Here is a 72,089-nt window from a genome sequence, read left to right on the forward strand (position 1 = left end):
TTGCAGAGAAATGGAGTGAAAATTAAATGAGCTTGGGAAAGTGAAAAAACAGGCAAAATTTTTTGATCTCTCAATGCTTTTTGGTTAAAATAAAATATGATCTGAAAGTGGAATGGGAGAGAAAAATAATATATGAAACTGAGGTTTAGGTATGCGTTCTGTATAGAGCTAAGCTGTGCTCTTGTGATCAACCACATTCATGGAGAGATTTGTCCTCAGAATACTGAGTTACAGTAGATACTGTCAGACTTCTGAAGCAGAATTGCTTTCAGTGTGCTTGTCACATGCAGAAAGGAATAATAGAATTATCTGTAACAGCAGCTGCATGTTCTTTCAAAATTTTCCTGTTCTCTGCAAGCCTGCAAAGGAGAAAACGTTTCTTCTTTTGCAAGAAAGACAAATCCACTTCCTCCCCCTTCTTCACAGCTAACTATCTCCACATCAGATTTTTCTACTCTCTAGTGTACTGTGAATCCAGAAGTACGTAACCTCCAGACATCTGAAGGAGGTAGGAATCCTTGGGGTTTTTACTGTTCTCCTTCATTTCTATGTTAGAGAAATTAGAACTCCAGTCCTTAATATTTATATTACAGTTGTGTCCCAAGGTTAAAGTCAGAATCAGTGGTTCTGAAATATGAAAATTAACCATGTGGCTAAAAAGAAATTACTTGACACATTAATTAAAACTATACTTCTACAGGAATATTTTAAACATTGAAAAGGCTGCTTTTACTGTAAATGTAATCATACAGTTTAGATAGGATAATTTATGTTTTCAATAATATTATTTATTTATAGAAACCTGAGATAGATTGGCATTTACTAACGTGCAAAGTGTTTGAGATACCATTCCCTGGGAGTTTGGAGTTTATATACGTACATACATATGTGGATTGATAGATAGATAGATTTCAATTTTTACACATAAAATGAAAATAATTTACAATATAAATAAGATGCAGTACCAAAATTTATCCTTGTTTGGTGTTTTGGATGATTTTCTTTTGGGGGAACCAAGCCTGTTTTCAAATATTGTTAGAATTCAATTGATGATGAGTGAATATCTGAATCACTTGGTACGCAGACAATGAAAATACCTTTTCGCTGTACAGCTACAGGAATTAATAACTTTTCAAGATACTGAATTATTTTGTCTATCAGTTTCATATATTAACGTTTAGTCTCCTGGATCCTCATCTTTATCATAGAATTAAATATAGGCATCTTGGGTTAAGTTTATTGGTTGGGTTTTTTTGGGTTTTGGTTTTCAGTTGTTTTGTTTGTTTATTTTTTTATAAAACTGATCCTACATAATGCATTTCATGCTAATATAATATCTCTGGTATAAAATGATAACACAGTATTTCTTACAGAGTATCTCTCAGAAATCATAGTAGCTATAGAAACAACCAGTTTTTTATCTAACACCACAAGTGTATCAAACACAATAGTGGTTGGGGTCAAACATAATAAGTGTAAGTGGAAATATATTTTTCTGTTATGTGATGTTCATATTTGTGGTCATTCTAGGTCCCTCAAAAGCTAATTATTCAAAAACCTATCTTGCACAGATTTTTTAAAAAATGACCTTCTATCTGCATTGTGGAAGTTGTCAAACGGATAAAAAATAGAAGTACAACTGACCTTTTGTTTTCATACAACAAAGACTGCAAATAAGAGGCTCTAAGATATGTGTTTCTATATCAGACTTATAGCAGGTGAATTCACTGCAATTTTCATTAATTGAGTTTGTTTGTGGGAAAGTTTATTTTTTTAAATAAACATGTTCACTTTTCCAAATTCACACTTTAATTTTGTTGGTTTTCTTTTAACTGAATTCAGACTCTGACACAGAGTAATTAAAATAGGCTGATATCTGACAATATGCCAAGTGAGCATTTGTACAACATTTTTCAATATACAGGACAAATAAGATTAACACTGGGATTCCTATACTTACATTGCTACATCTCTGTGTTCAGTGCTGGGGCTTCAGTTATATTTAGAAATCTTTCTAAGATTCATTATTATTCGTGTAAGTATTTCTTAGAGGTCAACTCAGTAATTTGGAATCCTTCATTCTCAAAACATGCTAAATGGATCCAAAGAAAAGCCAAACAATACTATTTACTAGACTTTCAGATAAGAGAAACACAAATGCTAAAATGCAGATTTTATTTTATTTTTTTTTTTTAAAGTTTAGACATATTAACTGAAATAAAATTCTTTGATTATTCTTATGTGGTATTCATCTGGACAAATGCACGTGTCTAGCTTTAGAGTCCAATTTGTTTCTTCCTAAGGTAGTTATCTAAAGATGCATCACACCCTAAAACCTGTTTATTTCTCTCTTTTGATTTAAAAGGAATCTTAGGGTGACTAGCTTAGATTAAGGCATTAGTACTGTACACAACTAAAATTAGCTGAGATAATTATATTTGCATATACCACTAAGGGAAGTCCTTGAGATATCACTAAAAAAGTGGCAAGTTATTCCTGGGAAGTATTGTGATACATTTTCCTAATCCTTAAGGCACATTCAATCATGTGCAACTGATCCGTATTTGAGACTAGATAATGGGTCAGTGCTTCTGTTCTATTTCTATTCTTGGTAAAGAATGCATTCTCTATGAAACTTTTGATAATTGATATTTCCCAGTCAAATACTTTTCATAAGAAAGCAGTGTCTAAAAAGGTAAGAATAAAGCAACATTGCTTTAGAATTAGTTTTTCATGAGAAATAGAAGGGACTTGGGTATTTTTAAGGCATTTTTGAAAACCTGATAAGCTGCAATTCTATATGTATGCAAGCTGTATCTGGTTTTTTTTTTGGGGGGGAAGCTGAAACTGAATATAAAGTCTGCAATGGAGACAATATCTGAACTAGAAAGGTGAAATGTAGAGGTATATGGGTGTTCCCAGCAGGAAGGTAAGAGAAGAGAAAATGGTTGTAAACTAAGGAGAAACAGTGAGAAAAGGGACATAATGAATGTATAAAAGCAAATAAGGAACTGGAACAAGGACTGAAGAGAAGGCAGAAGGTTGTAGGAAGGAGACTTAAACTGTGCAAGGAAAGCCTGATTAGTTAAGTATGTTTACCTAGCTAATTAAATAATTCTTGATATAGTTTCCAGTGCTCACTCAAGTCACCTACTTTCTTTTGATCACCTGTATTTGCCCTTTCTTAATTGCCTGGGTGTCACTGGCTAATAAAGGTGATTTTCAGAGTTTATGTCTCAACTGGGCCATATCTTGATGACCTTTCTGAAAGAAATTCTAATTCAGAAGTGGAATCTAAGAGCTTCTGTCTACTGTTCCAGTATGTGAATGTGTGAACAATGAACTACCTACTTAAGACTCTGGAATTTTCCAGAGATATTTTGGAAAATATTTATTTAGCTCAATTTGAAATGTGTACAAGATAGATATATGGATTTAAATAGGCTTGATCTATTTGCAATCAACACACTTGAAGTAAGATTGATTTTATCACACTTCAGGGGTTAGATTTACTTCCAGATTGTCAACATGTAAATTTAGGTGTTTAAATGTAAGTAATTGGAATTTGTAACTTCTGTTATTGTATGTATAGTTAATAAACTCTATGGAGTTTGGAAAACTGTCCAGTTGATAAAGTATACTTAACTAAATTATTTTGAGTGGAATGGTTACTCTTCATATACTATAGGTACTCAAATGCAGGCATTTAATCTGGAACTGAAAACACCCATAGGACTTGATGAATTTTCTTAAGCAGCTCATGTAAGATTTCTTTAATGAACCCTGCCTGGCTTCCAGCTCCCACTTTAGAAGGGCTGGCTGCTCTCATGAGCCTTGTGTGATACTTTCCAGTCTTGTGCATGTACCCTTGGATAACCCAGGGCATCTTAAATGTTGCCAGACACCTATGTTTAGGTACCTGAACCAGCTATCAGATATCTATGGCCTAAATGTCTTCATCTGAATTAATCACCCAGGCTTCCTTTATAATTAATGAAGGGAAATGGGCACTTCTAAGGAGCAAAATATCTGACCTATTTTTAGGATGAGGTGAATTTTATTTTAAAAGAGCCTATTTCTTTTCAGTCAGCACAGTGGAAGCCATGGGGAACTAGCCTGAATATAGGGATGTACATTACAGAAGTCTAAATTTAGTTGAATGAGTCCTGTCCTGTCCTGTTCTGCGGGGATGTAAGTCATCTTGTAAGGACAGGATGACTGCATATAATATTCAGTCATCAGATCAATTTCTTTTCAGTAGAATACACAAACAAATAAGCTAGGCAAACCAGTGGAAAAGATAAACAGATTAATCCATTTGTGATTCTGTGTCAGACAGTAGGGGATACATATCTTTTGAATACCAGGTAGCACACAATTCACTAAAGTTACTAAATAAGAAATCAGAGGGGTTTTTTTTTTGTTTGGGTTTTTTGGGGTTTTGTTTGTTTGTTTGTTTGGGTTTTTTTAGGGAACACTCATATGCAGTTTTAACAAGACAGCATTTCACCGGAGAACAGTGTGATACCTCTTACTCATACCAAACCAACAGCAAAGTAGGTATTTAGGAAACTAAAAATTATGACCCCTGCTCTGTCTATGTCTAGGAGAGTGCTTGAATAATCATTCTACACTTTACAGTTAAATGTTAAAATCACCTCGTATTGGTTATGCTGATGTAAATTATGCAGTTATCTTTTTGATCTATTTTATAGAACTGGCAGATTACTAACTGGCAGATTAATAATAATAATTACTTACTGCCATTACTAACTGGCAGATTAATAATAAAAGAAAGCTACTTAACACATAACTTAGGTGTCAGAGCTGAAGCACCAAGCTCTATTTCATCCCTGCTAAGTTCTACCTAGTGCTACCAATATTCACAAGTTCTTTATGCAGTACTGTTGTTCTAAACTGCATACAACTTAGCTTCTATCTGGGATCTCCCAGAGAAGATTCAAACTTGGTCCTGCTTAAAATAGTACTCAACTACAAGGTTAAAAGGGAAATGGTTTCTTCATCTCTTCTGTTGAGGTTTTTCTACATTTATAGTACAATTAAATATTCTTTCAGGCAAGGACATAATTTTATGATTCTTCTTAATTAAAAAAAAAAAGAAAAAAAAGAACCAAAACTAGAAAGAATTTATACATGAAAATAATAACATTGAAAAAACCCATTCAACATTGCAACAACTCTTTGTTGAAATAAAAAGTACTGATTTATATTTCACTATTTTTGCAAATTTTCATATAGGAACACAAGTTCTAAGATATTTAGCTATAACAACTGAAGAATCTCTTAGAATATTTCTGAACAAGAAATCTTTTGGGATTTTTTTTAGAATTTTTATCAGTATTTTAATCTTCAGAACATTGAGAATTTAAAATAAGAGTGAAAACATATAACGATGCTTTCCGCAAGGGGAGGGAAAATATATTAATAGTTACACTGAATGTTTTGAATTCACATGTATGGCTACAATTTATATGCATATGTATATTATATAAGAATGCATGAACATAGACTACATATGATTCATGAAGATGTTATACAAATACATTTCAATCAGAGGAGGTCATGTATACTAAATTTGTTTCCCTCAGAATGCAATTGGTCATTCCCACAAAGCAGCACTTTATGAAATCTCATTTTCTTCTAAGAACTTCATTAGCTCTACAAACATAATCCTAAAACATACTCTTCCTTATTTTATTGTTCCCTACTACTTTTACACAACTCTGCTCAAAACAAAATATTCAGTAGCTAAGCACTGTTCAGAGTGACAGTTCTAGGTGAATTTTTGTAATTAAACATGAATTTAGATTGCAAAAACTTATTTTAAGCAGTAGCAACATGGTGTCTTAGCCCTGGAACATGTAAGAACTTTTTTTTTCAGGGAAAAGACTGCAACAGTAAATTGAACAGTAATGTTCCCTCTTGCTAATGCTGTCTTGTGGTCCTGTAAAAATTGCATTCTTTTACTGTCTACTACCTTCTGCCTTTCAAGGAAGTGTGGAGAGGGACCCTGAGTCATACTTTTCTAGGTCTCAGTGCATGATCTCTTATCCTGCAGTAGAGATGGGATATTTATCAATCTAAATAAGTTTGGGAATTTTTTAATCTGGATGTCCTATATCCTAAGCAAGTGATCTGATCGCCTTCTTACTGTGTGAAAGGTAGATATCAGCTATTAAGATCAACTTAGTGTTATATTAGATGCAGGAACATAGATCAGGCACCTTGAGTGGTTTAGGATTTTAGGTAAATTTTAGCTATCTAACTTCATATTTTGGCCTTTTGGGGGTATAAATGGGTACATATGCACACATACACTGTGGAACTCTGCTGCCTAAAATGTTAATTTCTCATAGTAACTCTGAACAGTAGTCAAACCAAGATGCTGATTTTGGTATTAAATTGTCCTTGGCATTAGAGTAGCAGAACTGATTATGGCCGTATTTAACTTTGGTTTCTATTTTATCTAAGAGCCTTCAAAAATTTTATCTGAGAGATGAAGGTGCAGTAAACAAGTTCACACAGTTTATGGCTTCCTCTCAATTCCTAAACATGGCTTGGTTGCATCAAAATATGAAAACAACATTTAGGTTACAGTAGGATAGGAACAACAGAAGATTTTACCACTTCCTTGAGTAAGCTGCAGTTATTTCCACAGTACTTATTTCATCGTGGATTATCTACCTTTGTCATAGTGTTAATAGAGATACTGAACTCTGTGTTAAATCTGTTTTCACTATTTTCCATAAATGACTACCTTCCATATTCATACCACCTCCATCCAAAATAACTTTCAGAAAATTATATTGCATAGTTGCAGCTTTAATGTAATTTGGTATATGAGAAAAGACAGAGTCAGTATTGAGAGACCAGCTATTTCTGTATGCCCTCATGACCAACATTTCTAGAATAAGCACATCTCCAGTATTATAATAGATTATGCAGGTGTTGAGAGGTTTTCTGTCATAATTCTGACATAATCTGTACTTTTTTATGGCATGACACTTCCTGTTTATAGTACATGATCTCTTTTATCACGTGTCACACATTTGCTCCTTTTCTACCAGGAATCAACATTATAAAATAAAAATAAATAAAAGTTGATACAAGTAGTAGAATGCATCCTGTACCATTAACAAAATAAGTAGCAGATGTGTTATGTATTACCTGGAAAACAAGATTAGCTACTTTTTGTTTTAAGAAAGTGTACGTTACTGTAAAGGACTGGTGATGTTTCTCCCAGTGTTAATTATTTCAATAAAATGCTAAGCAAAGCTCCTAAACTTACTGCTTGTTTTAAATTTCTATTCATTTTCCTTTAATATGATATTAATTAGCATTCTATTTGGCTTCTATTGCTTTTTCAGCACTTTTAAGTGATTACTTTGATTTTAAAGGAATATAAGTATTTAATTTTTTAAAATAATGATTCTATGAGATATTTTTTTCCTGAAAGCATAGGGAGCAGAAGATAATCTTATTTTACTTGTTTTTTTGTTAAATATTAATAATTTACCATAGTTTTACACAATGTGATTAAATATAACCTTGGTACAACAGCGTTTCATGAAAATTTAAAGAGTTTGTGCACCATTTCAGCATAGACTATCACTTTCATTAAGAAGTTAGGAAATATTTTGCTGACACAAAGTTTAGGATCATGAATTGTTTTCTTCCATGGAATTTATTCCTTCTTCGTCCTGCATAAAACTCCAGGAAAGTTTCACTTTAAGTAGAAATGTCCAGTATTCTCATAATATTAGTTATGTTCATGCTGAGAAAACAAATTTCCCCTTTTTATCCCCTTCTCCTTTTCTTTCTAAAATGTTTTTTCTTGCATCACTTTATCTAAAATAAATATTGGAGCAAAAAGCCTCACATCAGTGCTACAACTCAAAGCAATCTGCTGAATCTACAGTGGAGGAGGAAACTCCCATAAATATTTTTTATTAGAATACTGAGTTACCTTTAAGCTTTTATTTTTTGTTTCTTACTTGTTTGCCTTAAAAAGATTGACATCATTCATTTTTACTGTAAATTTTTGCTATATTCTTTACCTTGCTCATATTGCTTTAGTATATCAAATTTTGAATGACATTAACCAATTCACAAGATAATCGCATGGTGATACAAGCGTTATAAAAATAATTTTAGTTTCCTTTTCCTCTCTTCAGGGAAAAAAGCTTCCAGAAGTTTCTAAGCTGAGTATCTCAACTATATGGCACATCTTTATGAAAGTAACCTAGCAAAAATGTTAAACATGTACTGTTTCCAAAGATACCAGCAGTCTTTCTTACAAATACAAGTATTCTTTTAAACTCTCTGATACTCCAATGCCTGAATACATTACTAATAAATGGCACATTGCAGATTTGGCCTAGGCTGTCTTACATCATGTTGTAAGAATGATGACAGTTTTAGGTACCAAACAAAAGATAGATCTTAAGTTAATTGCATAGATGTTAAATAATTGCTAAAAACTTGATAAGTAGATTTCTCGGATTAATTTCCTTTTTAATTAAATAATGCAGATACACTTTAAGTGATTCAAATTGTCTCTAAATAGGGGTATTAGTAATTTATCACTTTTAATATTAAAAAGAAATTTAGGAGTAAAGTATTAGTTCCTGAACACCATGACTATTCTGACTGTTTTGAGAGTATAAAAGGGATATAATTTCCAGAAGACAATTTGTATTCTGCAAAGTTTAAGTACTCTTCTACCAGTTTACTCAGCAGACTTCTGTAAAGCAGTAGAAAATTTGGAATTTTATAAATGTCTGGGAACTTTTGCAAAATTGTAATGCATAGTTTAATTATAATGATAAAAAATCATTGATTTCTTTTGTGTAAAGTTAAAGGAAAGGCTTTGAGAAAAATTTAAGAATCTTGGAGTATAAGGCTTTCAATATTATGCAGTGCAATGTAGTACTGTTCATGGCTATGCTTTTGGTTTGTATATAATTTCATTGTTATGATTTTTGTTTGAGTAATCACCGAAGGTGGAATGCATTCTAAAGTACACATTTCCTTTTTGGCATATGTGCCGTGTCAAATAGATATTTTTTTCTTCATTGAATTTAAAGGGGTCTTGAGGAGACTCCCTGAGAAGTACTATATACAGCTATACTGCTGATATTTAAATATAGATATGACCAATACATCTACATATATTTCATTTTTGTCATTTTTGTGGGTTAATATTGTGCTTTATTAAGAGATGTAGAACAACAATCCAGAGCTAGCATTATAGGTGGGGGTTTTTGCATTATGCTAATACCAAGAAATCCAATTTAGACTGGATATCAATTTTACAAACTACCGTATATGTGAATAACAATACTAAGCCTACCTTTAAAATGAATACCTTCTTTGCTTACTGATAAGACTGGTCTTCAGGAATTCCAGGCCCAAGAGCCCAGGGAAAAAGGACTAAGGAAGATCTACTCTTGGTGGAAGAAGTCAGGGAATACTTATGCGAACTGGACATACATAAGTCCATGGGCCCTGATGGGATGCACCCACAAGTGTTGAGGGAGCTGGAAGATGCTACTGCAAGGCCATTCTCAATAATCTTTCATCAGTCATGGTGATGAGAAGTGCCCAAAGACTGGTGGAAAGCAAATGTCAACCCCATCTTCAAGAAAGGTAAGAAGGACAACCCAGGAAACTACAGGCTCTTCAGCCTCAGCTCAGTCCCTGGGAAGGTGATGGAACAGCTAATCCTAGAAACCATTTTGAGGCACATTAAGGACAAGAAAATAATCATGAGAAGTCAGGTTGACTTCACCAAGGAGAATCATGCTTGACCAACTTGATGAACTTCTATGATGAACTGACTGGCGTGGCAGATGAGGAGAGAGCATTGGATATTTTCTGCCTGGACTTCAGAAGGCCTTTGACATTGTCTCCCGTAAGATCCTCACAGAGAACCTGTTGATGTATGGACTGGATGAGTTGACAGTGACATGGTTGAAAACTGGTGGAACAGCCAGGCCCAGAGGGTGGTGATCAGTGGTGAAAAGTCTAGTTGGAGGCCAGTGACTAGCAGCATGCCCCAGGGATCAATACTGGGTCCAGTCCCGTCTAACATCTTCATTGATGGTCTGGATGATGGGCCAGAGTGTACCCTGAGCAACTTTGCAGATGACATCAAACTGGGAGGAGTGACCAACATGGCAGAGGGTTTTGACGCCCTCCGGAAGGACCTTGACAAGCTGGAGAACAGACTGACAAGAACCTCAAGAAGTTAAATGAGAAGTGCAAAGTCCTGCACTTGAGGAGGAACAACCCAGGTTGTTGGATAAGGGAAGAGCAACTGACATCACCTACCTGGACCATTTGACACTGTTCCACATGATATCCTTGTCTCTAAATTGATGTATGGACTGCTCGATGGATAAGGAAATAGCTGGATGGTCACACTCAAAAGACTTACCGTCAACTGCTTGATCTCCAAGTGGAGACCATTGATGAGTGATGTTCCTCGGGGGTCAGTATTGGGACTGGCACCTTCATCATCTTTGTCAGCGACATGGACAGTGGGATTGAGTGCACCCTCAGCAGGTTTGCTGATGACACCAAGCTGTGTAGTATGGTCAACCCCCATCCCAACACTGTAGGAAGGGATGCCATCCAGAGACAACTTGACAGCCTTGAGAGGTGGGTCCATGTGAACCTCATGAAGATCACCAAGGCCAAGTGCAAGGTCCTGCACATGGTTTTGGGCAATCCCTGAGAGACAGAAGCCCTGAGGAGAAGGACTTAGGATTACTGCTAGACAAAAAGTTTTACATGAGCTGGCAATGTGCACTTGCAGCCCAGAAAGCCAACTGTATCCTGGGCTGCATCAAAAGAAGTGTGACCAGCAGGTCAAGGGAGGTGATTCTGCCCCTCTACTCTGCTCTTGTCAGACCCCACCTGGAACACTTCATTCAGCTCTGGGACTCTCAACATAAGAAGGACATCGAGCCGTTGAAGCAAGTCCAAGGGAGGCCCACAAGATGGGGAGACCTTATTGCAGCCTTCTAATATCTGAAGGGGGTCTGCAAGAAAGCTGGAGAGGGACTGCTTACAAGGGCCTATAGTGATAGGACAAGGTGTAATGGTCTTAAGATGAAGGAGGGTAGATTTAGATTAGAAATTAGCCTTCTTTTCTCCAGGCTGAACAACCCCAACTCTTTCAGCCTGTCTTCATAGGAGAGGTGCTCCAGCCCTCTGATCATCTTCATTGGCCTCCCTTGTACAACCAACAATGTTATTCTGGATTTATTAATTTAAAAACAAACATCACAACACCATTTCACACATTAAAAATCCCCCATTTAATTTAGCATGAAATGCCCAGCGAAGCAGAAAAGTGTAAAGGGAATATTTAAAGAAAATGCAAAACACCTTCCTGAAATCTTGTTACCCAGGTAAAGTGCTCATACTTGGACAGGAATTGTGGGAGATTTTTAACTTGTTGGTTATAATTAAAATTGCAGAAAGTCCTGCAACAACTGCATTATCCGTCACAGCTTAAATAGCAATGTTTATATGCTCAGCTCTTAAACCAATTGCAGCTACAACAAAGTAATTATATTGTTTGAAGTTCATTCTGTCTCTGGTGAAATAGTCAATTCCTGATCATGGTGATCCTTAGCATGAGTAAGGAAAGTAAGTGGGATGTGTTTCACCTTAGGGATGAAGACATAATACTGTTCACTTTCATTAAATACTCTGACATCTTGTCCAACAAGTTTCTTCACAGCAGAAAATGATTTATTCTTTATTGGCAGCAGAAGGCAAAACTGACATGTAACACTGCAGATGTTGTTTTATTTATGAGAGGAAGTTATACCTGTACTTCAAACTCTGAAATTAGGTTTTAGATGCTAAAATTGTATCTGAGTTGTGGGTTATAAAGAGAAGAAGAACCTCCAGCCTACATTAAGAAAAAAATTTGAACACCAGAGTGTGTAAAACGTGAGCGCCATTGTAAATTGCCCATGGATGATTTAGACCAATGGTAGGATCCATGTCATCAATCCTTTTAACACTCTCACATTGCTTTTTAAGAGAAAATAGTGTGAAGTATTTGGAAACCAAAACACTTTAATCACAAATGCATGTAATTTTATGGGTTACATAATTTCCCCCTTCTTTGGGAAAGATATCACAATGCAGAAGAAAATTTGGGCAGATCAGCATAGTCATTCCAGCTGTGCATTATGTAGTCCTGTGGGAGACTTGTGAGGTTCCTTCAGAGTCTCTCACATTCCCCTTTTTCTGGGTTCCCTCATAAGTCTCTCTTTAGTTTCTTAGTTATAGGATTGGGAAGAGAATACTTCCTTGGTGACTGGTCCATTCAAATTACACTAATATTGTCTGATTTATGGTCTCCTTTGTTGGTTCTAAATATGTTTTTGTTCAGGACATTTCTGAAAGCTTACACATCTTGATGATTAATGGGTTGTTTGCACAGTTTGGCTGTCTATTTCCCTGAGCACACAAAAGCTATTCAATGTTAGTTCTGTTGTTTGGGACAGCTGGTTAATCATATTTCATCTACTTAAAAAGAAGGTTGGTTAGTTTGTCTACTACAGGAAAAGTTCATGGGTTTATGCTAACAGATATGATAAGCCAGCCTCGATACACCTGAGCAGGATTTATTCTGCTGACACAAGAATAACTGTGCAGTATGGTGTGTGTTTTGTACTGCTAGTTACTGTAGGACTTCATTCTCTTGCAGCACTTGAGTCTCTCAGTTGGTCACATTCTTGTATGTATTCATAATTTAATCAGACTTCAAATTCTCTGGCTATGTGGCTGTCAGAACGTTAAACTAGGGAAATGCAATAGGTGAAATCTTTCGGGAAAGATTAAAATGTCACCAGTTTCAGCATATGGAATCTTCAATAGACGACATTGAATGAATTTACTGCATATGCTGGAATATGAAATGGAGGAAAATAGCTGTAGGGAATAGGTAGATTGATTTAATGTCTAGGTTGCAGGAAATAGCAAAGGAGCCCATTTTATGGATTCATGGATTATGGAATAATTTATTTTACACAGCTCTAGTTTTGGAAAAGTTAGATATCTAGTCTCTGTACTTATTGTTTAGCCCACCTCCATGGTTAATAATGAGTTACAAGTTTCTTTTCTTAGTGTGAAATCTTACATACAGCTAATTCTGTTTAGATACCTCAAGTTATGTGAAATACTCTTCTGTAATGACATGCAAGGGATCTGGACTTGGTAACCCAGGAGGTCTTCTCCAAACGTTTGTTGTGGGAGGAGTGTCTTTAAATTCGCAGTCTGCTCTGGCTTACTATCTGACCATACAGTTGTGAGTGACATCATTGAAGAAAAATCAACAGTAGCTTGCAGATGGACTGAATAAAGGTGATTATGAAGCCTCAGTTGTAGCATCCTAGGGTAAACAGGACCTTCACAGCTCTACAATGTCTGAGCTTCTTTAGATTTCTTTACTCATCAATGCTTCTTTTATCTCCTTACAGGTTCTCAAGCTCTCAAGCTCTATGTGTTACCTCCTACTTAATTGGCTGGGCTCACATATGTTTGTGCCAATTATGGGAATGTTTCCCCTTCCACATACAATTTGAAGCTGCATCTTTTAATTTCATTCATGTATTTTCTTTGCGGAGATAATGTTACCGGTGAAAGTTTCATTTATTTTACCTATGATTGTTGTGACTAACTAAAAAATATTAAAACATAGCATGTGTTTCAGAATTAGCTGTGAAATCTAGTTTGTAACTTCTTGTCTGCCATATTAAGGTATTTTCAAAGCTTTTTGGACTTGCATCTGTGATTTCCACATTTTTGCTGTTCTTCTGTGACCATGATCTCAAAGACTGTGAGTCATACAGAATCAGTTCTTATTCTGTGTATGAGTTCAATAAGTTTTATGTAATGTGGGCTTCTACACCATAAACACTGTAGTTCCAACAAGTTATTGTGAAAATCTATTAAATGCACAGATTTCCACAGTCTGTCTCTAGTACTTCTGATTAAAAAATAAAAATAAAAAAATGAAAGTTTGTGTAATTACGGCTTTTAAAGAACTCAGTTTGTGAGGTTACTTGTAATACTAGACTAACAACATTTCATTTTGAAGGACTCCAGAGCCTCAGGACTCTAGTCCTGCATTTTGAAGGACTCAAGCGTCACAAGCTTGAATTTGTTTATGCAGTGTGATTATTTCAAAGACCACAGCAAAACAGCTCCTCCTTAAATGCAGATTAAGTATTATTTAATGGCATACCAAAATGCTGTTACAGTAATCAACGGCAGGAAATACTGTACTATGAAATTCAGCTTTAGGTTTTTGACAGAGAAAAATATCCTTTTCCTTCTCCACTTCTCAAATACATCAGGTTATGAAATGTAAAAATATCAATATCTATAATCTCCCTGTCAAAAATGATACTTCTGATCATGGTGAGATTCTGTTTAGTATTGAGTCACTTCTGTTATGTCAAGACAAGTTTAATTTAGTTTTATTAATCCCCAGTCTAATATTGTCAGTTGAGGTTGCAAGAAAAAAACCCCACCAAACAAACAAAGCCCCCTTTGTTTAGATACAACTGTAGATTTCATAGCTTCATTTCAGCTAGGCCAGAACAGAATAGCTACCATAGGGGTAAGTAATTTAGTAAAATATAGTCTTGGTTTAAGTTGTGAAAAAATGTTTATCAAACTAGACTCAGAATCAAGGTGATTCTTCTATTTCATTTAGTTCTGAAGAATGATAATAAAATCTTGTAAAAAGAAGCCACAAGTGTGCAGGAGAAAAAAACTTGAATAAGAATTGTCAGTAACTGATGCAGATCTGACAATAAATCTTTATTATGAGCAGAACTTAGGAATTTTGCGTGCCATGATTTAGCTAGAATTGTATCATATACTCTCAATGTTCTTGATATGCTGCTTACCTTCTGAAAATGGATGATCACAGCAAACATATTTCTGAAATCAACAGCCCCCATTTACTTCCTCTGCCCTCACTAGCTGAATTTGCACCATATCAGCAAAGAACTGAATATCATTTAAAGATGTGTTATTGTTCTGAAGCTATGCAAAGTTGCATTTTGAACTTAAGAACTTCTTTAAAACACGAGTTCAATGTGTAGCACAAAGTGCATTTATATATGGTGGTGTCAGTTTTCTTGATTACACACTGTCATGTCCTGAGTAACTTTTACTGTTGCTCTAGTAATATAATATGCACATGCAGCTACATATCAGGTCTCCTCATGCCTCCCTTGATAATTGTTATTTCTCTTGAGCTGTTACCAGGCCACTGCACTTATTCTGTAGGTATATGTCTGAAGGTGGAGAAGAAGCCTACCTTTTGTGGCTAGAAGTCACAGGTTTTCAGACTTTTCCATCTTGGGACTCTCCACCCATTGCACTTTCAAACATAGCCTGCAGTAGTCCCTCCCATTGAATTCAGGATTCAGGTTCTTGTCTCTGCAAATGTTCTGTTCCTCCTCCCTGATGCCTTGCAGTCCGCTTGCATACTGCCACAGCTGTTTCACCTGGCACCTTGGTGCCAACACCTTCCACTGGTGAAGCTGCCATCACCTTCATTCACTGCATGCACCCCTTCAACATACACCCCCTTCAGCCTGAGATTTCCATTGCTACATCCTCCTATTAGCTCCAGAAGGCCTCCAACATGCCAAGGGCCATTACTTCAGTTAGTGCCAGGAAAGACATCTGGTGTTGTGTCACTGCTATTACTGCACAGATTAGCAGTCCAGCACGTCCCAGGTTGTCCTCCACACAAAATGCTAAAATCTGTATTAGCTAATTCTGTTTCCAGGTCTCCTGAGCATTGTGACCAACACTTACTTAGGTGTACCCTACCAGCAGTTGCATAAGAGGTTGAATAGGATTCCTGAATCAGGGATCAGTTAAAGAAGTCAGAAAGTGTAGGCAGACTCTAATAAGGAAACAATCAGCAGAAACTGAAGTACAGCTCTGTTTGTAAATATTAAACAACTGTCACATTAACTGCTTGACTCCCTGTTAGATGTGCCTCTTCGTCATGCTTCTGTACCAGATACCTACACAAAAAGCTGTACCCATAAAGTATTTTCCATTTATGCTGTTTGGTTTTGAATAAAATTATTTTTCTTGTCATTTTTTGGCTGTTTAAAATACAGGACTTTGAGTACTCACTAGTCTAGAAAAAAAAGTTTTTCAATGCAGTTAGTCAAAAGAGACAATGTGTTTGTGTAAGATCAGCATAGTGGATCACAAAACAGAAAATCACTACAAACATGCATTAAAATTCAAAGACAAATGTAGACTTGTCATTGTTCATGACTCTTTCATGTTTACTTTTTGTAAAAATGTACATGCTCAAGTTGCATAAGCATATAAATTTGTACAAAGCAATTTGTGTGTTTCAGTGTTTGAGTAGTTATTGAGGAAATAAAATATAGGTTATTTTGTAGATAGAAACATTGACATTGTATAATGTGATAAACTACATAGTGAAAGCAATAGAAGATGACTTAAATGATTAAGCACTATGAAATTTACATAATTTTTCTCAATCTACAGAAAAAATAATACTTATGCATATTACAGAATCACACAACCATTGACATTGGAAGGGGCTTCTGAGGATCATCTAGTTCAACCTCCCAGCAGACAGCAAGGTTAACTCAAACAAGTTCCTCAGGGTTGTGTCCAGTCACATTTTGAATATCTCCAAGGATGGAGAATTCATAGCCTTTCTGGCCAACCTCTTCCAGTGTCTGATGACCCTCACAGTAAAAAATAAAATAAAAACTTGTTGAAAATGGATTTCTCATGTTTCATTTTGCGCCTAGTGCCTTTTATCTGGCACAGGTTGGCACTGAGAAGAGTCTGGCTCCATCTTCTTTATTTCCCCCCTCCATCAAGTGTTGATAAGATCCCTCCTGAGCCTTCACTTCTCCAGGCTGATCAATCCCAACTCTCAGCCTTTCCTCATAGGAGAGATGCTGCGGTTGCTTAATCATCATTATGGCCTTTTGCTGGACAAATTCTGATATGTTCATGTCTCTCTTGTACTGAGGGTCCCAGACCAGGGCACAGCACTCCAGATGTGGTCTCTCCAGTGCTGAGTAGAGGAGAAGGATCACCTTCATTCCTGTGCTGATGACACTTCCTAAACAGCCCAGGATGTCATTCTTTGCTGCAAGGCAGAAATGTTGTCTTGTGTTCAAATCGTTGTTCACCAGTCTTACAGTAAAGACCAATGCGAAGAAGGCATTGCGTACCTTGGCCTTTTCCATGAGCTTTGTCAAAAAGACTTCTGCTCCATTCAGCAGCCAGTCCACATTTTCCCTCATCTTTCTTTTGCTCCTGATACACCTAAGATCTATCTAAGGTGGTGTTCTTGCCCTTCACATCACTCACCAGGTGAGTTTTGGTTTTCCTGACCCCATACCTGACCACTCGGACAGTGGCTTTGTATTCTTCCTTGGTAAGTTAACCCTTCACTGACCTCCTGTATGCTTCCTTTTTACGTCTGAATTTTGCCAAGAGATCCTTGTTCACCTATGCAGGCCTTCTGCCACCTTTACTTGACTTCCTGAATGTTGGGATGGACCATTCTTGAGCTTGAAGTAATGCTTGAAAAGCAACCATCTCTCCTGGACACCAGTGCTTTCCAGGGCCATGTCCCCTGGGATTCTTCCCAGCAGGTCTCTGAACAGGCTGAAATCTGTTCTCCTGAAGGCCAGGGTTGTGATTCTGCCCTTTTTTATTTTTCTTGCCCTCAGGGTTCTGAACTGCACCATCTCATAGTCACCGTAGCAAGGCTGCCCCCAACCTTCACGTCCCTGGCCAGTTCCTCCTTGTTTGTGAGTATATAGTCCAGGAGAGCAAGTTCTCTTGTCAGGTCTTTGATCTCCTTTGGCAGAAAGTTGTTATCAATGTACTCAAAAAAATCCTGGATTGCTTGTGCCATGCTGTGTTCCTCTTCCAGGAGATACCAAGATGGCTAAAAGCTGAAATACTTACAATATAACTTTTTTTTTCTTTTTTTTTCCAGTTACTTGGGGTTTTTGTTGATTATTTTATTTGTAAGCCAGGGATGTAATTTAACACTTTTAAAAATAGCGTTTTGCTATTTTAAATTAGATATTATGGCCACAGTCATAATTATGATTTTACAATAATATTTTTTTGCTTGTATTGAAAAGAAGCTTGTAGTGACTTTTGCACTTAAATTTTTCTGATGCTTTGCATTCCAAAATACTCTCCTCATTACTTTTTGTCTTTATTCAAACTCTGTAGGTGTACATGATACAGTATCCAATGGCCCTAGACCTTCATGTTAGTGTGGTTTTCTATGACTTTTGTCAGTAGCTGAAAAGTAGGTTCTAATAAAAATGTTAACTACTGAGTTTCACAGAAAAAATAATTTCTATGGATGCATTTGGGATTACATTGGAAGTTTCAAATTGACCTTATGAATTTAGACAGTACTCCAAAATGGCTAAATCATTTCCATATCGTACAGTCTAGTTTTGCTGAAGGGAAATACAGTTTTGTTTGTAAATTAATTTCTGATTTTAACAGCAATAATTTCACGCAGTTCTATGCCTAGTCTGGGCACATAATTGCATTAAGTTTTTCCTATCTTTCATTAAAGGCTACCTGCCAGTCAGTTTCCATTATCCTAGCACTTGTTTTTGCAGCAGAAGATGTAGCTGTCATTTCTTTATACATCTTTCATAGCTAAACTATATGAAAATCGGAATTTTGAAATGGAATTAGAATATAAGAAAGGACTTGACTCTGATAAAGACTGCTGATTGATAGATATTATATCAGCAGTAATATACTGACTTCTGTCTTCAGCTCTAATGAGATAATCTGTTAATTCGACAATTCAGGCTCAGTTCTAGGAATAGATAACATCACTGTCTTTGTAATCAATTGACATTTTCACTAGCTGCCCTAGGAAGGACTAACACATTTGTAATGCAAAACAGAAAATTAAGACTACTTTTAACTCTTATAAAATCTGAAGATGGAGGCATTATGAAGGGTCTAAAGCCAAATGATTTATTAATGATTGCAAAATTATGACTGAGACAGTTATTTTTTGTATGGTCAGGTACAGAGAGCTCTGCTATTTCTTACTGCTCGTTAAATTTACCACCATTTTGCACCAAAAGATTTTGTTATAATTTTTCCTAAATCTCATTTTAGGATTACATATTTTAATTTACATCAGGCTGAGAACCCTGAACATTTTGAAAGGAAGTGATTCTTCTTCTGACATTGACTTTCTCAATGTTTAAGTAATTGGTTAGGAGAAAGATGTCAGAAGAAGGGTTCAGACTTGTTACCTATGGAGTTTATCAAGGAATTGTGTTCAGACTGATAGTCTAATATAATCATTTATAATGCTGATAGAAAAGATCTAAGAGTACAGTTCAGTTCTAGACAGAAGATATATATGCTGCAGATACTTACATGTAGACAGAGAAATGACTGTGTCAATAGGTGGGGAAGACATCTATACATATTCACATTGTAGTTATTGGAGAAACAGGCCTTGATTCAAGTATCTACACATAAACATCTGGAGATATTCTGGAGTACTTTGTGTGGTTTCAGCTGTGAGTCAGGAAATACGGATTTTCAATACGTTTTGTGAATCTACTAATCCTGTACAGGGGTCTCAGATACACTTAAATGGGCAGTTTAATCAACCATTCCCTTTGGCCAGATGGAGATGATCTGTAAGGATGATCAGAGAAATCAAGAATACATTATATAAGCAATATTTAAATATATTACTTAGTGCATATGCATATCCATTAAGAAAGCCAGTCTCTTCAAAGATACAATCTATTTATTTTAGTGCATATGCTAAGATATCAGGTATCACTATATTGATATCTTTCCATTTCATATATCTAGGTGTGTGTTTGTGTATCTGTCTATCTATATATATCTAAGCTGTAAACACACACACACACATGTAATATATAAAAAACTGAGAGGAAGTATTGTTTCTTTCTGTAAAGTAACAGAGCAGGTAAGCTCCAGGGATAAAGTAAAACTAAGAAAAAGGACAGTACTATGGGAAAACTGGATAAGAATAAGCTTTCTAAAAAAACTGTCATTATTTTGTTTTGTTTATACTACACATCATACGATGTGGATTTTTATAATTTTTTTTTATTCGAGCAAGTTTTCTCAAAACACATTATCAATTCTAATGACAATGCTAAACAATTTTTGCCCTTGAGAATTCAAATATCTAATTTCCACTAAAATCAGTAGAAGTCATGCTCCCATATATCTGTTGTACCTATATATTTGAGGAATGTAGATGGGAACTGAAGCCCAGAGGCTATGGAGTGGGAATAATAGTATTGCCTTAGCTCAGAGACTTGTGAAAGGAGATGTATTAATGTTTATGAAGCACTCAGATGCCAAAGTGAGTGCCATAAAGATCGATAAGAAAATTAATAGTCCTGTCTTTAAACAAGACTTTGAATAGTGTAAATAATAATGCCTGGGGCTAGCTATAGAGTAGTGAAAAGAAAATATGCTAGCTTCTCATTAAATGATCATAATCCAGCCTGCATATGAATGGAACCGTATCTTCTGTTGGGAAGGGATATAAGAATAGGTGGTTATGTGATTAAAGAGTGAACTATACTGCATATCCGTCAGGGAGAGTGATTACATGTTATGTGTGTCCTAAATTCTGGCAATTCCTAACACCTCAGTGTGTGAAAGGATGACTTCAGTGCAGATCTTTTGCAATAAGGGCTTGCTCTGTCTTTGTGTTACACATGCACACAAGAGGTTCTCAGGACATTGGATGGCTAGGATCCTAGAATAAGACATTAAGAAAGAAATATTGCCTTAGAAGTCTCAATGTTAAAGGCACAAAATCAATAGGATTTGCACCAGCAAGCCTGGTGCTGTGTAGGCCATCCCATTATCAAAAAACCCAAAATTGTGGTGACACCAGACACAGATTAATAGACTATTAATAGACTGGGTCCATCTGTTCCTCCCAATGTCACTGCCTGCAACTGGAAGGAGAGAGAAAAAATAACCTGTGCACCAGATTCCCTCAGGAATTGTCCCAAGACCTTGAAGTCTCTTTCGATTGCTTTTGCACTATGCATTGTGGCTTCATCGCCACCCACACAGAAGAGCAGTAGTGTGTAATAGTCCGAGGGCTGTACCAAGCTAGGAAGTTTCCTAGTGATGTTCTTAACATGGGCCCAGGGAGGCAGCAGACTTCCCTAAGAGGAGGGTCTGTCCTGCATATTGGACCCTCTGTATGCCTCAAAAGGGAGTCGCCTACAACTGCAACCCGCCTTTTCTTCCTCATGGAGGCGGTCACGATACAGATGGGCCTTTCTGACCTTGGCATCACCTCTGGTGTAGATGGACCATCATCCATGTCCTCCATTGACTGCCCTTCCAAGCCAGAGCCTCATACTTGTTGTACAGAGGCACCCGGGAGGGCAAGGTGGGCAAGGAGGAGGTTCACCTGCCACCCTGAGCATGGACTTGCTTCCATTCACTCCTTTCCTTTAAGCTGCTGCCTTCAGCCTGGCAGAGGGAGAATACAGGGTCTCCTTGATCCTGGGTTTACTCTGATGGCTGTCCCTGCTTCCGTCTCAGGGAGGGCAGAGCATGGCTCCACCAGTCTCTCTCAGCCTCCCTGATGATCCTTAACCTTTCTACTTCCTCTCGTAGCTCTGTCTCCAGGCTGATGAGATCGTCCACCTGGTCACACCTCACACAGCCATTCTCACCACTGCCATCCATTCCCAGTGACAGGCTCTGGCACTCCCTGCAGCCTGACACCTGGGTGGCTGCATGTTTTCACAGGAGTTCTGTCTGGGTGGCCACATCCATTCTGGTGAGTGCAGAGGTCAGAGCTTTCTGCCAGGTGGATGCCATAGCTAAGCTTCTTCCGAGAGGGTGATGACCACCAATGGAACTCAAGTCCTTGCTGTGCATCCTCCTGCACAACCTGCTGTGCAAACTGCCGCGCCATGCCCTGGCTGACGCGCTATGGTGTGTTTGCCTGCTCTGTTCGCAGTGCTCCAGGTTGCTAGTGCTCCCTAGGCAGCTTTTTATCTTAATGCTATGTGTGCCATGATTCTTGTTATTTTGTCCTTTCTTGTTAAGAAATAAGTAATTTTAACAGACATTCTAGATCAAGATATAGTACTGTAAACTGTATAAAAATAAGTCACAGGTTTTTAACTTCATATTCAGCAAAGTACAGAATCATCCATTTATATATTAGTCTATATTGTTTTCAGAATCTGAACCTTAAATTTTAAAACTGAAGTGATTAAGTAGTAGCATGTCAAGATGTGTTTTTTTTATTTGTAGATCAACATGTATCTTGGAAAAAAGCATTTGAAAAGTGAAGTGACTAAACTTAGAAAAATAATTCTCCCTAGGAATAAGTTGAAAGATAAACCAAAAACCCCAGAGAGATAGTTTATCAAACAGTAAGAGAAAAAGAGACAATATATAGAAAGGGACAGTTTTTTCCAATAATCTTTACTAAAAATTTTAACCAGTAAGAATTCTAAGTAGGATTTTCAAGTAAGCATAATGCAGTTGTATTCACATATTATTAAAAAAAAAAAAACCACAAAACAAAACACTTTACTTTCTACCCAGCAGTCCAACTATGAACAAGTTATTGACTGGTTCCCTGTTACTAACTCCCTTTATTTTATTTTGTTACCTTAAAATTGTATAAGCAGCAGTGTTTCATATTATGCCTTCAAGAGTTCTATATTTTGAATAATAATGTTGAGAATACATAACTATGAACACGGGCAACTGGGATATTTTTACTGCTTGCATGTTTAAATATTCACAACAAGAGATAAAACCTGTGCACAGAGAAGAAAGAGAAGAAGAGGAAACATATTATATTTATTAGACTGTCTTGCTTGATTTCTTTCTCTTTTTAATGTGCTGCAGGAACTCTGTTTGCAATGTTATGCCTTGTCGTATTTTATTGGCCCAAGGTTTCTAATTATGTTTTCTCTTCTTTAAGACTATCATCAGTTGATATAATATTTATTTTTCAGAACTTCATTAGATTTTTCCAGGCTAGGGAATGTGTCATCTTTATGTTGCAAAGATACTGATTTAAAAAAAAAATCAATTAAAAAAATCACTTCATTTCCTACACAATTTTTTGTTTAATAAGACACACATATACTTAATTTTTGAATCATAAATCCTGCTGCCACTTGAATTGGTGTTAAATCTGGAGCAATAGTGTCAATGTCTGTGGTATTACCTTCTGTCAGCTAATCAAAGTTATTGTTGCACTTTTTAGGGTCAGACTTTTGCCTGATCCATAGGTATCAAACAGCAATGATCAATGTAGTTTACTGAGATCTGTTCAAACATATTTGTACGAAATCTGCATGGCCATATTACCTTTGATGGTAATTCATTGCAGTACTTTTTTTTTTAGCAACACTGTCCATTTAGTAGTAGCACTTTGCATTATCTATAGACACTCTATTCCAAATATAATTCAAATTGTCAGTTCTGGTTTTCAAGAACCATGGCTTTGGATGGGTCTAATTAAAAGATGATGTTCTTATCCCTAAATGGGAATTCTACCAACATAAATACTAAAATACAGTTAGCTGATTTCCTTGGTCCTAGACCCTACAGCTAGAATACACCTGTGGAATAAATAAGTAATGTGGTAGTTTCAAAAATTACTGTTAAATAAGTCTGTATAAAATATTTAGCAGACCTTAAAATCAAAGCACCAGACTGAGTACACTATTGACAATAAAAGGGTAAACGTTTTTTTCCCTGCTGCTGTTGTGAAGTCTGGAGCAATGAAAAGAAAGCAGGTAAAGTACTGGTGGAAGTAGTTCCTTATAAATGTGAAATAACCGTCCTTTGAAACTGTACATTTAAGAAATCAAGAAAGGTTATTCAGTCAATGAATAATTAAAGTGTTCCCTTAAAAGTGAAATAGCTAGACTTTCCATATTGTTTCCACAGTTCCTGATACTCCTTTTGGTTACAGCCTTTAGAAAATGGCATTATTGATTCCCAAGAATGCCCACTTCAAATTAAGTATCTATTTTATCACAAGAAATAATGCTTTAGAGAATTATTGGAATAAACGGGTCATACTTCAAAGCATGCTGCTGAAGAAAGTGGTACAGTCATTGTTAGCAAAAGTACCATTTGTGACGAAATTGTGTGAAACATTCATACAGCAGTGAAAGATCCTGCAGCTTGCTTAATTAAGTGTGGAACATTACGATCATTCTTAGTTCATGCTGCAGAACTGTAGGATTCTTATACAGACAGCATGGCATATCTCTCATTAAACACTACTGAAAGATACATACTGAATTTTATGGTGTGACTGCCTCATGAGCAACATTTTGAAATCTTTCGTAAGTACCTGTACAAGAACATACTGGTACTAAATATACCATTTAAACCTATTCATAGAGTGCTTCTTCAACATCACAAAATAAATCCAAAATATTACAGCAAATTAGTCAATGGACTGGAAGAATTAGGAATTAGGACTTGCATTGTTAACTGAAATCTGTCAGTCTGGGTTTTTGAACAATTTTTTCTTTCCTAAATTGTATTACATGCATTATTTGCTGTGAATTCTTAGTACTTCCCAATAATTTCTCTCTTTGTCAAAAAACCCACCAAAACCCTAAATTCAAACCGAATAAATACAGACATGTGTTGAAACACTTTTCAAGCATGGAAAAGGTAAATGGAGGAAAGGCTAAACTTGTTGAAATTACTAAAAGTTCTGTTTTTTTCCAAAAATATATGCGTATATTTACTTTATGGACTGTGAATTGAATTAAGAGGAAGTCTGGGTGCAAGAAGTGTAGCAAAAGTATGAATCTTGAAGGATACTAGTTTTAGTATTTTTTTAAAGTAATCTGGTAAGTAATTGCTAGGTGTGATGGATATCATTTCCCTGTCGTATTCTTTAAAGATTTTATTCTGTAGTATATTCATGTATTGACCTAATGCATCTTTGTTTCAATGGTAATTGTTTTTTATAAGAATACATATTTATTTATTTTATGATTAAATGTAGCAGGTAATGCAATATTTTGTCTTGCAAAGTAACGGTCAGCTAGTAGGTTTCCTTTTGTGTCTTCTGGATAACATATAATTCCTAGGGGAGGAATTCAAGTGGTGTGAAAGCTCTTCTTTATGCTCTTAATGAACAGCTAGCTACTTTGTTAAATATTCTGTGATTGCAGAAGAATATCACCATATCTAGCTGTGTAACTCAAGAGAGAAGATCCAAATGCTTAAATGCTATTACATGGAGAAAGACTACTTATCAGTTTGAATGCAGCTGAATTTATGTCATCTCTTTTTGTATAGATTTTGAAGAATATTATGAAATATTATCTTTAAATATGTATGTCTACACCTTAGTTTATCAGAAGGAGCTAAAGGATGATTGGAAAAGATGCTTGAGAATTAACTTAATCTTATTAGTTTATTGAAGGAAAAATATTAAATTTATTGATAATTCATAATATAATACAAGGAAAATCCTAGCCTTTTAAGGAGTAGGAAGATAATGTGGTTGCCATTTAAATATATTCAAACTAAAGAAAAGATGTAGTTATTTAACTGTGGAATTACGTAAATCTTAGAAAAAATTTTCAAGGCAGGCAGTGAATTACAAATTTCTTTAGTGATTTTATCTGATCATCCACAAATTATCAGGTATCATCTGGTGAAATGACACGCTCTTTGAAAGTGATCTGAATAGTATAGTTATTTCATCTGACTTCATATGAAGGACTCTCATATCCTTAAATGGCTACAGCTGTTACCATGGTTGAAATTATACTAAATACCATATGAGAAGAGGCTTGGATGAATTGGTTGCTTTACACTGAAAGGATAAAAGGAATATTATTATTGAAAATAATACAGCAGGCATGTTAGACAGAAAAAAACAAAATTTCTTCTTAATTTCACCAAAAGTCTTACCTCAATATTTCCCATAATTGTAGAAGTTGATCACTTGTAAAATGGAATGCAAGCATTTTGTGAATCCTTTAATGTGAAGTCGAGTCCTAAGATTTTTTTTTCTCCTTCCACATTCTAATTAACAGTAAACGTAACTGTATTTATCAGTGTATGTTTACTCCCATTGTTTTAAAATTGTTCATTGTTTTATGGTTTGCTGATCCATAGACATGTTTGGTGTTGATTGCTTAGTTATCAGAGTCAGTATTTTAGATGACACTAATATGAATGAACGAATTCATGATAGCTCATGATGTTGAGCTTAGGGTCAGAAGATCTTTAAGAACAGAAACAATACAGAGCCAGCAAATTTAGTACTAACTTTGTTTTGTCTGTGCAGCACTGCATAGTTCACTGTAGATGTTCTAAGTGTTTTTTTCCTGAAATCTGGTTAGTCTTTTCCTGTGAACTACACTCCGGAGTTTAACTAAATAACCATTTCTTTGTGGAAAATTGAACTCCTACTTTGGTGATATATATACAAAATATAATCTTTTTGTTAAGTTTATGGAAGTTATGAATTTTTTTAAAGTTATAATGAAAATTTATATGTTGTAACACAGGTCGAATTTTCATCCTAAAACACAATGAACTCTATTTCTAATTTTTCATCTTTAATAATTACCTCAAATATATTAATTTTCAAATCCAGAGAGAATACCTATAACAATAGAATATGATTCCAGATACATTACCAAATATCTAAACTTGGTTTGGTTTAGGTTCTTTTGGGTTTTTGCATTGTTTTGGTTTGGTTTTCTGTTTTCATTTTGTTTTTTCCTTTCTTCATGATTTCTGTAAAGGGCACACTCAAGTAGACTTTTATGCAGTAAATGGAAAGAACATATTGTGTAAAATCAGAAAATACATGTAAATTAAGTGGATTAACTTAGCATAACTTATTTAAGTACAGTCTACTTCAAAACAGATACCATAGTAAAAGTCAAAAGCATAAATTTTCCTCAGAGTTTTGAGAATCTAAAAGAAGTATGGTATAAAACTGAGTGTAGTGGAAAAGATATAACTGACAAAAGATCAAAGAATGTGTTCACAGTTACTGCTAAATGCTTCACAGTGTTTTCAATGATATTTTGCAGTGCTATGTAACCCTCCATTGTTAGGAATATGTGTTAATTACAAACAGTTTTAAGCTACAAACAGGAAAAGCTATGGAGAAGATGAAAGATGAAGAAGGCTTTTGCTTTACTTATTAAAATGTCTTTATCTCAAAACATGAGTTTTGTCACTTTCTCTCTCCTGGTTCTCTCCCCCCCCATCCCACTGCGGGGGTAGTGAGCGAGCGGCTGCATGGTGCTTGGTTGTCAGCCAGGGCTAAACCACAACAGTGAGACTGAAAATAATTTAATGATCAAGCTTCAGTTTGTTCCATTTTTTTAACCACCATATGTGCATTTAAAACTGTTGAAAAAATATGTCCTTTGAACAGGAGTCTGAAAAATCGAGTTTCCTATCTGCATTTACTTCAGACATCAGATGAGATTTATGCACTGACTTCTGCTGCTTCTCTTTCAATGAACATTTTTATTTATTTTATGCAAATAAACAGCTTTAATATTAGGACTAAAGATGAAACTTTCCTATCCAGAATTTCTTGCAATGTAATATTATTGTTCTACAAGTTGGGAAATGGGTGTATAAGTTTCCAGTAAAAAAAGGCAAATTGATCCTTTATCATTCAAGTCCTCCATAAATATTCCAGTAATTGGAATTGTAGTTAGTAGGGATAAAAATGATTTCACAATCTTTAAAGTTAAAAACAGATTCTTTGCTCTCTCCAGGTAATTGTTTTCCTTTTTCCTGATCTTGGAATGCTAGCTGAAATGTAGGAGCGAACATCAGTCCTCTGTATTATCCCTAAAACTGTTTGACAATTCAGTAGTGTAGGGAGCTTAGGTATTAATGTATTTCTTTATTTACTTAAAGTGTCTGATACTAAGTAAGGCAAAACAGCCTTCCCAAAAATAGGAAACAAAGTTCTTTGTATAGTCAATAAATAGTTTTATAACTTTTTCAAATATTGTTTGTGATACAGTCATATCATTTCAGACATCCAGATGCAAGTGATCTGAAACAAATATAAAGTATTGTCGCTATACCATTAAGTTATATACTCAATGATTATAGTAGTAAGTTCAAAGAGACACCTCATCATTGTAAAAAACCTCCTATTTTTCTCATTCTTGCAGCATCTATACAAATACTAAATTATTTAGAAGTATTGGTTTCAGTGAGTAAAATCTCCTCTTTTTATTTTTACACTACTTGTACACATTCAAGGCATTGTCCTTCATACGACTTGAAAAAGATTGTAAAAAAACTTTTCCTATGACAAATAATAAGGTGTTTGCTTAGTAAGATGTCAGTTACCTAAATCCAAGTGGACTTAACAGTGTCCTTCATTCTGTACTTCAATTGTAGCTGTCAGTTGGATAGTATTAGGTTTTTGTTTGAAATACTTTCTTGGTAATATCTTCAGGGCATGAAAGTTGTCCTCGATTGCCTTTTATAAACAAACCTCTGTTATACTCTGCTGCAAAATAGACATTATGAAATGAGTTATTTCATTTTACAGCAGTATTTTTGACTGCGGGCCATCTCATATTAACCCACACCTAATACATACCCATACATAATCCATCACCCTTCTGCAGCTGATGTGTTTAAAAGGTGAAAAGTGTTGCTGCTCTCCTTATCTGTTTGCTGTGTGTTTTACAAGTCTTATTTTAATACAGACAGTCTTCTGAAAACTTGTTGTTTGATGAATGTCCTTTTCCATTTCTGTTACAGAAGGACTGATAGTCTATATTTAGGTGGACAAATTAAATGGCACTAAGACCGATTGTTGTGGGACAGCCTGCATTAATTGTGTTAAACACTCTTTAAAACAGGGTGGTTGTACACAAATGTCTATTGGGAATGTTTCTTACTCTAAACCAACTCTAAATTCATGAAAAATATTGACTAGGAGAGTTGGCCTAAGCAAAATCTCTGACAGACGCTGTTCTAACCTTTTAAGAGTGTGTGTATGCTCAAGTTTCTGGGCAATGTTCCCTGTCAATGTTTATCAGTGGTAGCTGATGACTTAAACAGGTTGGCATTTTGAAACAGTCATAATTAAAATGAGAGACAGAACTTTGAAGATTTACCATGTTGTTAGCTGGTTTTAAGAAGATAGTAGATTTTCTCTTAGGATAAGCAAAAATAGTTTTTGAAGTATAGTCAAAAGCCTGTGGATTATTTCTAGAGGTTGCATAAAGAGTCAAAAAGAAGAGCAAGCTTATTGTCACAAAAAATGCTTGTGTTTCCAGGTTGTAAACAATGGAACACAAGCATCAGGGGCCCAGATAGGAAAGGAAGAAGTTCTGACTGAAATGCAAGACAAGCTCCATGTAGGAGAATGCTTCAGAAGAGGAGGCAGTATGACTGTTTATACGTTTCTAGACACTTATGTTTTTAAGGAATGATATCTAAAATATAACACAATAAGGCTGAATTCCCATTTGGAGTATATTTCATGTTGTCTGTGTCAAATCAGATGAGATTTACAATCATACCTCATTAAACATACTGTTTAAGTGTTGGGGGATGGAAAGTACCAGTAAAACATGCAGTTCTTAGGCTTGTATATTTCAAAAGATTGATAGAGGTATGTCTATACTGTGTGGCATTCTAACCTGTTTTATACTGGAATGTTACTCGCCCATCCTACTGTGTACAGATTAATTGGAATTTTGAGTCTTTTACTCCTGACTAGGCAGTTTGCTTGGAAACCTGGTCACAGATTGAAGGATGGTCAGCACATTTGTTGGGACATGGTATGCATTATATGTACAAGTAGGGGAGCTATTGAGTACTTTCTAATACAGTTTACATAGAATTGCACAAAATACTAGGTTTTTGAGATACATGAGGCTTTGTAGAGATGGGGCAAAAGGATTCAGTTTGTCTTAAAGCACAAAAAAGTTTTCAGAACTCATTTCATGGCCCAAAGGACAGGAGCCAGTGTGTTAGATAATCAAACCCTACAACAGAGTGACAGATAAAAACATGACTCTTTCAGAAAATAAGCTAAAAAAAAAAAAGGGCGGGAAAATATTGTCATTATAAATAATTTTATAAACACTAATAAACTCTAATCTTAAGTATTTTACTTCTATTTTTAACAATGTACAGCTATGTAAAACCCTTAAAAGGATGGGCTGTCATTTAGGTAATGCAGAGATTCTGTTTTCCTGTACCACTTAATTAAAATATATATGCAAGTGAAAAATGAAACCCATGGGATATTAAAAAGCTGCAAAAGGACCTGCACTAATGTACTTAGTATCTGATTTTGATACCACATGAGATTAGTACAAAGGAAGTATAATATATAATGCCAATAATAAAATTAGATACTTAAAAGAAATGCAGTACTTATACCCATTAACAAAAAGTACCTTTTCACAGGAAGAACTTTAAATGCTGAGCTATTTATTTATGTTATTGATCCAAATAATGATGACTTACAGTTCCTTTTTCCAGGAAGCAACATGAGAGATGTGATAAGATCAATAATTTTTTGAACCTGGATTTATTCATAGTACACCTTAACTTTTTATATCTATCTACTTACCTTTGAATTACAAAATTGCTTGTACAGAGAATGTTGACAGTGACTGAACCATTAGGCATGATTTGTTATGACCTCAGTCATTAATAAATCTCACCGTTAACATAATGTAACGTGCAATATATCACAAAAAAACCCCAACAAACCAGTAGCAGCTTCTGATAACACTGGTGTTATGACACTTGCTAACATCTCCAGATACTCCTGGAAGGTATGTTTCAAAATCTGTTTAGACAGTAGAAACGGACATTTGCTGACTTTCAGTGGCCTTTGGATCAGGCTTAATAGCTGAGGAGGTCTTTGAATCTCACAGACCTACTTCAACAATCCCTACTGTTACCATTACCATTGCTGTTACTGCACCTGCACATGTTTTGTTCCGTGTACAGCTTTCTATTACTTGTTATGGTTGTCCTCATTCCTCCAGTGAACCTAAATATCAAATTTATTTTTCTGAACAAAGAATGTGGCTGGGGAATCTTTTTCTTGATAAGAATTAAAAAGAAAATAAAAATAAGGTCTGTTTGAAACACATTTGGAAAGCAAATAGTGGTAAGTTATCTTCAAATGTTCTAAGATAAAGGAGTGCGATAGGAGATAGTTTAGACAAAGTTACAGGTAAAATTGGGGAATACTTTTGAGGGAAGGGAAACAAAACAAGCTATGTTTTGTTTGAAAAAAAAACCCCAAGTCCTTCTCTTCAGGGCTGCTCTCAATCCATTTTCCGCCCTGCCCGTAGTTGTGCTTGGAATTGCGCTGATCCACATGCAGGACCTTGCACTTGGCCTTGTTGAACTTCATGCGGTTCGCACGGGCCCACCTCTTCAGCCTGTCAAGGTCCCTCTGGATGGCATACCTTCCCTCCAGCGTGTCGACCTCTCCACACAGCTTGGTGTCGTCAGCAAACTTGCTGAGGGTGCACTCGATTCCACTGTCCATGTTGCTCACAAAGATGTTAAATAGTGCCAGTCCCAGTCCTGACCCCTGAGGGGGTTATTATAGTTACTAATCTCTAAAAAAGTACTGAACTACAGACTACAAAAAAGAAAAATCTGTAGACATCATCAGGACTAAAAATTAACCTGCTGCTTCCATTAGACTGTTTCTGAAGTTTAGTTTCAAAAGGAGTAGTTATTCCAACAATTTCCTCTGAGGCAAATGAGCTAGTCGAGCACCAACAGATAGTCAAGAGGGAGATAGCTGTGTGATGTTTCACTGCGATTGGTACATCTTCCAGTACAAGCCACTTTACAATGCATTTTCTCAGAAACTGAGATTACCTGTGGTGAGCAGGGGAAGAAGTTCCATTCTGTTACTTATAGAGTCATTCTAGCTTTGCTGTTTTCATTTAAATGATTTGTGATCTATAATCACCTTAATCTGTGTAAAGTTTTATAACATTATTGTATCAGGTTTATGTGGCAAGGGTTTTTTTTTTGGGGGGGGGAGGGCTACAGGACTGGCTTCTGTGAGAAGCTGCTAGAAGCTTCCCCTTTGTCTGACAGAGCCAATGCCAGCCGGCTCCAAGACGGACCCACCGCTGGCCAAGGCCGAGCCCATCAGTGCCTCTGTGATAACATATTTCAGAAAGAGAAAAACAGTCAGAGAGAGCTTTTGCAGCCAGAGAGAGGAGTTAGAAGATGTAAGAACATCTGCAGACACCAAGGTCAGTGCAGAAGGAGGCGGAGGAGGTGCTCCAGGCACCGGAGCAGAGATCCCCCTGCAGCCCGTGGTGAAGACCATGGTGAAGCAGGCTGTCCCCCTGCAGCCCATGGAGGAAGGATGAGGGGGTGTAGAGGTTCCACCTGCAGCCCATGGAGGACCCCACGCCAGAGCAGGTGGAGGCACCTGAAGGAGGCTGTGGCCCGTGGGAAGCCCACGCTGGAGCAATCTCCTGGCAGGACCTGTGGATCCATGGAGAGAGGACCCCACGCCAGAGCAGGTTTGCTGGCAGGACTTGTGACCCTGTGGGGGACCCACACTGGAGCAGTTTGCTCCTGAAGGTCTGCACCCCATGGAAGAGACCACGCTGGAGCAGTTTGTGAAGGACTGTAGCCCGTGGGAGAGACTCACGTTGGAGAAGGTCGTGAAGGACTGTCTCCTGTGAGAAGGACTCCATGTTGGAGCAGGGGAACGATGAGAGGAGTCCTCCCCCTGAGGATGAAGAAGCGGCAGAAACAACGTGTGATGAACTGACCATAACCCCCTTTCCCTGTCCCCCTGTGCTGCTGAGGGAGGCGGACGTTGAAGCCAGGAGTGAAGTTAAGCCTGGGAAGATGGGAGGGGTGGGGGGAGGTGTTTTAAGATTGGGTTTTATTTTATTTCTCATTGCTCTACTCTGTTTTGCTTGATAATAAATTAGATGAATTTCCTCTCTAAGTTCGGTCTGGTTTGCTTGTGATGATACTTAGTGAATGATCTCTCCCTGTCCTTATCTCGACCCACAAGCTTTTTTCGTTACACCTTTTCTCCCCTGTCTAGTGAAGGAGGGGAGTGATAGAGCGGCTCTGGTGGGCACCTGGCCTCCATCTAGGGTCAACCCACCTCAATTATATGTATAACATATATGAAACTTTATATATATATATAAAATATTTTGTAATGTTTTAGCCTGGGAGGGAAATAATTAATCTAGTGTCATAGTAAATGCATATTTAACTTAGGCTTATAGAATTGTTTCTAGTCTTTAAGAGAAATTAAAATGGGAAGAAACAAGTCTTACCATCACCCACCAGTATAGGGGACATCTCCAGATTTTAGCAGAAGGAAAGGCTCTTTGTTCTCTTTCTCCCTCTTTCATGAACTTATGCATTTGTTTTGATAGAAATTTTGTAGCATGAATGACTTTATGAGCTATTTTCCAGAAGTGAAGTGCTAAATATTTTGTTGTTATACACAAGAAATGGCAGTTCAGGCTTTATGTGAGATATAAGGTGTCAATCTGGGGTAAATCTCTAGTGGTTTACTTTCAAAATAATCATTGAGCTTTAGCCATTTTTAGTTATTTAGATATGTTTTAAAATGTACTGTATGAATCAGCAATTTTCATGTACACCACATCAATCAGCCCAGAGGCTCAGAAGTCAAAATTGGTGTTTGATGTTTACACAGGAAATCAAATAAGAAATGTACTTACTAAACTAATGGGCTTAACCTAAGCTTCACTATTAACAATTTACACTATCTAATATAGCCTGGGGAGACACTAAAGTGTAATGTAAATAATACTTGCTTTATAAATGTAATCACTGATGAATAACAGAAGAATAGCAAAGTAAATATGATGAAACAATATATTGTGTATCAGAAAAACAAGCAGGGCTCTGTCTTTTGTAAAACAGCCCAAAATTGAATTGATTTAATGAGTTTCAGAAGCTAAAAGAATTGTGCATTTTAATGAATATTTTGAAAATTTCATAGAATATATGTATGATGTTTATTTATAAAAGAGCAACCATCGTGAAACCCTTGCAGTTAATACAAAACTGTTATGGCTATGTTTTGATTTAACCCCTGTAGGCAGCTAAGCACCTCACAGCTGCTCGCTCACTCCCCTCTAGTGGGATGGGGAAGAAATCAGAAATGCAAAAATGCAAGAATTTGTAGGTTGAGATAAAAACAGTTTAATATGTAAAGCAAAAGCTGCACATGCATGTAAATCATAATAAGGAGTTTGTTCACTTCTTCCCATCGGCCATCCCCTGGAAAGCAGGGCTTCATCACGAGTAACTGTTACTTTGGAAGACAAATGCCGTAACTCTGAACATCCCCAGTCTTCCTCCTTCCCTGTAGCTTTTATTGCTGAGCACGGCATCATATAATATGAGATATATATCCCTTTGGTCAATTGGAGTCAGCCGTCCTGGCTGTGTACGCTCCCCACTTTTTGTGCACTCACTGGTGGGGTGGTGTGAGAAGCAGAAAACGCCTTGGCTCTATGTAAGCACTGCTCAGCAATAACAGAAATATCTCTGTATTATCAACATTGCTTAGGTCACAAATCCAAAACATAGCACCATATGAGCTACTATGAAGAAACTCAACTCTACCAATCACAGCCAAAACCAATACAGGCTGGAGCGATATAATTAATCAGAAAGACATGCTGTAATTACATACGTTTAGAATTCACATATACATACTTCACAGTAATTTTCAATTTGTTTGCTAACTCCATCTGTATATCAGTCCAGCTTGAAGTGAGACAGTTCTAAGACAGATGCTCTTCTGTTGCAGTACTGGAGCACTGAGACAAATCTAAAATATCTGCTGTAAGCCACATATAGCCTGTGCTCTGTATCTCATGGCACAAGCCCCTACCACAATGGCATTGTACATATTTTCACTGAGAACAGTTCAATTTCATTTAATTCAAATCCCCTATTCTCTCTGATACATTTTCCTACTTTGCTTTTCAAATACATGTTCTCCTGTCTTCTCTCTGTATACTTCCTTGGGGTCTAGTGTTTAGCTTTATTTTGCAAGCAAATAATAGTCTTTCATGCCACTCAGCCTTGTGCATTATTCTACAGGTGATACTAGACAGATGGGATGGCTGTAGATGCACCTAAGTAACAAAAAGTAGTCACTAATTTTCTCAGTTCTGCTTTGGGACCTCTTACCTGCACCATTTTTTTGGAACCTGATACAGAAATACATTAACTTCATTATGCTGTAAATGAATCCTTTATTTGGTGATTGCATATTTTACTACAATTAATTTTGGTGAAATGACAAAAGCAAACTACAGCACTAACTTTCTCCCTTCGCTATTTTTTATGCCAAGTTCAACCTTGGTTTAACACTGTTGATTTCAAATAAATGACAGTAAGATTGAATTGGGTTTATTATTCTGAATAGGTATTTGAGACTGGAAAAACTATCTACCACATGACTTTCAAAACCAGATCTAGAAGGATTAGATTGTTAATCAAAATAGAAAGCAATTTCCATATGTATATCCAGTGAAGACAAAAAGCCAGAGAGCTCTGTTTAGCTGGCTCTAAGTGTAACCTTTTAATCTGCTGAGACTGTAAGGTGCAATGTTAGATTTACTGTTATGTTCTTAGAAGTTTTGTCTGCATTCCTGAATTTCTCATTGTCCTGGTTTCATTTGAAATAGAGTTATTTTTTCTTTTTAGTAGTTGGTATAGTGCTGTGTTTGGGATATAGTATGAGAATAATGGTAATAACACACCCATGGTTTTAGTTGTTGCTAGGTAGTTGCAGTGTCTACACTAAGTCAAGGACTTTTCAGCTTCTCACACCCTGCCAGGTGCACAAGAAGCTGGGAGAGCACAGCCAGGACAGCTGACCCAGGCTGGCCAAAGGGATATTCCCTACCACAGAGCGTGTATTGGGTCTGGCTGAGATGGAGTTAATTCTCCCCACAGCAGCCCTCATAGTGCTGTGCTGTGTATTGGTAGCTAGCAAACTGTTGATAACACACCAGTGTTTTGGCTACTACTGAGCAGTGCCAGCACACATCAAGGCTTTCCAACATTTCTTTTTCCCCAGCAGCAGGCTGGGGGTGGGCAAGATCTTGGGAGGGGACACAGCTAGGACAGCTGACCCAAACTGACCAAAGGGATATTTCATACCATATGACGTCATGCTCAGCAGTAAGAAACTGAGAATAGGGGGAGGAACAGGGCGGGGGCATTCGTTGTTTTTTTTTTTACAATGTTTGTCTTCCGGAGTAAGGGGTACGCTTACTGAAGCCCTACTTCCCAGGAAGTGGCCAGACATCGCCTGCTGATGGGAAGTAGAGAATAATCTTTGCTTTTTGCTTTGCTTCCGCGCGCGGCTTTTTGCTTTAGCTACATTAAACTGCCTTTATCTCGACCCACGAGTTTGGGATTGTTTTTTCTCCATCTTCCCTTCTCCCCTCCCTGCCTTGCTGAGGAGGCGAGTGATAGAGCGGCTCTGGTGGGCACCTGGCCCCCAGCCAGGGTCAACCCACCACAGTCCTTTCTGGCGCCCAACGTGGGGCTTGACAACGGCAGTTTAGTATTAAGAGTGCTACAGCTATAGTAGTTATTAAGTTGCAAGCTCCTGTGCAGGTCACCGGGTTTGTTAGCTGTGCTGCTTATCTCTATTTTGCTAAACTTAGGAACATGCTGATACAAACAATGGCTGCTCTGTGCTTTGGCCTAGTGTTGATGGTCTTACTGTGCTGGGGTAGCTATTTCGTGGGGAGGATGAAGGAACTTGGGAGCATGCTAGTACAAACAATGGTTATGTGCATGGCCCTGGCATCGATGTTATTGCTGTGCTGGGGGAGCTATCTTGTGGAGATGATGGGGGAATACATCTCTCTCTCTCTACCTGCTTTTGACGTGGATGGTTTCATTATGCAGGCTCCTAAGGTCCTTGTTCACCCTTATGTAAGCTCATTAATATTACTAATTCATACTGCTGGCATATTACGGGTGTTGTGGAGTTTGGTTTTGTCCTGGTTTAAGGGGAGACAACTTTTAAGTGAGGCAATACTGAAACGTGCCCTGAGGCAGCCAGTCCCCGGGTGGCAGGGTGTGTGGAAGGATTTGGGCAGGTTCCTAGGGCGATTATCACCTCCTATAGCCTGGAACTTCACACCTAAACAGGCAAGCAATTCCAGCAAACTGACACGCCACCTGATAGAAGGGTGTCTTGCCTACCCCAATGAAAACCAACAGCTTCTAGCACTGTACTGGGGCCTGGCCTGGGCCTATCGAGCCACAGTGCAGAACTCTCAGAGGACTGTGGTTGAGGAAGGCACCCAAACTGCAGCTGAGGACACCGTGGCTGAGATAGGGACACAAACAGTAAGAACTACAGTAATTGCCCCAGTAGTAAAAAAGAAACAGTGGACCAGGAGGTCAACAGGTCCCTATCATCGATTAGTAAGGGAAGAGGAAGAAGAGGAGGAGAGGTTTGAGCAGGAAGCTGGTCCTTCAGCAAAGAAGTGGGAGGAAGGAGTGAGAGAAATAAGACAAGAAGCAGAAACTACCCGGTCTCTGACCTCATCCGAACTTCGAGATATGCGGAAAGATTACAGCCTCCAGCCTGGTGAGCGGATTGCTGCCTGGCTGCTTCGATGCTGGGATAATGGGGCCGACAGTCAGCAATTGGAAGGCAGGGAAGCCCAACAGCTGGGATCCCTAGCTAGAAACCGAGGAATTGAGAGGGGAATTGGAAAAGAGACAGCAATTTGCAGTCTCTGGAGACGGCTGCTTTCAAGTGTGAGGGCAAGATACCCATTCAAGGAAGATCTTGTTAACTCCCCAGGAAAGTGGACCACCGCAGATGAAGGCATCCAGTACCTGAGAGAACTAGCGGTGTTGGAAGTCATCTATAGTGATCTAGATGATGAGGAGGTCTCCAAAGATCCAGAGGATGTCCTGTGCACACGGGCCATGTGGAGGAAGGTGATTCAAAGTGCCCCAGCATCGTATTCTAACAGCTTGGCAGCAATGTATTTCCCAGATATGGACACACCACTGAAGGAGAAGGTGAGTCAAGTCAGTTCGCAGAAGTGAAAGCCATTCAGTTAGCCCTAAAGATTGCTGAACGAGAAAAGTGGCCAGTACTCTACCTCTATACTGACTCCTGGATGGTGGCAAATGCCCTATGGGGGTGGCTACAGCAGTGGAAGAAGACCAATTGGCAGCGCAGGGGTAAACCCATCTGGGCTGCTGCATTGTGGCAGGACATCGCTGCCCGCGTAGAAAACATGGCTGTGAAGGTACGTCATGTGGATGCTCACATACCCAAAAGCCGTGCCACTGAAGAACATCAAAACAATGAACAGGTAGACAAGGCTGCCAAAATTGAAGTAGCTCAAGTGGACCTGGACTGGGAGCGTAAGGGTGAGCTATTTCTAGCTCGATGGGCCCATGAAACATCAGGACATCTAGGGAGAGATGCAACATACAGGTGGGCTCGTGATCGAGGGGTGGACCTGACCATGGAGGCCATCACACAAGTTACTCATGAATGTGAAATATGTGCTGCAATCAAGCGAGCGACACGAGTAAAATCTCCCTGGAATAGAGGGCGGTGGCTGGGTTTTCGATATGGCGAGGCCTGGCAGATTGACTATATTGGGCCACTGCCACGAACACGCCAAGGCAAGCGCTACATACTCACCATGGTGGAAGCAACTACTGGCTGGCTAGAGACATTTCCTGTAAACCATGCCACTGCCCGAAACACCATCCTAGGCCTTGAAAGGCAAATTTTATGGCGACATGGTACCACAGAAAGGATTGAATCAGACAATGGGACTCATTTTCGAAATAACGTCATAAGCTCTTGGGCAAAGAAACACGGCATTGAATGGGTGTATCACATCCCCTATCACCCACAAGCCTCTGGAAAGATTGAGAGATATAATGGACTGTTAAAGACTATGTTGAGGGCATTAGGTAATGGGGCATGGAAGCACTGGGATACAAATTTAGCAGAAGCCACTTGGCTGATTAATACCAGAGGATCTGCTAACCGTCCTGGTCCTGCCCAAACAAAACCCCTGCATACTGTGGGAGGAGACAAGGTCCCTGTAGTACACATGGGAAAGTAGCTGGGGAAGGCGGTGTGGATTGCTCCTCCCATGGGAAAAGGCAAACCCATTCCTGGGATTGTCTTCGCTCAAGGACCTGGGTGTACTTGGTGGGTAATGCGAAAAGATGGGGAGACCCGGTGTGTGCCTCAAGGAGATTTAACCTTGGGGTAAAATAATCTGTAATGTGAGTTGTACCTTCTAGGAAGTAATGTAGAAGGAATGACCCAAACCAATGAAGAGCAAGTTTCACAAGGAGCCAGATGAATGCAACAACAGCCCAAAGCAAGCCGGTGTTGGTGCCCAACAACTGAACCTGAACACCCATCCTGACAGATTGGGCCCAAGTCATAGCCGGTTCATGAACATCTGGAGGAGCAGAGGAAGCTCATGGAATGGGAGAATAACACCTATCTCTTAAAGGGCTGGAAATAGTAGTTAATAAGAAGTAAATACAATGAAACAGTTATAATATATATATATATATGTATTAAAGTGTGTGAAGCGTGAGCACGACACAAATGGTATGGAATAAGGGGTGGAGATTGTATTGGGTCTGGCTGAGATGGAGTTAATTCTCCCCACAGCAGCCCTCATAGTGCTGTGCTGTGTATTGGTAGCTAGCAAACTGTTGATAACACACCAGTGTTTTGGCTACTACTGAGCAGTGCCAGCACACATCAAGGCTTTCCAACATTTCTTTTTCCCCAGCAGCAGGCTGGGGGTGGGCAAGATCTTGGGAGGGGACACAGCTAGGACAGCTGACCCAAACTGACCAAAGGGATATTCCATACCATATGACATCATGCTCAGCAGTAAGAAACTGAGAATAGGGGGAGGAACAGGGCGGGGGCATTCGTTGTTTTTTTTTTTTACAATGTTTGTCTTCCGGAGTAAGGGGTACGCTTACTGAAGCCCTACTTCCCAGGAAGTGGCCAGACATCGCCTGCTGATGGGAAGTAGAGAATAATCTTTGCTTTTTGCTTTGCTTCCGCGCGCGGCTTTTTGCTTTAGCTACATTAAACTGCCTTTATCTCGACCCACGAGTTTGGGATTGTTTTTTCTCCATCTTCCCTTCTCCCCTCCCTGCCTTGCTGAGGAGGCGAGTGATAGAGCGGCTCTGGTGGGCACCTGGCCCCCAGCCAGGGTCAACCCACCACAGAGCGTCATGCTCTGGATAGAACTGGGGAAGCCAGCTGGGAGGTGGGATCGCTGCTTGGAAACAGACTGGGGATAAGGTTGTTTTTATTTCCTTCTGCATGTGGTGCGCAACTGCATTTATGCGTCACTTGTATTATTGTTATTAATATAATTTTCTTCTTATTATTAATATCTTTATTTGTTATCCTATTAAACTGTCTTTATCTCAACCCTCAAGTTTTACCTTTTTTTCTTTTTCTTTTTGAATCTTTCCCCTATCCCCTTGGCGGGGGGGAAGTGAGAGAACAGCTGTGTGGTTGTTTTAGCTCCCTGCCGGGTTAAACTACAACACTCATGCAAAAAACTGGTTTGATCCAAGAGACACAATTACACATCTGAGAACTCTCTGTCTGATGAATTGGAGGGCTTCTCATGCAGGGCATCCAAATAATCAGAAATATGAATCACTGAAGCATATTCCTGTTCCCTGACAGGTAAAATCAGCAGCATGAGAGATTCTCTTAATTCAGCATAACAAGGTCTTCCACAAGCTACCTACCTCATATCCAGGCTCTTAAAGCCACTTGCTTTTTGAGCATTTCCTGATACTAACCATCTAATCCAACCAGTAAAATTTGCTTAACTCCTTGGTGTCAGAGGGATAAACCTTTCAGGAGACTCAGACCCCCCCCCCCCAAAATCAATCATCTCCCAGTTATATATCACAGAAACTTAGTTTTTAGTTATCCAATCCCAAACAGAACTTGCTACCCAAAGGTGGTGTCTTGAGGATCTCTGTACAATATGTTGGAATGCTGAATGCCTCAAAGATAGAACATAAAAAAAACCTTTGTATGCTGATTGTGGAAACAATCTAGAACTATCCAAAGGGAAGACCAAAACACAGTGATATGTCTGCACTCTCATCTTTCTCTAGAGCTCAGGGACTTGAATTAGGTCTACAAGGAGAGAATATCTGTTCACTTGCATACAAAATACACTTCCAGTTACCAACTGAAGGAGTTAAGCAAGAGTGTTTCTAAAATGTGATATCTGAAGAAAACAGCAACAGTTTTTTATTGTAAATCAACTCTGCATTTGAAATGACCATGCTCAAAAGGAGCATATATAGGTCTCCATCAGTTGAAGAGAAGCACATTTCCAAGGTAAAATTACAGGATATTTCATACTCAGAAAAAAGAAAACAATCTCCCCCCAAAACCACCACCGACAACCAAAAAACCCCCAAAATTTGAAAACCTTATGTCACTCTACCTTCCTTACAGAAAGATTGCCACTAGGGAGAAAGAATTAAAAGATTAGTAAAGAAAAAAAGTAATTATAATTTAGCACGCATAGGTTCAGCTGCAAATGTGAGACATCCATATCTAAATAAAGGCCTAGAATTCAGTTGCCTAGAAATAGGTGCCACTTGGTAGATCCTAAGGTATGTTGCGTGGCCTCCTGTTTTCATTTTAGAAAAGCCAGAAGTGTTCCATAGGTCCCTGTGACTACCTGTGGATAGGTATGTAAGCTTCCATTACAGTCAACAGAGATCAGGATCAGGATCTCTGATCAGTCATTGGAACAGTGTCCCCAGGGAAGTGGTCATGGCACCAACCCTGTCAGAGTTCAGGGACCATCTGGACGATGCTCTTTTAGTCATATGGTTTAGATTTAGATAGTAGTGCAAGGAGCAGAGATGATCCTTGTAGGTCCCTTTCAACTTGAGATAGTCTATGATTCTATGATCTAATTACCTAAATATAGGTGGATAATGCTCTTTGAGGCTCCCTAAGCACCTGGAGCATCCACATGGGATTGGCAGATATTATACCAGAGAAAACTGTGCTTCCTGGAGTGTCAGCTGGAGGCTAGGTAGGGAGGGATGCAGTAGATCATCTAAAATGCCACAAACATCTACAAAGGAACAACTGAACTAAGTCCTTTACCAAAGTAATCACTAGAGGTATGGACACCTACATTTTGATGTCCATGATCTGAAGATAAATCCCCATCCCAGGAATCTGTTTTTTTCATAGATAAGCTGTACTCATCTGAAAAAGGGATAGTATTGTATTCTTTGACCTGGCCCCATGGAGCTGTAAAAAAATCTAAATTAAACTGTTTTTTAATTGGTATTACTAGTTTGAAATATTAGCCATAAAACATTCCTTAGAAAAGGAGTGAAAAATTAGTTTTCTCTCTTTCCATCGTGCTTGAACCATGGGGCAGTAGTGTCATGTTCTCCAGGGAGACATTATTGTGGCCTTTCAATACTTAGAGGAGGCTTATAAAAAAGACAGAGAAAGACTTTTACCAGGGTCTGTAGTCACAGGACAAGGGGCAACAGTTTTAAATTGAAAGAGGATACATTTACATTGGCTATAAGGAAGAAATTGTTTACAATGAGACTGGTGAGATTGGAAGAAGTTGCGCTGAGAAGTTATGGATGCCTCATCACTGGAAGTGTTCAAGATCAGATACAATGAGGGTCTCAGCAAGCTGATCTAGAGAAAGATGTCTCTGCTGCAGCAAAAAATGTTGTAGAAATATATTAAAATAACTTGAAAATTATGTTGCATACATTAAGGCTTCACCTATGGTAATAAACTGAGAAGGACCTGGTCCTAGATCCAAGTACATTTCTGTCAAATTTGTTAATTGTTAATACAATCTCTGATGTGGTTTTAATTACATTTGCATAATACACAGGCTAAACAGCTGAAAAACAGGACAGCCAAAGTGGAATTTTTATCTATTAAACAAGCCTACTTTAGTAAGACATAAAAAAAATCCAGACTGAATCTCTGAAGCCAGAGTCTGGCTCACAAAAGGTCCTGTTTCAACAAATGAACTAGAATCTCCTGCCCCTGTCTACCTAAAAATTAATGAATTGTAGAATTAGAGAACATTCACAGATATTGTTTAGTGCCAGTTATGTAAGAGCAAATGAAGACACTATTCATGTAACAAAGTGTCAATATATAAAGACATGGGTAGTCAATACATAGTCCACTTGAAATAATTTAATTACAATTATTCTTCCAATAAGGATCAAATATGTTTCAGAACTTAGTGCAAGTGGAAAGTATTCCTCATTGGAATTTGGAAATAATGACCTTGTTTTGGGAGCAAGAAAGTTTGGACATATTACTCCTACAGGTGACTGAACATGGAAAAGTAATTCCCACTTCTATAGCTATTTTTTTTTTTAAAAGAATATCCTATCAATCTTTATAATTTCTCTGACATATTGAAGGAAACAAAATAAGATCATACTGATTATTTTCCTTGTGATTTATTTTTGGATTCTGATATAAGCCCAGATACTGATGGACTGTTTTTGGATTATAAGTTTTCTCTTAGAACTGTGGATCTCTAATTTTATATTTATATTAAGAATTTAAGTTCCAGCTTTGTAAGAAAATCTGTTTTTAGGATGGAGATTCTGGGAAGTGCTAGTTTTTTCTATTGTTATTTTCTCCTTTTATAATATAAAGTTTTTTAGCAGTATGTGTTAAAGGATGTCTTCAGGCATCCCAGGTCCCAGAGATCAGGGGAAAAGTTGGAGCAAGGGAGATGATAAAACCTTGGTAGGTACATCCTGGGGGTCCTGGTAGACACCAAATTAAACATTAGACAGCAATGTGCTCTTGCTGCAAAGAAAGCTAATGGTAGTCTAGGCTGCATTAGGCAAAGCATTGCCAGCAGGTTGAGGGAGGTGATTCTGCCCCTCCACTCAGCACTGGTGAGGCCTCACCTGGAGTACTGCGTCCAGTTCTGGGGTCCTCAGTATGAGAGACATCAACATGCTGGAGATATTTCAACAAAGGGCCACAAAGAAGATGAAAGGACCATAGCATCTCTCCTGTGAGGAGGATCTCCTGAGAGAGCTGGGACTGCTTAGCCTAGAGAAGAGAAGGCTCTGGGGGAATCTCATCAATGTATGTAAATACCTGAAGGGAGGCTGCAAAGAGGACAGAGCCAGGCTCTTTTCAGTGGTTCCCAGTAACAGGACCAGAGGCAATGGACATGAACTGAACAAAGGAGGTTCCCTCTGAACATAAGAAAACACTTTTTCACTGTGACAGTGATGGAGCACCAAAATAGGTTTCCCAGGGACGTTGTGGAATCTTCTGTGCAACTGGTTCTAAGAGGCCTCCTTTGAGCAGGAAGATTGGACCGGATGACCTCCAGAGGTCCTTCCAACATCAACTGTTCTGTGATTCTGTGATATGATTTCCCCTTGTTTATGTCTAAAACCATTTCAGTTTTGTAGGTGTAATATATGTCAGTGTTTAAAATTAGCAGGTTATCTTTTTGGACCGGTCTACACTTCTGACTAAGGCTCTGGAAAAACTAAAAACTATTTCCCCATGAGGTCTAAGGGAAAGTACTCCTGTTTGTCTTGTTTAGTTTAAACACATATGCATAAGCAGTGTTAACATTCTAAAAAACAAACCAAGAATGTTTTGCTAACATTCAAACAAAACAAAAACCAACCAGCAAGGGACGATGTTAATCTATGATCCTGTAAAGTTACCTAGCAGTAGTATAGTGTTTATGATAATTACCTAGTAAATAAAAAGTCTACCCTCCCCTCCCTTCCCCCCTCTGATAGAAGGAATGAACTATATGGAAAATGCTATTTATGTTACTTCATATACATTTGAAAGCGATGTTATCTTCCCTCCAGCGTGCTGACCACACCACACAGCTTGATGTCGTCGGCAAACTTGGTGAGGGTGCACTTGATCCCAGTGTCCATGTCACCGCTGAAGATGTTAAACAGTGTCAGTCCCAATACTGACCCCTGAGGAACTCCACTCGTCACTGGTCTCCATTTGGGCATTGAGCTGTTATCAGTAGGAACTTCAACAGACTGCCACAGCTTCTCCTATATGATGGAGAGTGGCTTAGCCACTTCATCCACCAGTTCCCTTAGGACCCACAGATGCATCTCATCAGGTCCAATGGAATTGTGCACCTTCAGGATCCTTAGTCTCAATCTTGATCTTCTCCTACAGTGGGCGGTTCTTCATTCTCTCAGTCCCTGCCTTTGCTTTCTGAGGCTTGGGCAGTGTGGCTAGAGCCCTTGCCAGTGAAGACTGAGGCAAAAAAATTCGATGAGTACATCGGACCTCTCCATATACAAGGTAACAAGGTCTCCCATTTCATTCCAGAGAGGGCCCACACTTTCCCTCGTCTTCCTTTTATCACTGACGTACCTATAGAAACTTTTTTTGTTGTCCTTAACATCCTTGGCCAGATTTAATTCTATCAGGGCTTTGGCTTTCCCAACCTGATACCTGGCTGCTTGGACAGTTTCTCTGTAGTCCTCCCAGGCTACCTGCCCTTGCTTCCACCCTCTGTAGGCTTCCCTTTTGTGTTGGACTTTGCCCAGGACCTCCTTGTTCATCCATGCAGGCCTCCAGACATTTTTGCCTGACTTCCTCTTTGCTGGGATGCATCACTCCTGAGCCTGGAGGAGGTGATGCTTGACTACTAAACAGTTTTCTTGGGCCCCTCTTTCCTCCAGGGCTTTGTCCCATGGTACTCTACCAAGCAGGTCCCTGAACAGGCCAAAGCCTGCTCTCCTGAAGGCCAGGGTAGCGAGCTTGCTGCGTGCCCTCCTTGCTGTCCTGAGGATCTTGAACTCCACCATTTCATGGTCACTGCAGCCAAGGCTGCCTTTGAGCTTCATATCCCCCACCAGCCCCTCCTTGTAGGTGACAACAAGGTCCAGCACGGCACTTCTCGTCGTTGGCTCCTCTATCACTTGGAGAAGGAAGTTATCATCAATGCATTCCAGGAACCTCCTGGATTGCATGTGCCCTGCTGTGTAGTCCCTCCAACAGATAGTGGGGTAAATGAAGTCCCCCATAAGGACCAGAGCGTGTGAAGGTGAGGTTACTCCTATCTGCCTATAGAGGGCCTCATCCACTCGGTCTTCCTGATCAGGTGGCCTGTAGCAGACCCCCACTATAATGTCTCCTGTCCCTTCCCTCCCTTTAATCCTCACCCAGGAGCTCTTGGTCAGTTCCTCCTCCACCCCCAGGCAGAGCTCCATGCACTCCAGCCGGTCATTGACATAGAGGGCCACACCCCCTCCTTGCCTACCCTGCCTGCCCTTCCTAAAGAGCCTGTACCCTTCCATTCCAACACTCCACTCATAGGACCCATCCCACCACAGCTCTGTGATGCCAATAAGATCACAGCCCTGTGGGTGTGTGCATGTCTCCAGCTCCTCTTGTTTATTCCCCATGCTACTTGCATTTGCATAGAGGCATGTAAGTTGGGCCCCTGATGAAGGTGACTGACTGGCTGGAGTGGCCGGAATTCCTTTGAGGTACTTCACTGCTGTTTCCCTGTTGGTTCCTATTACCTCAGGAGCTCTTGGCTCATCCCCATTAGACTTCAAGTGTGCTGCAGTGTATCCAGTATGTCTCTGAGCAACAGGTAGAGGGCTCTCGCTGGCACCCTGTCCCTCTAACCATGATGCGTCATCCCACAGTTTGTTGTGGGATATAAAGAGAAGTGGATTAAACTTCCTCTTGTGGTTGCCTGTCTCACTGAGTGACTGCAACAGCAACCTAGATCTCTAGTTATGTTTATGAAATATATCTTACACAGTTAAACTTTACAGAACTGAATCTGATTCTTATTATCCAGTATTTGAAAGATTCTATAGTGAGAGTAAAGCAATATTTAAGTGCTTTCCACTGGTAAAAAATCCCCGTAGTATTAGCCTCGGTATTTCTGCTTATTCTTGTTATTTTGCCCTGTACACTTTCCTCAGGGGGGAAATTATTTCACTGAAAATCCTCAGGATGCTCCATTTTTACAGTCTTCAGTAGTCTTGGAGAGTTCTCATTTTGTCATGAGTTAGCACAAATCGCTAAACAAAATAGCCCTGTTGAAATCTAGAGGCTAAGTCATATAAATTTGCAACAGCTGAAATAATGCAGCAGTATCATCTGCTCCTAGTTCAAAGTTTGAAAGAACTCAGGGAATCTATCTTTCTACACCAACAAGGATTCCCAGTATTCAGTCAATCTCCTCACAATGTTAAAAAAGGGAAAAAAATTACTTTAGTACCAAAAACGTGCAAAGTGCTGCCAGTATTGTTATTTTCAATTTGTCAATGTAGCAATGGTGATGGAAGTGATTATTCCTCTAACATGTAATGAAGTTACTATTGAAAATTTTACAAGCTAGCCATCAGGTAAGGGAACAGTCTATTTCTCTCCAGTATCATATACTTTAAACATTGGCAGCCATTCAGAATGGCACTCACCCAATAAAGCATTCATTTTTCATTCTTCAGGGACTGATGTATTTTCAAAACTCATGGTTTGTCCTGAAGAAAAGACAGAGCTTGACTGTACTAATTTTTTCTTGGGTGAGATATAAATATGATGTAATTGAATAAAAAGATTTTGGGAAAATTTATTAAAGTTTGTTAAAATATATTAAAAATAGCCTTTAAATCCATGACCCACAAACCAGATTGAATACATGTGCCTAAGAGAGATACAGAAAACCTCACCTGAACAGTTCAGTGATTAAAGTTTTTTTCTTCCTGTTTTTTTTGTTGTTTGTTTGTGGTTTTTTTTTTTTCTTCTATAACTCAATATAGGAAAGCATCTAACATAGCAGTGAGCAAGGATAAGGAATACAGGCTGCTGTATTCCAATTATGTAACCTAATGTGGTGCATTAGCCTTTGCCAGCTGCCAGACCCCCACCCAGCCATTTACTTAGTGTCCCTCATCAACAGGACAGGGGGAGAAAATAAGATTAAAAGACTCATGGGTCAAGATAAAGACAGGGATATTTGCTTACCAATTACTGTCACAGACAAAACAGACTTAAATAGGGGAAAATTAATTTAAATTATTGCCAATTAAAATAAATAAACCCCCAAAATTTAAACACCTTCTCCCACCTACACACCCAGCCTCACCTAGGGTCCTTCTTTTTCCAGTGCTTACCTATCTTCACTCAGATTTTCTTTTCATTATATCCAGTCACAACCTCTCATTTCAATTTATGGCCACTGTCTCTTGTTCTCCCAGCATGCATTTCAGTAAAGAGCCTGGCACTGTCAGTAACCTTCTTTTACGCACTAGGAAACTGCTCTTAGGTCCTCCCAAAGCATTCTGTTCTCCAGTTTAAACAAGCCTTGTCCCTCAGCATTTCCTCACAAGGCAAGTGCTCCAGCCCCTAACCATCTGGGTGGCTCTCCAATGAACTCACTCCAGGTGATCAACATCCTTCTTGTATTGGTAAGTCCAAAGTTGGATGCAGTATTCCTGATGCAGCTAATGAGTGATAAAGGGGAATACTCACTTCCCTTGTTCTGTTGATACAGCCTGGTATGCTGCTCCTTCATGACAACCAAGGCACACCATTGACTCTTGCTTAACGTACTGTCGACCAAGATCCAAGATCCTTCTCAGCAGAGCTGCTACTTAGCCAGTTAGTCTGTCTCTCCACTCTACCCTGTTAAAAGTGGTATTTTGCTGAACTTGTACATGATCCAAAAGAAAAGCTGAGGTGCAAAATAGTGTAGAACTTGCCCTTTGATAGCTTACTGGATTCCTTATTGATGCTTTATGTAAGACTGTAGGATGGAGATTCATCACATCTCAGTACAGAAATGCAGAAGAGTAAGGGTAGGCTCTAATTGCCTAAGCAGAGCTGTCTAGAGTAATTTGAGATGTCCAGGTTCTCAAACTCCAGGAACTCCATCTGTTCAGGGGCTGTGGGTCTTCTTCAGAGTCTGTCATAACTTCCAACCACATGCAGTTGTCTTAGATGCTGTATAGGATCTGAAATGGCACTAGACATCTATATTTCAGCAGCTGAATTGAGTTTGGCTCCCTTTATAGTCAGTGGAGAGAAAGGGACACTTCTGGGAAAAAATTCTTCCAACGAAATGTGAATATTTACTTTAGGATGGTATGCCTTATGTCATCTTTCACAGCACAGTTCATCACATCCTAAATTAAATAGCTATGTTTAGTTAATAAAGTCTCATACCTCAGATGGATAATTCCCCAAATTTGCAGAATACAGATCAGACAAATCTGAGGCATTAACCTCCCCTTTGGACCCATGCCAAAGTTGTAAAGCTCATCACTTAAAGAAAGGGTGATTTAGGGATTGGAATATCGCATTAAATCTAATCTGCCAAACCTAACAGGACCCTGAAAAGACAGGTAATATAGATTATGGATGCATTAATTCCTCAGAGGCTCTTTTTGTATTGAGGAGTTTCTTTCACAAAGATTTTCTTCCATTTGGTTGTTGGCTGGCTGGTTTAATTTTGTTTAGTTAAACCCAGGATTATTATAGATTAAGGTTAATCCTTAGAAAAATAGTATTAGGTTACACTACTAAAGGCAAAAAATATAAAGATCCAGTAAAGGTCAGATAAACAATGACAGGGGGAGAAACTTTAGTAACCTAATCAAGGCAAACAGACCATACAGAATCAGATGGTCTAAGACTAACAAAGGAGAACAACAAGATTATTGTCCCTGATGTGAGACTCCACAGGATTAGTCAACCAAAAAGATTCTCTTCCCAGAAATCCTTGCAGACTAGAGGGATTATTGCCTAGAAGGGCTTCAGATTTACGGCATACAGGGTGAAGAACATTTGAGAATCATGTGAAATTTACTGGGGAATGTTTTAAGGACATTGTGGGAATGTGGAAGACATGGGAAGTTTAAGGTAAAGAGTAAAGACAGGAAAGGGGAGAGATCAAGGTGAATCAGGGACAAACAAGCTTGGGAAAATGGAGGGAGAAGAGTATAAAAGGGGTTGGCTGAGTGTACATGTTGCTGGTCAGCATGCTTGTTTCAATGAGCTCTATGGAATCTATATTTTTACTAAATTGCATTGCTAACTATATTCTGTACTCTATTCTGAATGTAAACATGCTAATGCTAGTGAACTTCAAGCTGGAACAGACAGCAAATAGCCTGAGAGATCTAAGTAGTAGTAACTGGAGTGGAACTGTAAATCTCTGGGGCTCATATGTCCAGGAGCCAGCAATGTGGGAGACTAGGGCATGTTGGGACCTACTGGCTGATCTACTGGGTAGATCCGTATCGTGTGGACATATTCCACCAGCAGACTCCAACCTTGATCAGCTAGAAAGCAGGAACAGGATCAGGCCAACCATGCTGTCCATTGTCCTGATTTCAGCTGAGATAGAGTTAATTTTCTTCATAGTAGCTAGTATGGGGCTATGTTTTGGATTTTTGCTGAAAACAGTGTTGATAATATAAAGATGTTTTTGTTATATAGAGATGTTTTTGTTGTTGTTGAGCAGTGCTTACACAGAACCAAGACCTTTTCTGCTTCTCACACCACCCTACCAGTGGGATGGCTGGGGGTGCATAAGAAGTTCGGAGGAGACACAGCCAGGACAGCTGACCCAAACTGACCAAAGGGATATTCCATACCATATGACATCATGCTCAGAATATAAGGGGCTGGGGGGAAAAGAGGGAAGGGGGCAGCAGTGTTAGAAGTGATGGTGTTTGTCTTCCCAAGTAACCATTACACATGATGGAGCCCTGCTTTCCTGGAGATGGCTGAACACCTGCCTGCCCAAGGGAAGTGGTGAATGAATTCCTTGTTTTGCTTTGCTTGCGTGTGGCTTTTACTTTACTTATTAAACTGTCTTTTATCTCAACCCACGAGTTTTCTCACTTTCACGCTTTCAACTCTCTCTCTCATCCCGCTGGGGGAGAATGAGCAAGCAACTGTATGGTGCTCAGCTGCCAGCTGGGGTAAAACCACAACATTCATATTTGTTTAGTACAATGTATTTATGGAGGTGTTGGTAAGGCACTGTTCTCTGCCTGTGTTAGTCCATGTGGCCAGTCATGTGTGCATATTTTTTTGCATCCATACATGTCTATTGGGAGTGTGTGGTCAACCTTGCACTTGCTGACCTTGAGGACATGGGTACAGCAACTTTACATCTGCGAGGCTACCAGATTCAGAAATTCAACTTGGATCTTCAAAGGGTCTATCCTGCCAGTTCCAGAAGAGTAAAAGGTCTTGCAGGTAGAGAGTTTATATACAGATAATCATCCTTTCAGCAAGTTTAAATGTTAGCACTTTGCTTCTGCTACTTTGGAATTATGGTAACAGTCAAAAGATATTTCTTCAGTTAATCTTAACTAGAGAACAGTAGCAGTTCAGCTACTATCCTTCCTGTTCCCTTGTACTGAAACTATGAATAAATGACAGGAACACTGTAGCCAGCTGAAGAGATTTTCCTAGCTCCTGGCTCTTTTGACTCATCAAAATCATAACAGAGACTGATGTACAAACCAATCTCTATAAGACGAAATTGATTTAATCAGTCAAACTTAAAATATACGGTCCATGAAAATCTTCAGAGAATACATTTTTACTTATTTTAATCAGTGACCTGCACTATCCCCTTTATGACCACATCTCAGTGGTGTCACATCCATTAAGACACATTTAGGATATAAATAACTGGACATTCAATCCATTGTTACTTTTTCTTCCTCCTTCTAGACATTTGTTTTTCTGTATGCACAAAAGTTGAAGAATTTATGTGTTGCCAGACAAATTGTCTTTAATGTATGAATGAGCTCAAAGAAACTATGTTTGTCTATGTGTAATAAAGCTTGGCAATATAATATAAAACAGTAACATGTTTAATTTATTGTATGGCTCAGTTAAATCAAATTTTGTATGTGTAACTGGTAATAAATGTATTTCTGCTACACAAAGACATTTTACTTACAATGCATTCAGGTTCTTTCAAGTTATATTTACTGGATAGGTTTTCTTGCAAATGATCTGCTGTGTAGAAAGGACAGCATATCTGAATTTATCATATTTGACCTGGATCTGAGAAAAAAAGCATTTAAAATAAGCAATACCTACTTGAAATACCAGGGATATTTCAAAAAAACCCTTCTTTTTAAAAGCTAAGAAACAAAAAATCCAAAACTCTGCCTTATAAGTTGCACACTTTGAAATACATGGTTTTTAAGAGAGATACTTCCATCTTTCAGGTCCAAGCAAGCTCTCAGATATCAGTTTTCCAAACACAGGAAGTAAGGAGAAAAAAAACCCATATTGGCATGTTTTTGAAAGTGTTTGTAAAACTAGATCACTTGTTATAATAATGGTGTACCACCTTTTGCACTTTCTCATAATGTAGTGCTTGCTATTCTACTGTTTATATTGCTTAAGGTCTGCCTGTGAGATGCTGGATAGCTTTTCCTGTATGAAGAAAATTTTCAATTTTCTGTGTTCTTCTCAGTTATCATAGTTTTCCTGAGTTCTGTCAGTATTTTCATGAGGAATTTTTACAAAATAAAGCTATATAAAATAGTAAAAAATCAATTTTAGGGTTGAACATTTTGTTCATTTAAACAATAAAATATTAAAGCAATCATGACATATGCATTGATAAATTAATTCCATGATTTATTTTTTTTTCTTAAAATGGATTTTGAGTGTGTTTGTAGCTGCATTTCAGAAGTTGGTTGGGTATTCACAGAATAAATCTGAAGACCTTTTTGTTTCTGTCACTATCTCCTAGTGGGATAGGGGAGAGAACTGGAAAGGTAAAAGTGAGAAAACTCTTAGATTGAGATAAAAACCGTTTAATTGGTAAAGCAAAACCTTGTGCACAAGCAAAGTAAAACAAGGAATTCATTCACCACTTCCCATGGGCAGGCAGGTGTTCAGCCATCTCCAGGAATGCAGGGTTCCATAACGCCTAACAGTTACTTGGGAAGACAAATGCCATCACTCTGAATATCTCTCTCTTCCTTATTCCACCAGCTTTATATGCTGAGCATGACATCATATTGTACGGAATATCCAATATGACAATATGGTCAGTTGGGATCAACTATCCCAGTTGTGTCCCTTCTCAGCTTCTTGGGCACTGTGATGAAAGTCACAACTAAAGGACCAAAGAAATAATTGGAACCTGACCAAATAGGGGGATTGTATTGTACTTTTTCTCTGCTGCCTAAATATGATAGAGATATTAAACTAATTTCAAGATCTTAGTCCTCATCTTCAAGAAGCTTAGTAGTCTAGCCTTTAACGCTTAGGACTGACTAACATGGCAAGGATGAAGGAAACTAGCAGTATGGGGGGGGTGTTTTATTTTGTTTGGTTGATTTTGTTTGGTTGTTTGTTTGTTTTCCTTGATATAAGACTGCATTATATGAAAGCAGAAAATATCAACCATGTATTCAATATCTTTTTGGATTTTATTCTGAGGTACTAACTAGCATGAAAACTCTAAGTAAATGAAGATCATCATAAAACTTAACTTTTCCACCTCAGATGGATCTTGCCTCCTATAACATAAACAAACATACAGTATATATATATATTAAATCCAGTGCATTACACTGTATATGTTTTGTCACTAGGGAGAGAACGAGACTATGTGTATATGACAGAATCAGCCTGATTAAAGTGCTTCTCAGCTATTACAGTGATTGTGGCACAAAAGAGAAAGCAAATAGGAAGGGGGGGGGGGGGGGGGGGGGGGAAGAAAAAAAGGAAAGGACTATGTAGAAGAGAAGATTATGCTGACTCTACACCAAAAATTCTCTTTCCTAATTATTATCAAGAGTAATACAAAGAATACGTTCTGCCACAAGTATATACCTCTCAATTTTTAACCAGAAAGGTTTTATAATTGCAGCTAGATTCTTAAGTCTCTTCATTTTCATGTTTTTACACACAAACACTCATACACACACATCTTTACTCACCTATGAAATACATATTCATAAATACTATAAAATTTATGTTACAGCATTGTCTGGGTCTGTAAAAGTAGCATTGTACAGTGATTATGCCTTAAATTGAGGCAATGCATTTGCATCTCAGTAAACGGAGTTGCACATATTCATTGAGCCATTTTTTGAATTCCTAGATAAGATGTAATGGTAGAATAAGCAAGTAATTTTCTGCGGAAGGAAACCAATAAAATGGTATTGATACAGTTTTAGTATGTTAAGTTACTGGAACAGCATATGAAGTTTCAGAAACAGTACTGCTTTCTACAACTTTTATTATTGATTGTGTATCATAACTAGACTTTTATGAGGAAAGGAAGATGGTCGTCCATGCAATTGCGAGCCTATTACGTAGGCTGGATGAGTAAGACACTTATACAGCTTCCGTGAACATACACTCATGAAATGTAACTATGTGAATTCCAGTTCATCTACTCGGTAGGTAAGTTACAGAAATATTTTCTGTGAACTTTTTTACTGGTTGTTGAGAAGCAATGTCTTCTGAAATTGCCAAGAGATGGGACCTACCTTTAAATGTCATGACAAAACCAGATATTTTAAAATGGCTGGAAATCAGAATAAGGCTGGGGTCAAAATTATTTTCTTCACAGGTAGCCAAACATATGTTTAGGAGGGTAAAAAAAGTGTTTCCATACAAATTTATTCCCCAAATTTAAATAGTTACAAAACTCTAAGATCTTTTATCTATATTGAAACTGTACAGAAGATGCAAATATCATTATAGGATTGTCAAAGTGAGTGGCACATGTCCATAACTGACAATAACAGATAAGAGTCAGCCAATTTATGTGGTGAATGTCAATGACATCAAAAGCTAATGTAGGTACATTGGGGAAGTTTGGGGTGCAGAATAAGTTTTGCTATCTTCCTACACAAAAAAAGTCGTGTGAGGAGTATCTGTATTTTAACTGTCCAAATACACTTATACACTTTATAATTTCCAATCGACACAAAGTCTTCAGTTCAAACCCTTCTTAGGTGAGCATTACAGAAGGAAATTAGAGGTAAAAGGGAGAATTTCAATAAAGGAATAAAAGTATCATTTTCTTCACAAAATAGAATCATAGAATCATAAAATCATGGAATGGTTTGGGTTGGAAGGGACCTGGCATGGACGGGAACATCTTTCACTAGATCAGGATGCTCAAAGCCCCATCCAACCTCACCTTGAACATTTCCCATGATGGGGCAGCAACAACTTCTCTGGGCAACATGTTCCAGTGGCTCACCACCTTCATCATAAAAACCTCCTCCCTTATGTCCAAACTAAATCTAACATCTTTCAGTTTAAAATCATTGTCCTCCTTATCCTGTCACTACAGGCCTTGGTAAAATGACCCTCTCCAGCTTTCTTGTAAGCCTCCTTTAAGTATTGAAAGGTGGCAATCAAGCCTCCACAGAGCCTTCTCTTCTGCAGGCTGAACAACCCCAACTCTCTCAGTCTTTTTTCATAGGAGAGGTACTCCAGCCTTTTGATCATCTTCATGGCTCTCCTCTGGACTTGCTCCAAAAGGTCGATATCTTTCCTGTGCTGAGGACTCTGAGCTGGACACAGTACTCCAGGTGAGGTGTCATCAAAGGAGAAGGGGAGAATCACTTCCCTCAACCTGCTGGCCATGCTTCTTTTGATGCAGCCCAGGATACGGTTTGCTTTCTGGGCTGCAAGTGCACATTTCCAGCCCATGTCCAATTTTTCACCCACCAGTATCCCCAAGTCCTTCTTTGCAGGCCTGCTCTCAATCCATTCATCCCCCAGCCTGTATTGATATCGAGGATTCCTGCAACCCATGTGCCCTGTTAAACTTTATGAGGCTCACATGGGCCCACCCCTCCAGTCTGTCAAGGTCCTTATGGATTAGAGGCATGCTTCAGAAAAGAGATATAGCAGCAGTGAGAAGTTTTCAGGTTCTTTTTTATGTGTAGTTTAAGAATTGACTCTGATTTTAGATTTTCTTCTGAAACAGACTGAACCAACTCCATCTTGCACCCTCTTTACTAAACTGAAATACAGCTCCCTTCTGTCTTGAATGCTAATGTTCTCTAGAGCTTGCTGTCTGCTAGTATTGTGGTTAATGTAATGACACTTCAATGTGGTTCTATTCTTGATGAAGTTGTATTCTTAATATTTGGTAATTTGTAAAGGAACAAATAGTATTTATCTTTATTTTCACATATTTAAGTTTGGCTGTACTGTAGATCCTTACATGGTTTTTAGATATCAGGATAAAAGTGAAATTGCTTATACTACCTTTGGATATGCATGAGGATGTTAAAGCGTGAGGGCAAAAAAAATGGTCAAAAACTTGCTAATAACTAATGGAAACAAAGTTGAGGTTTTTTTCTCAGATGAGTAAGTAAATTCGACATTGTCACTTTTTGCTGTGTTTCTCTTGTAAGTTCTATTAACAGGAGAAAACTTAGTATCTTTTTTTTGATGGTAGTCCTTTAGTGTAATTTCATAAATGCAGACCTCTCTCAGGTTCTTAATCCAGTCACCTGGATGAAGTTGATAAGGAGTTTCGAGCGTTCAGTTCTTTTGAATTCTCCTAAATATGCTGACCTACCTTTAAGTATATCCATTACAATGTTTTGCTCTAATTTGCTTTTACAAACTAAAGTAGTACTATTTTGGGGTTCCGACTTTTTTTCCAGCATCTGTCAACACTTTTTGGGGGGTTATTAGCATTGCTGTTCTTTCTGAAGAATATGGCAATTGAAGGCTCAGATGGGTGCTGAGCCAAATTAGGAGCCCAATTGAATGCTACTAAACAGCTTAATCAAACTAGCTCTGTTTTGCAAGTCCTACTTTCTATAATAGTGATACTGAAATACAGTATTTTGTGGACAAATCTCTGCTATCTTCTGCATCTTTCTGGAAAAAAGGTAAGGGGATTTTCTTCAATTTTGCTTTTCATCCAGCACTACTTAAGGCTTCCAAGCTTGTAAGACACTTCATTAAGTTCCTAAGAAAAATTGTATTTTCCCCCATCTTCTTATATATTTTCTTATCTTTCTATTCCATGCTCTCCACCTTCATCTCTTGTTCTGTACGCTCCACCTTTGAAGTATCTCTCATTGCCTACACTCATGAATATGTTCTTATCTAGGTATGTCATTTACTTTTAGGGCAGGCAGAATATCCTCTTAGTCCAGAGGGATTCCTCTGACCCACATTTTAGAAAACAGGATAAAGCAAACAGACTTTCTGCCTTCTTACAGCAAGCTACACCATGTACAGAATATCCAGAAAACAGTGAACAAAAGAGATACCCTGTAAAGGCATGTGTTGGTCTTTCATGACATGATTTACCTTTTGAATTTTTCAACCCATTCTTACAGTTAATGAATTTTTCAAGAATTGCAAGAAGAATTCTGGGCTATAGAAGCAAGCTATAGAAGCATTAGAGACGTGAGAAAAAAAAAGGATATAAGTTTGCTGTGACAGGAAATGCAGTCCTCATTGTCAATCATTAATATCTTATTAAAAAAAGAATTGCCTTTGGATAATTATCTCCGATAAATTTCTGAAAATCTAGTTTCCTACCGCTGTTACAATTATCTACTAAGAAAAAGAAAACCCTGTTACAACTGATTTCTTATCTTTAATCATACTGTTTCAGGAAAGAAAAAAAAAAAGGTTTAGTGTTTCTGTTAACATGAGGGGGAAAAAAAAGAATAATTTTATCTAAAAATCTTCATAAAACTCAAATTATCAAGTTAATTCTTCCAGAAGTATGAGTTCTAAAAAACCACCAAGGTCAGTGACAAGAATATTTTTACATTTATCATAAATTAATTGTCTTCGATTCTTCAGAAGATTTCTAAAAATAATAATGGAATAGACTGCAATCTTGCTTTCTATACAGTCCAAAATCAAGAAACTATGTAATACGTATTTACAGCTATAATGATGATGCCAGCTGCATTAATATATGCTACAGCAAGAGTTTGATGCCTTACAAGGAAACATCTTCAACAAAAATGAAAGCCCAAATAAGAAATCTAACATATTCATCATCATTATCATTGTCGTTGTCGTCGTCATTGTTGTTGTTATTATTATTATTATTATTATTATTATGGTTTCATGTTTGAATTGGTGTCTCCATTTGATTTTTTCCCTGCTTAAAAAAGTGGCTCACTCCCAAATCATTACCAGGTTGAGAGTTTACTTACAGTCAGCTTTATTTTATACCTAGAAGGAAGAATAATTGTAAGGTCTAAGTATAAGGCCCAAGTTTAAGGTCCTGGACCTGAGTCAGGCCAACCTCTGATATTAGTACAGGCTGGGGAATGAAGGGATTGAGAGCAGCCTTGAGGAGAAGGACTTGAGGAGACTGGGGATGAAAAGCTCAACATGACTCAGCAGTGTGCACTTGCAGCCCAGAAAGCCAACCATGTCCTGGGCTGCATCAAAAGAGGGGTGATCAGCAGGTCGAGGGAGGTGATCCTACCCCTCTACTCCACTCATGTGAGACCCCACCTGGAGTACAGCATCTAGCTCTGGGGGCCCCAGTACAGGAGAGACATGGAGCTGTTGGAGGGAGTCCAGATGAGGGCCACGAAGCTGACTGGAGGGCTGGAGCACCTCTCCTATGAAGACAGGCCGAGAGAGTTGTGGTTGTTCAGCCTGCAGAAGAAAAGGCTCTGGGGACACCTCATTGCAGCCTTTCAATACTTAAACAGACCTTATAAGAAAGATGGGGACAGGCTTTTTAGCAGGGTCTGTTGTGATAGGACAAGGGGTAATGTTTTTAAACAAAATAAGGTTGTATTGGGTCTGGCTAGATTTAGACTAGACATATGGAAGAAATTTTTTATGATGACGAGGGTGGTGAAACACTGGAACAGGCTGCCCAGAGAGGTGGTAGATGCCCCATCCCTGGAAACATTCAAGGTGAGATTGGATGGGGCTCTGAGCAACCTGATCCTGTTTAAGATGTCCCTGCTCATTGCAGGGGCTTGGGCTATATGACCTTTAAAGGTCCCTTCCAACCCCAACTATTCTATATTTCTATGATTCTATGATTCTAAGGAAGACTTTGGGGATCAGTCTTAGCATTCCGATTATAATGCCAGAGTGGTTAGCTCACATTTTTGTCTGTCAACAATGGCTCTGTCCATTCTGCTAAACACCACAGAGCTAGTGGAAAATGTTAATTACTAGATCATTGATTTTTCATATTTTTCCAAGTCCTAGAAAGCTCCCTGGCACATGTAGCCTGTGTCACTAAGGCTTCTGAAACAATGGTTCAAAGAATAGCACTGGAGAGGCGCTGTTTCTAACACTGCACCAGGTTTTGCAACTCCATCCCATACAGTGCTTCAACACTGTTACAACTACCTAAACATAATTTCATGCAACATCCTAAGGAATACAACACACACCAAAAATTTAACGTTGTGTAAACACCACTGTGGGAAGCAGAAATTTCACTTTATCTAATACACTTTGAGTTGGAAAAAAGACAAGCGTGTCAAAGAATATTACATATTAGGGCTGGAGAACACCAACAGAGACACAGGAAAGACCCATGGCCAAGGCTTTTATAGTGTAAATGTGGCCAGAATGTTTCACTTAACTTATGGCCAAAGAGTAATTTCTTGACCCATTTTGTTTAGTAATATATAGATACTTGGTCAGAAGCTAGTAATGAACTAGTAACATTTACATTAGTCAGTGTTTATATAGAAAAAATATAGTTTGTTATACAATATGGTTCAGTGCAAGTACATTTCATACTGAAACACAGTAAGCAATCACCAAAGGGACAAAAACCATGGTTTACACCTCATTGAAATACAGGGTTACCTATTAGCCATTTAAGTGCAGAATGCTGCACCTCCTGTTCTAACAAAAAGACATATTCTTTCCTAAAGATTTAAACCAACATCTACTTTAGCTAAGCAAGTGGTACAGCTATCTCCAAGAGAAGGAGACAACAGAAGTAATTTTAGATGAAGGACTACATTTTTGTGACTCACTAGATGAATTCAAAGGAGATATAGGCTGTAAGAAATTAACAGACTCTTCCAAAAATAAATGGGAGAAATTATATGATTTAAGATTTAATTCTACTTGAATGTGCATTCTGAGAAGTGATCCTGAATGTGTATTATGACAGCAGCTCTTCAAGAAAGACTCCCTCCTATGAATGCTTTTAATAATAAATATTAACAAATAGTTCAAACTGGGACGTGTAGATGGAAATCCCAATTGATACCTCCTTAGGAGGAACACAACAAGTAATTAAAACAAGGAAGATTGGGAGATATTTGATAAGTATTTACTTCCTGTAAATACATTAAGCAGATTTTCTTTCATTTCTGCACTACTTGTCTCTTACAAGTATTTATATCAATGTTGACTATTATGAGTGTTATTAACAATGCATTATATCTACAAATGATCTTAATCTAGTTTGAACTTTTTTGTGGTTCATCAACTCTGATGGTAACACGACATTCTACTCTTCATAAAAGTATGCTGAAACTGTAAATCAGTCCTTGGGTCACCTTAGGCAGTCAGTACCTTAACTCTGCAGCACATTCTCAATGTTCTAAGGCTAAAATGGTACATTCCCTTGGAGAGTTTGTATTACACAAGTCAGGCTGACAGAAAAGTCTTCCAGGAACTGCTGGTGACATTGAAGGCATGCACACACAAATACATGCATATATATGCAAAATATAAGCAAACTCCAACAGTTATTAACATTTCCACACACTCATGTTAATCTATTGTAACAGCCAGCTGTAACTCCAGCTAATTTTATTAGTTTGTTTTCACAAGGATTCTCGTGAAAAAAGTTTTATCTGCTTATACTGTGTTGGCTGCCTTCAGAACCATGTAAGACAATCTAAAAAATACAGTGAATAAATGGACATACCAAGTTAATATTCTAGCTGTGAAAAAAGCTAACATCTTATACCTAATAACATATAACATTTTTCTGTGGTGAGGAACTCAATAAATGAGTTCCAGAAATAATAATAAAAAAAATCTTGATTCATACCTATGTTCTTAGAGACCAAAGTCAATAAACTACAAAAAAAAAAAAAAAAAAAAAGTAGTCAATGGAAACCAAGCTTTATAAGATCCAGTGCTCATGGATCTACTTGTTGAATGAAGATCATCAGTATGCCCTAACACCAACATTCTTCAGATAGTCTATACTATTCTCCAGAAATTTGATGCTACTTTTTGAGCATGAATTACAGGGACCATGCCTGAACTAATGACTGTCGGAGAACATCTGCATTCCTCTGTCCAAGGGAGTACTCCTGCTAAATTCCAATCTGTATCTTCTGACCCAGAAATATATCAGAATTTCCTTATCTTACAGTTTTGTTCCTCAAGAGTGAAACCTAGGAGAGAAGGTCTCAGAAGGAGATCATGGCACTTTTTGGACAGGAAGCATGCCAGGCACTTGAGTGATCATAATGCTGGAGTGCAGTGGGGGTAAGTTAGAAGAACACTTTGATGGCCCACTTTGTTGTTGTTGTTGGTGATGTGTATATTTTATTTATTTATTTATTTATTTTAAAAAGAGTAAGAAAGAATAAAAAATGGGAAACTTTTAACACTCTTCTGTCTTTTGACCAAAACCTGGAGTAACTCAGATATGTAACTCTTACATGTTTTCAGTTGGTCTTCCCAGGCTTATAGCAGGACAATATTTAGAAAATCATGCAAGGAAGCTTGAAAGGTTGTAGCTAACCCTGCTGAAGTGCCTGGTATCCCTTCAACTCTAGATCTGTCAAATGTTTTAAAGTTTGCCCTTTTTAGTTTGTCTTAATCTCTGTATGTATGAAAATACGTATATTCTTAATTGTAACTACAGCTATGGTATCTTCTTTCCCTTGGGAGGAATTCCACTTAAGCAGTAAATACCCGATTTATCTAAAGATGCCTATTTATCATTCATGAGCACAGCTGGAAAAAATTCTACCCAGGAGGGTGACAATTATGTTCTAATATGTATCTTTAGGCAGTTGAGGTATATGTAGGTATTTAAGGCAATCTAAGTTTTCCTCATAAAATTCTATCTATTGATAAATTCAGGATAGATAAAATTTATCCAGTTTTGATTTCCCATTAGAATATTTTTATACAAATGCTTAAGGCTAAGGATAGACTTTATTTGTTTACTTTTCATTCTGGTTTTATTGTGACACAGACATTCTCTCATGTCTAGATGCTGTTCTCAAAAGCTAAGGCTGGCATGGTCCTGAGAATCAATTACTCCTTTTTAAAAATTATTATTGTATTTTATTTATTATTATATTTATTTTATTTCATGTTCCAGGTTTCTGTTTAAAATCTGGAAGTCTCTTAAAAAAATGCATTGTACCTTATTTTATTTTACATGTTTCTTATAATGTTAAATAACCTTAACCCCTAGCTGAAGCAAAAATAGTGATTCTATGGGGAAGTAACATTGAACAAGATTTAATTAAGGAAATGCATTCAGGAATTAATTCATGTCCAGCTAAATTTCTGGTAGCTTATGAGTGACTGTATACTTAATTAATGGAAAATATTCCATCCTACAAATCCCCCGGCAGACTTCTTATTTGCGCTGAATGCACTCCACTGCCTTTTGAAGTATCAAATCAATGCAGTCTTTGACAGCCTTTTTTTCAGTTCAGGAAAGCCTACAGCTTTTGAAGGCAACCATGGCACACTGAAGCAGTTTCACTTTTGTTCCTTCATTTGACCTCTTCCTTTGTCTACCTTTTCCAGGTACATTAGGGGAGCTGCTCTGGTGCCAGCCTGACCCACAGTGGAGCGGCAGATCTTGGCACACAGGGGGTTTTCCTGAGGAAGAGAACCGCCAGGGCAGTGGAGAGACCCACCAGGAGCCGGCAGCTCTTGAGGGAGCCCCTAACAAGGTCTGGGTGTTGCCAGGGCAATGGCACTCACCCCCATGCCTACACAAGGCAGCCTGGGGACCGCTGCGAACAGAGCGGGCAAACAGAGCGTGGTGCGGCAGCCAGGGCCTGGCGCAGCAGTTTGCGTGGGAGGGTGTGCAGGGAGGGCCTAGTCCCCCTACCAGCTCAAGAGATGAGTTCCATTGGTGGGCATCACCCTCTCGGAAGGAGCTTAGCTCCTGGCAGAAAGCTCTGTCCTCTGCACTTGCCAGAATGGATGTGGCCACCCAGACAGAACTCCTGTGAAAACATGCAGCCACCCAGGTGTCAGGCTGCAGGGAGTGCCAGAGCCTGTCACTGGGAATGGATGGCAGTGGGGAGAACGGCTGTGTGAGGTGTGACCAGGTGGATGATCTCATCAGCCTGGAGACAGAGCTACGAGAGGAAGTAGAAAGGTCCATCAGGGAGGCTGAGAGAGACTGGTGGAGCCATGCTCTGCCCTCCCTGAGACGGAAGCAGGGACAGCCATCAGAGTAAACCCAGGATCAAGGAGACCCTATATTCTCCCTCTGCCAGGCTGAAGGCAGCAACTTAAAGAAAAGGAGTGAATGGAAGCAAGTCCATGCTCAGGGTGGCAGGTGAACCTCGCCCTCCCAGGTGCCTCTGTACAACAGGTATGAGGCTCTGGCTGTGGAACGGCAATGGAGGATATGGATGACGGTCCATCTACACCAGAGGTGTTGCCAAGGTCAGAAAGGTCCATCTGTATCGTGACTGCCTCCATGAGGAAGAAAAGGCGGGTTGCAGTCGTAGGCGACTCCCTTTTGAGGCATACAGAGGGTCCAATATGCAGGACAGACCCTCCTCTTAGGGAAGTCTGCTGCCTCCCTGGGGCCCGTGTTAAGGACATCACTAGGAAACTTCCTAGCCTGGTATGGACCTTGGACTATTACCCACTACTGATCTTCCATGTGCGTGGCGATGAAGCTGCAATGCATAGCGCAAAAGCAATCAAAAGAGACTTCAAGGTCTTGGGACAATTCCTGAGGGAATCTGGTGCACAGGTGTGGTGGGTTGACCCTGGCTGAGGGCCAGGTGCCCACCAGAGCCGCTCTATCACTCCCCTCTTTCATTAGACAGGGGAGAAAAGGTACAATGAAAAAAAAACTTACGGGTCGAGATAAGGACAGGGAGAGATCATTCTCTAATTATCATCACGAGCAAACCAGACCGAACTTAGAGAGGGAATTCATCTTATTTATTACTAAGCAAAACAGAGCAGAGGAATGAGAAATAAAACCAAAATCTTAAAACACCTCCCCCCACCCCTCCCATCTTCCCGGGCTCAACTTCACTCCCGGCTTCAACCTCCGCCCCCGCCAGCGGCACAGGGGGACGGGGAATGGGGGTTACGGTCAGTTCCTCACGCGGTGTTTCTGCCGCTTCTTCATCCTCAGGGGGAGGACTCATTGTTCCCCCGCTCCAGCGTGGGGTCCCTCTCACGGGAGACAGTCCTTCACGACCTTCTCCAACGTGAGTCTCCTCCACGAGGTGCAGACCTTCAGGAGCAAACTGCTCCAGCGTGGGTCCCCCACGGGGTCACAAGTCCTGCCAGCAAACCTGCTCCGGCGTGGGCTCCTCTCTCCAGGGGTCCACAGGTCCTGCCAGGAGCTTGCTCCAGCGCGGGCTTCCCACGGGGCCACAGCCTCCTTCAGGTGTCTCCACCTGCTCCAGCGTGGGGTCCTCCACGGGCTGCAGGTGGAATCGCTACACCCCCTCATCCTCCCTCCATGGGCTGCAGGGGGACAGCCTGCTTCACCATGGTCTTCACCACGGGCTGCAGGGGAATCTTGCTCCGGCGCCTGGAGCACCTCCTCCCCCTCCTTCTTCACTGACCTTGGTGTCTGCAGATGTTCTTACATCTTCTCACTCCTCTTTCTGGGTGCAAAAGCTCTCTCTAACTGTTTTTGTCTTTCTTAAATATGTTATCACAGAGGCGCTGATTGGCTTGGCCTTGGCCAGCGGCGGGTCCGTCTTGGAGCCGGCTGGCATTGGTTCTATCAGACACAGGGGAAGCTTCTAGCAGCTTCTCACAGAAGCCACCCCTGTAGCCCCCCCCGCTACCAAAACCTTGCCACGCAAAACCAACATAACAGGTTATTTTTTCCTCTCTCCTTGTAGTTGCAGACAACAACACTGGGAGGAACAGATGGACCCAGTCTATTAATACATGGCTTCATGGCTGGTGTCACTGCCACACTTTTGGGGTTTTCGACAATGGGATGGCCTACACAGCACCAGTCTTGGAGTCAGATGTTTTCACCTTTCTCAAAGGGGAAAAAGTGTCTTTGGCCAGGAGCTAGCTGAGCTAATTGACAGAGCTTTAAACGAGGCTTGAAGGGGGAGGGGGATAATATCAGGCTTGCCTGCGACAATCTGTGGGATGACACATCATGGTTAGAGGGACAGGGTGCCAGCGAGAGCCCTCTACCTGTTGCTCAGAGACATACTGGATACACTGCAGCACACTTGAAGTCTAATGGGGATGAGCCAAGAGCTCCTGAGGTAATAGGAACCAACAGGGAAACAGCAGTGAAGTACCTCAAAGGAATTCCGGCCACTCCAGCCAGTCAGTCACCTTCATCAGGGGCCCAACTTACATGCCTCTATGCAAATGCAAGTAGCATGGGGAATAAACAAGAGGAGCTGGAGACATGCACACACCCACAGGGCTGTGATCTTATTGGCATCACAGAGCTGTGGTGGGATGGGTCCTATGAGTGGAGTGTTGGAATGGAAGGGTACAGGCTCTTTAGGAAGGGCAGGCAGGGCAGGCAAGGAGGGGGTGTGGCCCTCTATGTCAATGACCAGCTGGAGTGCATGGAGCTCTGCCTGGGGGTGGAGGAGGAACTGACCAAAAGCTTTTGGGTGAGGATTAAAGGGAGGGAAGGGACAGGAGACATTATAGTGGGGGTCTGCTACAGGCCACCTGATCAGGAAGACCGAGTGGATGAGGCCCTCTATAGGCAGATACGAGTAACCTCACCTTCACACGCTCTGGTCCTTATGGGGGACTTCATTGACCCCACTATCTGTTGGAGGGACTACACAGCAGGGCACATGCAATCCAGGAGGTTCCTGGAATGCATTGATGATAACTTCCTTCTCCAAGTGATAGAGGAGCCAACGACGAGAAGTGCCGTGCTGGACCTTGTTGTCACCTACAAGGAGGGGCTGGTGGGGGATATGAAGCTCAAAGGCAGCCTTGGCTGCAGTGACCATGAAATGGTGGAGTTCAAGATCCTCAGGACAGCAAGGAGGGCACGCAGCAAGCTCGCTACCCTGGCCTTCAGGAGAGCAGACTTTGGCCTGTTCAGGGACCTGCTTGGTAGAGTACCATGGGACAAAGCCCTGGAGGAAAGAGGGGCCCAAGAAAACTGTTTAGTAGTCAAGCATCACCTCCTCCAAGCTCAGGAGTGATGCATCCCAGCAAAGAGGAAGTCAGGCAAAAATGTCTGGAGGCCTGCATGGATGAACAAGGAGGTCCTGGGCAAAGTCCAACACAAAAGGGAAGCCTACAGAGGGTGGAAGCAAGGGCAGGTAGCCTGGGAGGAATACAGAGAAACTGTCCAAGCAGCCAGGTATCAGGTTGGGAAAGCCAAAGCCCTGATAGAACTAAATCTGGCCAAGGATGTTAAGGACAACAAAAAAAGTTTCTATAGGTACGTCAGTGATAAAAGGAAGACGAGGGAAAGTGTGGGCCCTCTCTGGAATGAAATGGGAGACCTTGTTACCTTGTATATGGAGAGGTCCGATGTACTCATCGAATTTTTTTGCCTCAGTCTTCACTGGCAAGGGCTCTAGTCACACTGCCCAAGCCTCAGAAAGCAAAGGCAGGGACTGAGAGAATGAAGAACCGCCCACTGTAGGAGAAGATCAAGATTGAGACTAAGGATCCTGAAGGTGCACAATTCCATTGGACCTGATGAGATGCATCTGTGGGTCCTAAGGGAACTGGTGGATGAAGTGGCTAAGCCACTCTCCATCATATAGGAGAAGCTGTGGCAGTCTGTTGAAGTTCCACTTACTGGAAGAGGGGAAACATAACCCCCTTTTTTATAAAGAGAATAAAGAAAGACCAGGGGAACTACAGACTGGTTAGTCTCACTTTTGTGCCTGGCAAGATCATGGAGCAGATCCTCCTGGAAACTGTGCTCAGGCACAGGGAAAATGAGGTGATTGATGACAGCCAACATGGCTTCACTAAGGGCAAATTGTGCCTGACAAATTTGGTGGCCTTCTACTATGTGGGTTACAGCATTGGTGGACAAGGGAAGAGTGACTGCTGTCATCTACCTGGACCTCTGCAAAGCATTTGACACTGTCCTGCATGAAGTCTCCTTGTCTCTAAATTGGAGAGACTTTGATTTGATGGATGGTCGACTTGGTGGATAAGGAATTAGCTGGATGGTCACACTCAAAGAGTTGTGGTCAATGGCTCAATGTCCAAGTGGAGACCAGTGATGAGTGGCATTCCTCAGGGATCGGTATTGGGACCGGGTCAGTTTAACATCTTTGTTGGTGACATGGACAGTGGGATCAAGTGCACCCTCAGCAAGTTTGCTGACGACACCAAGCTGTGTGGTGCAATCAACAGGCTTGAGAGGTGGGCCCGTGTGCACTGCATAAAGTTCAACAAGGCCAAGTGCAAGGTCCTGCACATGGTTTGGGGCAATCCCAAGCACAACTACCGGCTGGGCATGGAATGAATTGAGAGCAGCCCCGAGGAGAAGGACTTGGGGGTATTGATTGATGAAAGGCTCAACATGATGCAGCAATGTGTGCTTGCAGACCAGAAAGCCAACTGTATCCTGGGCTGCATCAAAAGAGGTGTGACCAGCAGGTCGAGGGAGGTAATTCTGCCCCACTACTCCGCTCTTGTGAGACCCCACCTGGAGTACTGCATCCAGTTCTGCAGCCCCATCATTAGAAAGACATGGACCTGCTTGAGCGAGTCCAGAGGAGGGCCATGATTTAAAAAAAAAAAAACAAAACAACAAAATCAACCAACCAAAAATACCAACTCCCCAAAAAAACCCCAACAAAGTTAATGAAAGAAGTTAGGTGACAAGGAGATTTAAGAAAACATGAATTTGGCGGTGTCATGTTGTCATGGTTAAGACCAAATTACACTGCAGATGCTAAATAGACTTTGATACTAAAACATTTTAGTCACAGGTTTCTGTAATTTTATGAATTACATCAGTTTATTGCTTGACAGGATAGAAAATGTGGTCCAGAAGTTGCATGTGTCATGGTAGAGGCTCCATCCATGCCGTGTGTAGTCCTGGGCCAGGACCCACACTTCCTGGAGTTCTCTCCTCCAGTGACCTAGGGTACTAGGGCTTATGGGATTGGACAGAGAATCCCCGTTTCTTGTGTGTCGTGTTCAGAGTCACTCAGTGCCTAATAGCTAGCTGTCGCTGGTGCTCATGATCTGCTCCTCTGGAAAGTTCTGGATATGTTCACAACTTTCACACTGACTGACATGTTTGCAGCTTTCGCAACTAACATTTAGCAGGCCGGTTATGTTTAGGGTACTCCCCTATCCTTATGACTAAGCTATTCCCTATTGAGCTAACTGAAGTTATGTTAAGACTTCTTGTCAACTAGGCCTAATTTATACTATCTGCACACAGTGTATGACTGAAGAATAGCAAGCAGAACACATATGTATAAATATGCATTCTATAAAAAAAAGAAAACCACAAGTTTTCTAGCTTAATTTGATCTCATTATCATACAGAATTTTAGAATGAATTGTAAAAGAAAGACCAACTGAAAACTAACAAGTAAATAGAAAATATAATAAAATTTAAGATCTATTTGTCGGAAAAAACACCTGATGTTTGAAGAAAAAAATAAATAAAAAAAGGACAATAAGTAGTTCTACTAATTATGAGTCTCGGTGTTACAAAAGATTATATTAACTATGTTTATTATTTGTTTCAACACAAAAGTTCTGAATGTGCAATATTAAGCAATGGCAGGTCATTGAAGTGGTTTTATTTAAGTAAATCTAACTGAAATAACAAGGCTTGAAGTAGACTTACTCTAGTAAAATCAGCAGAGTAGGACAGGAACTTCAAGGAGAATTCAGCCTATGCAAGGTCTGAATTTCTCTAAGTGTGGGTGTGGGTGTCCTTCCTTATAGGAAATATAATTCAGAGTATTTTTATTGGAAACAGAGAAACATGAATATTTTTGAAAAAGCAAATAGTGACATTTTATGTAAGAAATCACATATATCCTAATCACTCCTTTCCATGAAAAATTGAAAGTGGAGAATGGATAGAATACTTTAAATAATAAGTAGGAATAGATACTCCATCTTATTAGAAATGACTGAAACACTCAGACTGTTTATCTCAGAAAAAAAAAAGGGGGAGAGTTGTGATTACTATGTACAGATACATCTGTGGGTGAAAGCTAGAGCAGCAATGCTTTTGGAAAGTGCTGGTTCAAGAACAAGCAGATTTAATCTGCCCTCAGATGTATGTGTGGAAGAACTTGAAAAAGAGACCCTGCCATAAGAGAGGAATACTTCGATATTATTCTATAATAACACTATTGAAGATAAGAAATCTAACTAGTGAGAGTCTGATAAATTTATGAAGAGTTTTGTTCATAAATAAATAAATGAGTTTGCCAGACTGATCTTTCAGTTTAGGAAAGCCAAAGCCAGCCTGTGTCTGGATCTGGAAAAGGATGAGAAGGACAACAAGAAAGGATTCTGCATGTAGAAAAACAGCAAAAGGAAGACTAGGGCAAATAGGACAGGGAACCTGATGACAAATGACATGGAAAAGGCTGAGGCACTCAATGACTTCTTTGCCTCCATCTTCACTTCTAAGATTAGTCTTCAGGAATCCCAGGCCCTTAAGACCAGGGGTAGAGGGCTTGAGGAAGTCTGGAACAAGGAAGGCTTGCCTTCGGAGGAGGAGGTTTAGGTTAGGGGCAAGAAGGAATACCCAGGGAACTAAACGTCGATCAGCCAGTTCCTGGAAAGGTGAAAATCCTCCTGGAAAGTATTCCCAAAAACATAAATAACAGAAAGGGTATTGGGAGTAGTCAGCATGGATTTATGAAGGGCAAGTCATGCTTGACCAAACTGTTGGCTTTCTACTATGAGGTGACTCATTCGGTGTGTGAGGGTATAGCAGTGGATGTGATTTATCTTGATGTTAGAAAGGGTTTTGAAACTCTCCCATAACATCATCGTGGACAAAATTAAAAAGTGCAGATTAGATAAGTGAACAGTGAGTTAGCTTGAAAAGAGGCCGAAAGGCTGGGCCCAGAGTGTTCTGATAAGTGACACAAAGTCTAGTTGGAGGCAAGTCACTAGTGGTGTACCCTAGGGGCCGGTAGTGGGGCCCATACTGTTCAATATCACAGACTGCATTCACAACAAGCACTTAGATGACAGAAAACTGGGAGGACTGGCTGACAGACCAAATACTTGACCTGCTCTTCTGAGAAATCTTGACAGGCTGGAAAAAGGGGACAACAGGAACTTCATGAAGTTCCTGAAAGGGAAATGCAAAGTCTTGTCTAAGGGGAGGAATAACCCTATGCACCAAAACAGGCTGGGGGCTGACTGGCTGGAAAACAGCTCGACATAAAAGGACCTGGTGGTCCTAGTGGAAAACAAGCTGAACATGAGCCACTAATGTAATGTGCCTTTGCAGCAAACACCAATGGCTTCCAGAGCTGCATTAGGAAGAGCATCGCCAGTGAGTCAAGGGAGGTGATCCTCCCACTCTAATCAGCACTGGTGATCCTCACCTGGAGTGCTGTGTCCAGATCTGGGCTCCCCAGTACAAGAAAGATAGGGACTTACTGGGGTAAGTCCAACATGGGGTCATGAAGATGATGAAGGAACTGGAGAAACTTAGGAGAAGGGGATGAGGGAGCAGGTACTGTTAAGTTTGCAGAAAAGAAGTCTCAGTGAAGAGCTGATCAATATGTTTAAATTCTGATGGGACAGAATGGAGAAGAGGGAGCCAGACTCTTCTTAGTATTGCCCACTGGCAGGACAAGAGGCAATGAGCACAAATTAAAAAAACTCATGAACATAAATTTGAATCAAAGAAAGCACTTTTGGGTTTTGGTGGGGGTTTTTTGTTTTGTTTTTGTTTTTACTGTGAGGATGACTGAACACTGGAACAGGTTGTCCAGGGAGGCTTTGGAGTCTCTATCTTTGAAGAAACTTAAAAACCAGCTGAACAGGGTCCTGGGAAATCTGCTCTAGCTGACTTCGCTTGAGCAGGGGCAGTTGGACTAGATGGTCTCAAGAGGTCACATCCAGTCTAAATGATTCTACAATTCTGTGAACACAAATTTTTTGTTAGCTATGTAAATTTCCTGGCAGGAAGGAAGGGAAATAAACACTTTGACACCTAAGACAATTAAATCAGTAGGTAGGATCTTGAAATCAGTAGTCTAACTCTGTGTGCTGACTGAAATACAGATAACTAATTTACATTCTGAATCTAGATTTTTATACTTTACTGAAAAGAAATTGAATATTTTTCAAAAAAAATATATATAATACTGTCAGAGGAAAATACTGGATGGTATGTATCAAATACTTTTTTCTGGGAAAGTCCTTTTAAGGACTCACTTCTAGTGAAGTCTTTGAAAATGACAATGACAGAAGCTAGTGGCTACGCCAAATGTCACAGTAATGATCATTCAAGTGTGCCACATACAAAACTCTTGAGAGTAATATAGTTATCTTGTAACCTAAACTGAACTCACACTAATCCCTAAACTTGCATATCCTTTAAAATAGGAGATTACTTTACAACAAAAGCAATGCCCTGAAAATTAAGCCAAGAATGTTTAAAATTTTGTAGGATGGTGGA

This window comes from Balearica regulorum, chromosome 1 (assembly GCF_011004875.1).
Source record: "Balearica regulorum gibbericeps isolate bBalReg1 chromosome 1, bBalReg1.pri, whole genome shotgun sequence".
Classification (NCBI taxonomy): Eukaryota; Metazoa; Chordata; class Aves; order Gruiformes; family Gruidae; genus Balearica; species Balearica regulorum.